General features: G+C 42.4%; 1 protein-coding gene across 2 annotated transcripts; it reads left to right on the forward strand.

Moving 5' to 3' along the window:
• The first annotated feature begins 3314 nt into the window (after positions 1-3314).
• On the forward strand, positions 3315-45946 carry casq2 (calsequestrin 2). 2 transcript variants are annotated; one of them, XM_078232656.1, is made up of 12 exons: positions 3315-3354; positions 3656-3999; positions 4248-4332; positions 15107-15207; positions 18844-18955; positions 24388-24461; positions 28174-28304; positions 28706-28751; positions 30097-30151; positions 41280-41380; positions 41472-41546; positions 45484-45946. In XM_078232656.1, exons 2-12 carry the CDS (start codon positions 3760-3762, stop codon positions 45736-45738), a joined length of 1275 nt encoding a protein of 424 aa, XP_078088782.1. In that variant the 5' UTR covers positions 3315-3354; positions 3656-3759; the 3' UTR covers positions 45739-45946. The 2 variants fall into 2 exon arrangements, with proteins under 2 accessions (XP_078088782.1, XP_078088783.1); XM_078232657.1 differs by lacking the exon at positions 3315-3354 and adding an exon at positions 3471-3546.
• The last annotated feature ends 16389 nt before the right edge of the window (positions 45947-62335 follow it).

The raw sequence follows: 62335 nt of genomic DNA on the forward strand, positions 1-62335 counted from the left end.
TCTACTCTATCTTGGCCCCTCACAATTTTGTACACCTCAATCAAGTCACATTTCAGCCTCCTCTGTTCTATGGGAAATAACCCTAGCCTAGCCAATCTTTCCTCATAGCTGCAATTTTCAAGCTCTGTTAATGTTCTTGTAATTCTCGTCTTTGCTCTCTCCAGAGTAACTATGTCCTTTCTGTAAAATGTGACCAGAAATGGTCACATCCCAGCTTAACCAGCGTTTTATACAGTTCCATCATTACATCTCCACTTTTATATTCTGTACCTCATCCAATAAAGGAAAGCATCCCTTATGCCTTCTTTGCCACCTTATCTACCTGTCCTGCCACCTTCAAGGACCTGTGAGCATGCACTCCAAGGTCTCTCATTTCCTCTACCCCTCTCAAGATCCATTCATTTATTGTGGCTACTGTTAGCAATATTCTGACTGAAATCAATGTAAGAGTTTTAACAACACCAAGTTAAAGTCCAACAGGTTTATTTGGTAGCAAATACCTAATGGTATTTGCTACCAAATAAACCTGTTGGACTTTAACCTGGTGTTGTTAAAACTCATACTGTGTTCACCCCAGTCCAACGTCGGCATCTCCACATCATGAAATCAATATACCAGTATTCATTTCTGAATTGTATGGTTCAACTGCTCATTTACTGATCTGTCAGAGGAGTGCAATACACAGCATTGCTATTTGAAGCAGGAAACTGTTTAATAATGATCTTGAAGCAATTTTGCTATGGAGCAGATGTAATAAACATTAATTGAAAAGGACATTGATTCTCACAGATCTAATACTTAATTAAAATGTAGGAAATAGTTTAGGATACTTTTCATTGAATCATTCTTTTTTACTTACCTATTAAATACTTCAATGTTAAATTATATTCTAAAATGTGAGCGGTGATATTTTTGATTAAAGCTGATTGATGACTCAAAGTTCAATTTTATATCCAACTCTAATGCATCAATGACTAGGCGATGGCCTAGTGGTATTATCGCTGGACTATTCATCCAGAAACTCAGATAATGTTCTGTGGACCTGGGTTTGAAACCAACCACGGCAGATGGTGTAATTTGAATTCAATAAAAAAATCTGGAATTAAGAGTCTACTGATGACCATGAAACAATTGCCGATTGTGGGAAAACCCCATCTGGTTCACTAATGTCCTTTAGGGAAGGAAATCTTACCTGATCTGGCCTACATGTGACTCCAGAGCCACAGCATGGAGGGCAACTAGGGATGGGCAATAAATGTTGGCTAGCCAGCAACACCCCATGTCCCACAAAAAAAATTGGAAAATCGCAGACAATAGTATTTCCTTGGGTTTCACTGCTGTCATTTTATTAGCTGTCCTCTGTTCTGTTTTCTTATCTTACATGAATATGCTATTTCAAACCATAATATGGTAACCAAACATGGTGCATCAGGCCATTTCCTGATAGCTGAAATTTATGCAGCTATTTTCTATGGGCTGTTGTTCTAGCTTTCTAAAAAGACACAAAGCATGGAAATCATCTTAATGAAACTAATGAATCAATTCACATATCCCCAGTCTCCAGATTGAGAAAAAAAAGCCTTGAACAACTTTTCTAAGGAACAGCAGCAAATTAAAATACAATCAGGGACAGCGCCACACAAAGGTTGCATGTCTTTGTTTCACTTCCCTGGGTTCCGATTATCAAGCATAGTGGCACATGGTTAGCACCGCTGCTTCATAGCACCAGGGACCCATGTTCGATTCCCAGCTTCGGGTTCGTGTGCAGAGTCTGTGTGGAGTCTGCATGTTCTCCCTGTGTCTGGGTGGGTTTCCTCCGAGTGAAATCATAGAAACCCTACAGTGCAGAAGGAGGCCATTCGGCCCATCGAGTCTGCACCGACCACAATCCCACCCAGGCCCTACCCCCACATATTTACCCACTAATCCCTCTAACCTACACATCCCAGGACTCTAAGGGGCAATTTTTTTTTAACCTGGCCAATCAACCTAACCCGCACATCTTTGGACTGTGGGAGGAAACCGGAGCACCCGGAGGAAACCCACGCAGACACGAGGAGAATGTGCAAACTCCACACAGACAGTGACCCGAGCTGGGAATCGAACCCGGGACCCTGGAGCTGTGAAGCAGCAGTGCTAACCACTGTGCTAGAGTGCTCTGATTTCCTCCCACAGTCCGTAATACGTGCAGGTTATGTGCATTGGCCATGCTAAATTCTTCCTCAGTGTACCCGAACAGGCGCCAGAGTGTGGCGACTAGGGGATTTTCACAGTAATTTCATTGCAGTGTTAATGTAAGCCTACTTGTGACACTAATAAAGAAAATAAAGTGAAAAAAAGTGCAGTACCGGGAGCTGTGAGATGTAGTTTATATTCTCTGAGAGGGCAGACCTGTTATGGTCAGTGTCACTAGCAGAACCAAAGAAAATGTTTACAATCCATGGACATGAATTACGCACTCTACACATAACATAGGTGTACAGTGCATTTCTGAATTTGAATAAAAACACCCAAGCTACCTTTTAGAGTCTGAATGTGGAGTAACTGGGCAGTGGATGGCGCTGTTCTTCAGTTTCCATCGAACTTGTTGCAGGGAACAAACGATTTGCTGCTGATCCTCAGAAGCGGACACAGTAGGTGGCTTCTTTGTCGACCTGTCAATCATCAGCCGCAGAGTGTAACTGATTTCACGCTATCTGCAACGTTGCAACCCGAAGAATGTTGTACATTGAATTCTTGTAAAGCCTGGGCTACGGGCATTCTAGTCGAAATAAGTTTACTACATGATAAACATTTAAATTAACTGAAATCAGATCATTGTAAATGACAAACCTGTCTTTAGCTCTGCATTTCACAGCATTGTTAAGGCGCAGGAGGCCATTTGGCCCATCGGGTCTGCAATTTGTATTTTATCTCTACAGAATTTTACGAACACTGCATTTCACTCCATGAGATATATTTCCTTCAGAACACAATGCACTGAACAGTGGCACTGTACACCTCTCAGGGGGGCCGTCTTTAAATTGAATCATTTTACATTATTTCATTTTAATTTTGCTATTTAAGAGAAGAAAAAAGGTTGAATTATTCCCTGATGGCTTTCTAAATGCTTTGAGCGAAAGCCCACCATGAGACAGATCGTGTTGCTAGTGTTAACAGATCCTACAATGAACTTATCTGGCTGGCCTCCTGGGTATGGCTCTCATGGTCTATATAAAGCAGAACGGTACAATCATTCACTCCGCCTGCGTGTGAGGCATTCTCTCTCTATCCCGTAACCTTTCCAAACAGCGTCAGCGTGCCAAGATGGAAACATAATCTACACTCAGCGATAGTTACTTTGAGAGATGGAAGGTAACGTTAATGTCACACTGATAGGTGGTGTTTCTAGAGTTCGCACTTTCTGTCTGAAAGGTCAACCTCTCCCACCCCTCCCCAGAAAAGCCCATCAAACTGAGGATGGCGAATCCCCCCTCGACTCGCTGTTTCAGTGCGATGTATTTATAGCTGGAAACAACTGGCTTTCTTAAAATGGAGTTTAAAATGGTAAGGGAGCAGGAGGTTGGTATGTGAGGTATCTGGGCTCTGCCTCCGTCTATTCTTTCTCCAGGGACTGTCCTGACTTTGTTTCCTCTCTCTCTGCTTCTCTGTTCAGGAGTTGTGACCAGTACAGAAGGAGAAAGGCAAAATATTTCCGGTGAAGCAATTGCATTATCTCGGCCGGCTCTTTAATTGTGAATAATATATAATTTTTTTACAATGAATGCAGTCTGGCTCTGTTTGGCGACTTTCTCTGTCGCCTGCATCAGTTGTAGAGCGGAAGATGGACTTCAGTTCCCCCGGTATGATGGAAAAGACAGAGTTGCCGACGTCGATATGAAAAACTACCAGAAGATTTTGGAAAAGTATGATATCCTGTGCCTGTTGTATCATGCGTCGGTCCCTGCAGGAGACAAAATTGCCCAGAGACGGTTTGACCGGGCGGAACTGGTGTTAGAGGTGAGACATGTTTCAGAGTTAGTTGGTTCATTGGCCACATGTAACAAAGTAGCTAAAACACTTTCAGCAACCTGTTTACTGATGGGGATTGACTGGTTGACAGAATAAGAGCAGGTTAAATCACCTGAACTTTGATAAACTATATGCTTTTTCATCGATACATGTGAAGTTGACACTGTGACATCTTGAAAAGTTCAAGACACCAAAGCTAACAGTTTCTGTTTCTTTCCCTTTTCATTTGGAGGCAGATGGCAGCTCAGGTCCTGCAAGCCAAAAACATTGGATTTGGGCTTGTAGATGAAAAGAAAGACGCAAAGCTGGCTAAGAAACTGGGTGAGAAACAAATGATTAAAACTGATTGACATGTTGTGATGTTAAATGGGGGGGGGAAAAGTCCTGGGATGTTGACCCCACCCTACTACTGACTGCTGACACTGCTGAATGTAATAGTGACCAGAGACAGTTGGGATAGTTATTTAAAGAAGCACTTTACAAAGAGGCGAGTCCATTTCCTTTCCAAATTGTTGATTTAAGCCCATGTTTTGTGCTAGGTGGTGTATTCCATTCTCAATATGTAACCTTCCCAAAATTCCCTTCACCTTGTTCTTGGCAAAATAACATCTCCACCTCCATTCCATCAATTCCCTACGTACTGTTTCTAGCCAAGTAATTGAAGATTCAGAACCACTCTTATGTATAGAACTAGTCTAATCTGTTTTGCACATTGTCAGTGTCACTTCCTCGGACTTGCCCTCTAGGCTTCTATTTGCACAATGTAACATTGTGTTTGCCTTGGAAAGTATTATCATGGAATATGACAATGATTCTAACATTTGGCCAACAAAATCAAGCATAATTGCTTCATACTGGATCATATTTAAGTGAAATGCTTGATGTTACATGAGCAACTTTATTATTTTTAGCACACAGGTGTGTTATCTAATATTGCTTAATATTAAACAGTATATATTTTTCATTTGGCCAGTTGGTTTGGAGTCTTGTAATGTCATTAAAATATCTGGTGGGAAAATTCATTGGGTTACACCTGTTTTTTGGATGTTAAATGTGGGCATAGCAGTCAGGATGCACATTCTCATTTCAGACCAGAAGCCCACTGACCACCATATTGGATTAGGTTTCCTTGCAGGTGCCTGTGCACATCAGAGCTATTTAAAGCATTGAAGAACGTGTAAATAAAGACCTAGGCTGGTTGGATGATCTTTTTCTGATGCCCAATCCCCCCCACACTAGGTTAGCATCTTTATTGAAAGGGATTTGACTCCCTCAACATATAGCTGGTTTATGACCACAGACACAATTCATTCATCTGATACTCGTCCTCTATGCCACATTTATTCGAGCAAGGCCAAGTTACAGTACAGTAAGGGTTAGCCATTTCAGTTATGGCTCCTGACATTTGACAGGAACCTAGCCATAGCTGCAGGCCAGGTGTGCAATGAGAGCTGTGTCGCTACAGAAAATGTCATTGTACTAAACATAGCGAGGCAAAGCTTCCACTGTGGAAACCAAAGGGGTTGGTCACGGAATATGTATGGATGGAGGAATTTAATGAGAAAAGGAGGGCATTGAATTCAGAAGCAGGGAGGCAGGATGAGCTGAGAAGGACATTTAAATCATCAAGGATGAGGCGTCTGTCACCATCCATGATGCAAATTTAAGTCAGAATACCAAAAAGGAAGAAATGAAAGAATATTAATACTGGATGACAGGATAGAGAGGACACAGAGGTCCCAAGCAGAGCCAAGTATAAAAGAAGGGGCTAGAAGTAAAGGGTTCCAGTCTGGAGAGATGGTCAAAATATGTATGCAAATAGAAGAAGAATCAGTACAAATAAGGTGGAATTTATGGAAAGTTTGGCCTATGACTTTTCCATGGTCATTACTGCCTTCTGGAAAATTAAACATGTTTGATTATGAGCTAATGCTTTATTTCCCCCTATAAGGTTATGGAACAAGGGTTGCAAACGTTCATTGTGACAGCATGGGATGTGCTCCAATAAGTTTGGAAACCAGATGCAATCAAATACTAAATCTGATCTCTGTTCTTGAATCTAATTCCTCTGGGCAACCAGCATTGAGAGAAGCAACACAACAATGCCTAGCATTGCTCTTAATTTATTGAAAGCCAACTCTACAATGTCTTTAATTTTGGAGTAGTAACCACTGTTACCACTGTTTTCTCTTAAGCATTTTCTACTTTAGGAATTGCATGGCGATTTCAGAAATGTCGAGTGGACCATTTCAGCCCTAATATTTTTCTTTAGACTCATCACTCATGAGCACTGTGGCACAGTGGTTAGTACTGCTGCCTCACAGCGCCAGGGACCCGAGTTTGATTCTTGGCTTGGGTCACCGTCTGTACGGAGTTTGCACATTCTCCCCTTGTCTGCGTGGGTTTCCTCCGGGTGCTCTGGTTTCCTCCCACTGTCCTAAAGATGTGCTGGTTCGGTGCATTGGCCATGCTAAATTCTCCCTCAGTGTACCCAAACAGGTGCAGGTGCCGGAGTGTGGCTACAAGGAGATTTTCACAGTAACTTCACTGCAGTGTTAATGTAAGCCTACTTGTGACACTAATAAATAATAATCTTAATCAATGAATGAGATAATTTTATTCTAAATCTTTGGAGTCCCCTTCCACTGATCTTTTGTTTTTAAAATCTGCATTAACTGAGAATATCGATCCATTTTAACCAGTATTTCTGCAGAATGAAAATAAAACAATCTAGCTCTGCCCATTTAAACTTTCGTGTTTGATCATGTGAGATTTATAGTGCAACCAAACAACAATGCAATGTCAGTTTTGATCTTAAACCCAAGAAAGCGTTCATGATATCAGAGTTCAGGAGCAGTAAGCTCCCAGTATGGCGTTATCATTATAACTGTATCTATTTAGGGTATTGACACTGAGTTTCTTGAAAAGATAATGGTGATGGAGAAGATCACCACCTGCAGAATGATCCATTTCAATTTTTCTGGGCATTGAGATAAGTAGTGCCAGTGTTTTATGCCCAGTTTTTCGGCACAGCACGGTGGCACACTGGTTAGCACTGCTGCCTCACAGCGCCAGGGACCCAGGTTCAATTCCGGCCTCGAGTCACTGTCTGTGTGGAGTTTGCACGTTCTTCCCGTGTCGTGTGGGTTTCCTCCGGTTTCCTCCCACAGTCCAAAGATGTGCGGGTTTGGTTGATTGGCCATATTAAATTACCCCTTCGTGTTAGGGGGATTCGGAGAGTAAATATGTGGGGTTACGGGGATGGGACCTGCGTGGGATTGTTGTCAGTGCAGGCTCAAATGGGCCAAATGGCCTTCTTCTGCACTATTGATTCTATGATTCCTCTCATAACTTTATCAGTTTGCACTTTCAGCAATTTAAGTCTCTAAATATCAGTGCAATTAAACAGAAAAGGGCAAGTAGCTCTGCTGCAGCATATTATAGCCTCTTGTTTGAATTGTCTCCTCTGAAGGAATATTAATTTAATTTTAAAAGCTGCAGGTGCTGAAGAAAAGAATGGTGTTTGCATTTGGGGCGCTCATTTTCCTTCCTGTCATCAACAAATACCACATAGACAGTCATCATATTGCCTCCTGATAACCAGTGGAAGGAATCTGAAGAATCCTGAAAGAGTCCAAAGTGTTAGCTAATATCCTGCCCATGAGTGCTAAACTCTCGTGCAATTAAATTTTGTTAGTCCTGTTCCCCGAAAAATAGAATTAAGGAAATAAGTTGCTGCGATAAACTAGGGATTTAGATGACATTATCCTTTATGACATTTCTTTTGAAATGTTACACGCATTTATCTTCACTTTTAAAATGAGATGCTTTTGAAATAGGGTTGCACGTTGTTTCTAAGGCTATTTCACTGTTACTGGCTCTGAAAGCACATTTTCTGACAGCTTAAAAATATTCAAAACGGTGGTTTTAAGAACTGAAGTGCATTTTCTTAAGTTGCTGTTCTACAGGATAGGATATTGCAGTGATTCAAGCTCAGAATGCATAATTCCTATTAGAAATAAAATGCCAACCAGAAGTGTGATCAGTTTGCTGTTGGAATGTACTGCCAAGTAATACAAGTTGAATAGAGGTGTGAAAATGTGATAACAATAACAGTAGTTTTCACGTGATATGGAAAATATACCTCAATCTGGATTAAGTGTTAGAAGTACATTATTATATTGTTTCAAAGGGACAACATCTGACATTGCTCCTATAAAGTTTAATAATTGTTTTGATTTGATTTGTTATTGTCACATGTATTGGGATACAGTGAAAAGTCGGTTGGTACACGATCTCCGACTTTTGTATCTTTTTCCCTATGGAAGAAAATGGAAGAGAATATGTCCGGGTGTGTGGAGTCCTTGATTATGCTGGCTGCTTTTCCAAGGCATAAGGAAGTGTGGATGGAGTCAATGAATGGGAAGCTGGTTTGCAACTCTTTGTAGTTCCTTGCGGTCTTGGTCAAGCAGGAGCCATACCAAGCTGTGATACATCCGCCATTGAAAAAGGTCATGGCTGATCTGTTTGTGTTGAGTTCCACATTCCCATTTACCCCCAATAATCTTTGATTCCCTTGTCCAACAAGAATCTATTTACCTCTGCCAAATGCTGCTCCAACTCCATTTTCAAGTGTGCTGATGACACCACCATAGCGGGTTGGATCTCAAACAATGATGAGACGTAGTACAGGAAAGGGATAGAAAATCTGGTGAGGTGGTGCCAAGACAATAATCTCTCCCTCAATGTCAGTAAAATGAAGGAGATAGTCATCAACTTCAGAAAGCAGAGTGGAGGACATGTCCCTGTCTACATCAACGATGATGAAGTGGAAATGGTTGAGAGCTTCAAGTTTCTAGGTGTCCACGAACAACCTGTTCTGGTCGTTCCACGCTGATGCCATAGTTAAGAAAGTTCACCTACATCTCTATTTTCTCAGGAGACTAAGGAAATTTGGCATGTCCTCTATGACTCTCACCAACTTTTACAGATGCACCATAGAAAGCATCTTTTTTGGATGTATCACAGCTTGGTATGGCTCCTGCTCTGACCAAGACCACAAGAAACTACTAAGGGTTATGAATGTAGCCCAGGCCATCACGCAAATCAGCCACCCATCCATTGACTCTGTGTACATGTCCCACTGCCTCGGAAAAGCAGTCAGCATAATCAAGGACCCCACGCACCCTGGACATACTTTCTTCCACCTTCTTCCATCAGGAAAAAGATACAAAAGTCTGAGATCACGTACCAACGACTCAAGTACAGCTTCTTCTCTGCTGCCGTCAGACATCTTACATTAAAAGATCTTTCTCTACACCCTAGCCATGACTGTAACACTATACTTGCACCCTCTCCTTTCCTTCTCCATTATGTACTCTATGAATGGCATGCCTTGCCTGTATAGAGCACAAGAAACAATACTTTTCACTGTATCCCAATACATGTGACAATAATAAATCAAATCAAATCAAACCTCACTTCCACCGCTTTCTGAGGCAGAGAGTTCCAAAGTCTCACAACCCTCTGAGAGGAAAAAATTCTCCTCATCTCTGTTCTGCAAGAGCAACCCCTAATTTTAAAACAGTGCCCCCTATTTCTGGGTTCATCCACAAGAGGAAACATCCTTTCCATGTCTAAGTTGTCGAAACCGTTCAGGATCTTATATACTTCAATCAAGTCACCCCTCACTCTTCTAAATTCCAGTGGAAACAGCCCAGCCTGTCCAACCTATTCACATAAAACAATCCACTCATTCCAGATATCAATCAAGTAAACATCCTCTGAACTACCTCCAACGCGTTTACATCCTTAAATAAGGAGGCCCAAACTGCACACAGTGTTTGAGATGTGGTCTCACCAATGTCCTGTATAAGTGAAGCATAATCCTTAGTTTTATGTTCAATTTTTCTCATAATATAACTATAGGGTTCGTGGTGGGAGATACAGGAAGAATATCAGAGGTAGGTTCTTTACGCAGAGAGTGGTTGGGGTGTGGAATGGACTGCCTGCAGTGATAGTGGAGTCAGACACTTTAGGAACATTTAAGCGGTTATTGGATAGGCACATGGAGCACACCAGGATGATAGGGAGTGGGATAGCTTGATCTTGGTTTCAGATAAAGCTCGGCACAACATCGTGGGCCGAAGGGCCTGTTCTGTGCTGTACTGTTCTATGTTCTATAACACATAACATTCCATTAGAATTCTTAATTACTTACTGCATATTCATTCTAACTTTTTGTGACTCATGCACCAAAACACTTAGATCCCTCAATGCCTCAAAATTCCAGGTCATTCCCCATTTAAGTAATGCCAAGTTTTTGTATTCTTCCTGCCAAAGTGAAGAACTTCATAATTTCCCACATTATCGTCCATCTGCCAATTTTTTGCCAACTCACTCAATCTAGCCATCTGCAAAGTCCTTATGTCTTTTTCACAATATACTTTCCTTCCTATCCTTGTGCTGTTTGTAACTTTAGCTTCCATGCCTTCGCTCCCCTCATCTCAGTTAAGGATGTAAGTTGTAAAATGCTGAGGTCCCAGCATAGACTCCTGTGGGACTCCACTCGTCACATTATGTCAATCAGACAAAGACCCATTTATGCATACTCTCTGTTTTCTGCCAGCCAACCAATCTTCTATCCAGGCTAATATGTTACCCCCTACACCATGAGCTTTTATTTTCCACAATAATCTTTGATGTGGCACCTTATCAAGTGCTTTCTGGAAATCTGAATACAGTGGGCCCGATTTTACCTCGTGTTGTGCCCGTTTTTGGGTGCAAAAACTTGGTAAAATCAGGTGTGAGGCGAGTAGCACGATCTGCGCCCACTTCTGCACTGGTTCCCCCTTTACGAAGGACCAAAAATGGCCGCGATTGGGACCGCGCCTGAAACGGACACAACGGCCATTTTAAAGCATTTGCATGCATTTAAATTGACTTAATGGGCTGCATGCCCAACTTTACCGGCACTTCCCCCATTACCACTTTTGCCCATCCAGAATCAGCGCGAAACAGACATGCTCCATCGAAGTCCAATTCGGGCGCTCCAGTTAGTGAGGAGGTAGGTGCTTAGTGTCCAACTGTTCTCTGCCTGAGATCGGTGGGGGGGGGAAGGGGGGTCTGCTGCCACTCTGCCTGAGATCAGTGGAGGGAAAGTAGAGTCCGCTGCCACTCTGTCTGAAATCAGTGGGGGGGAGGGGGGTCCGGTGCCACTCTGCCTGAGATCAGTGGGGGGTGGGGGGGAAGGGGCCAGCGATCGGTCTGGGTGGTGAAGGGTGGGGGGATAAGGGAGTCAGTAATGTTGTGGGAGTGGGGCACTGTATGTGGGGCCCAGGGGGAAGCATTATCTGGCCTGGGAGGGTTGTGGCAGGGGAGCAACATTCTACCTTTGTTTTCTGCGCATGCGCGGTTGGAGGTGCCAATTAGAGCTGCAGGGGTTCGGGCACGTTAAGCCCCGCCCACAGGCTTCTGCAGCACGATTTGGATTCGCTGATATTTTTGCAGCCAGTGTGCGTTTGCGGGCGCCTCAGAACGGGTCTGAAAGGCTGAGCTGAAACACTCCCAGTTTTAAGTCCACCCAGCACTTAGAATCAAAATGGTAAAATAGGGCCCTGTATGTCTACAGGCTCCCCTTTATCCACAGCACATGTTACTCCTTAAAGAACTCTAGGAAATTAGTAAACTCCCACCTATCACCCGATAATCTTTAACCTCTGTGTCAGTCAAAAACCTATCTACCCCTGCCTTAAAAATATTCAAAGACCCTGCCTCTGTCACTCTCTGGGGAAGCGAGCCTCTGAGGAGAAACATGTCACCTTGTCCATGTCTTATATGGGAGACCCCTTATTTTTAAGCTATGTCCTCTAGTTCTCCCACAAACGGAAACATCCTCTTAACATCCAACCTGTCAAGGCCCCTCAGGATTTTATATGTTTCAGTAAGATTACTTCATCTTCTATACTCTAATGGATACAGGCCCAGCCTGTTCAACCTTTCTTCTTAAGATAATCACCCCCCCCTCCCCCATCCCAGGTATCCATTGAGTGGGCCTTCTCTGAACAGCTTCTAAATACATTTATATCCTTTTTTAAATAAGGAGATCCAAACTGTGCACAGTACTCTGGACACGGAATCACCAATGGTCTGTACAACTGGAGCAAAGCATCTCTATTTTTAAATTCCATTCCCCTCACAATAAGTTACAAGATTTTATTTGCTTTCCTAATCACTTGCTGAACCTGTTTACTAACCTTCTGAGATTCATGTACAAGGACACCCAGATCCCTCTGTGTCTGAGTTCTGCGATCTGTCTCCATTTATATAATATGCTGCTTTTCTACTCTTCCAGACAAAGTAAACAATTCCACATTTGCCAACTTTTTTGCCCACTCATTAAACCAATCTATATCTCTTTGCAAACTTCCCTTCACAACCTATGTTCTGACCTATCTTTGTATCATCTGAAAATTTAGTAACCATATATTTGGTCCCTCCATCCAAATCATTGATATAAATTGTAAATGTTGAGGCCCCAGCATTGATCCTTCTGGCACTTCACTTGTCACATCTTGCCAACTTGAAAATGACCAATTTATCACTACCCTTTGTTTCCTGTTAACTAGCCAATCCTCTATTCATGCTAATATATATCATCCCCTATATCAGAGGCTCTTATTTTGTGTGGCAATATTTGATGTGGTACCTTGTCAAATGTCTTCTGGATGTACACCACATCTCTAGGTTCCCCTTTATTCACATTGCTTGTTACTTCCTCAAAGAACTCCAATAAATTAGTCAAAAATGATTTCCTTTTAACAAAATTGTGCTGACTCTGCCTGATTGCACTGAGATTTTGCAAGTGCCTCATTATAACCTAATTGATTCCAGCATTTTCCCTATGTCAAACATTAAGCTAACTGGCCTGTGGTTTCCTGCTCTCTCTCTCACTTTTTTTCTTGAATCGAGAGACACATTCACTATCTTCAATGTGATGGGCCATTTCAGAATTGAAGGAATTTTGGAAAATTAAAACCAATGTATCTACTATCTCAGCAGCCACTTTGCCTAAGACCCTAACATGAAGTCCATCAGGACCTGGGGACTTGTCAGCTTTCAGTTTTAATAATTTTCTTGGTACTCTTTTCCCAGCGATTATAATTGTTTTAAGTTCTTCCCTCCCTTTCACTTTCTGTCTCACAATTATTTCTGGGATGTTATTTGTATCCTCTACAGTGAAGATGCAAGATATCTATTCGGTTCGTTCGCCATTTCCTTATTTTCCAGTTTTATTTCTCCATACTCACTGGCTGGGATTTTCTGCTTCTATTTGAATCGGCAGGTTTGGTGATGAGAATGGAAAATACAGGGGGAACTGCAAAGTCACATTTTAAGTTGGCATGAACGCATGACGTGATTGTCTTTCCCCCCTCCCCCGTCACTGACAGGGTATATTTCCTGACTTTCGACGCTGTAAACCTAATTTAAGTATATTGACATATAATTATCAGGCCCCTATGCCTGAATCATTTCCCCACAGTCAGAAAATCCATCTACATTGACATGACAGCAGAGTGGCATGAATCACGACTGATATCCCAAGGCATGCACCTGGCGAGCAGACCTCCCAGGGGGGCTCAGGTGAGTGTAGCACTCGGGGGGAGAGAGTCATGCTCAGACACTACCTGGACACTGTTCCCTGTGGGCAGTGCCTGTGCAGTGACAGGGGGAAGTGCCAGGTGGCAATGCCTGGGCAGTTTCAGGGAGATGTAGGGGTGAACTTCATTGCTCTCTCTGGTGCCCTGACCCTCAGCTGATTAAGTGGGTGAATAGAAGCTGTCACACCAGCGATACATCACGGGACCCGTCACTTGAAATGTTTTCCAAGTCCCAGGCCATATGGCAGAGAAAGCTGCCATTGCTGCCGGTGGTTTCAATGCCATTTTCCCTCCCAACATTGGCCTTTGCCAAGTGCAAAGGATATGCTGGTTACAATTGCGGTTAAGTACAATTCTGTTGCTGCTGATGGTCCATAGCACCTCATGGATGCCTAATCTTAAGCTTCTATATTTGTTTGAAATCTATCTCATTTGGCACATACGCTGCCCTCCCTAAATGTATGCAGTAGCTCACCAAAAGTCCCACAAAATCAAATCATAGTATCAAGGCCGGAATCCTCTGACCTCACACGTGGCTGTGATTCTCTGGTCCCGCTGTAGTGAATGGAGATTTGGTTGATTGTCAAATTCTCCATTCTCATTGGCAGCGGTGACTGGGCACAACATCGGAGAATTCTGGCCCAAATCAAATCTGCAAACCTTGCCACAGCAGAATTATGTCAAAAGGATATCATGCCCTCTCATGTTGCAGCCTGTTCCATTTAATAGCACTAGTGGGAACCCCCTCATGCAAGTGAACGCATGTTTAGCTGACAGTGGATCAGCAGAAGCATACCCTGGTTCTGCACAGTGCGAGTTTCCACAATGAGTATCAAATCAGCTAGAACGGTAGTTTGATGTCACAATTGGACCTCCTTCAGCTCATGCATAATATGCCCTCACTAGCACCCTTTCCAGTGCGTGGCAAGTTCAGCTGACAGTGATCAGCAGAGGCATACTCTGGTTCTGCACAGTGCGAGTTTCCACAATGTGCATCAAGTCAGCTGGAACGATAGTTTGATAGCACAATCCAACCTCTTCCAGTTCATGCACACCCGTGCCCACACTAGCACACTTTCCAGTGTGTCACACTGCATGGACTTCACTGGACGTGGCTGGAAGCATGACTCTCACTATTTATGGACCTTGGGGGCTATGGGTGCCCAATTTCATAACCAGAATTTTGTTGTAAAAGCTATAAAATCATCATAATTAATATTGAATTTGAACAACAGTAGAATGTGATTAATATCTACAAATGAATGGCAGCTGCTCGTAGAAACATCGATGCCACTCAAAGCTAAACAGTAAAGATTCATGGCAAAGGTGATTTTATTCTCTGTGATGTTTATTTCATTGGGATTCTAAAGTGCTTCAGCATAATATCCACTTTTTAGATTACATTCAGTTTCACTTACAGTCCCCATTTTTCACAGGTCTGATAGAAATCGGGAGCGTATATATTTTTAAAGAAGATCATCTGATTGAGTATGACGGCGAGCTCTCACCTGAAGTCCTAGTGGCATTTCTTCTGGATGTAAGTAGAACAAATTTTGTTAACAGCAGTACCTTTCATTATTTTCAAATAATTAAACATGTTTTGTTTTGTCAATTTTATTGTAGCATATGTTGTGAATATTTGGTGACATGCCCAAGTAGTCATTTTTCATGTGTGCATTTTAGTATTAGCAGCTACTCAACCATGTAGAACATTACTAGCTGAGACCAATTTTTCCTCACCTGACATCCATTCATACACTTTCCAACAGAAGACATTGGATAGCAATCAGGACTAATATTGATTTTTCTGCTCCTCATTTCAGAACGTGAGACCAATTCCGGCATTCAACTGCCGCCTTAGCTAGTGTAAGCTACCTGGAATACGAAACTATATAACCAAAACTGTAATATACAGTCCAGAGAAAAAAGAAACTGCTGTTCCTACAACCCTTTAGAAGCACCTATCAGAAAGATTAAAGTATCAATAACAGCGGCTTCAAACACTTCACACCTTCTAATCTTGTCCAATTTTCCAGCTGGAGGCCTGTGACTAGTGGTGTTCCGCAGGGCTCTGTATTGGGACCTCTGCTGTTTGTGATTTATATAAATGATCTGGAAGAAGGAGTAACTGGGGTGATCAGTAAGTTTGCGGACGACACAAAACTGGCAGGACTTGCAGATAGTGAGGAACATTGTCAGAGGCTACAGAAGGATATAGATAGGCTGGAAATTTGGGCAAAGAAATGGCAGATGGAGTTCAATCCTGATAAATGCGAAGTGATGCATTTTGGTGGGAATAATGTAGGGAGGAGCTACACGATAAATGGAAGAACCATAAAGGGTGTAGAGACGCAGAGGGACCTGGGTGTGCAAGTCCACAGATCTTTGAAGGTGGCGTCACAGGTGGAGAAGGTGGTGAAGAAGGCATATGGCATGCTTGCCTTTATAAGACGGGGCATAGAATATAAAAGTTGGGGTCTGATGTTGCAGATGTATAGAACGTTGGTTCGGCCGCATTTGGAATACTGCGTCCAGTTCTGGTCGCCACACTACCAGAAGGACATGGAGGCTTTGGAGAGAGTACAGAGGAGGTTTACCAGGATGTTGCCTGGTATGGAGGGACTTGGTTATGAGGAGAGATTGGGGAAACTGGGGTTGTTCTCCTTGGAAAGACGGAGGATGAGGGGAGACTTAATAGAGGTGTATAAAATTATGAAAGGCATAGATAGGGTGAACGGTGGGAAGCTTTTCCCCGGGTCGGTGGTGACGTTCACGAGGGGTCATAGGTTCAAGGTGAAGGGGGGGAGGTTTAACACAGATATCAGAAGGACATATTTTACACAGAGGGTCGTGGGGGCCTGGAATGTGTTGCCGGGCAAGGTGGTGGAGGCGGACACACTGGGAACGTTTAAGACTTATCTAGACAGCTATATGAACGGAGTGGGAATGGAGGGATACAAAAGAGTGGTCTAGTTTGGACCAGGGAGCGGCGCGGGCTAATTGTTCTTTGTTTCTCGTTTCAAGGCTTCATTCTATGATCATCTTGCTGGTGCCAGTACAGAGCGAGACTGCGGATAGTTGGGAACCTGTCTCGGGGGCAGGGAATTCAGATGGTGTTCGTAAAGCAGAAGTGGAAATGAATAGGGTTGGGAAGCATTTTCTGATCAGGGCCAGTGTGATCTCCTGGACTCATTTCGATCGCCTCAGGGGGTCGGAGAGGAATTTCCCAGATTTTCTTTTCCCCATATTGGCCCTGGGGTTTTCACTCTGGGTTTTCGCCTCTCCCTGGAGATCACATGGTCTGGAATGGGGGGGTGGGGGTGAGTAAATAGGTTGTGATGAGCAAAGCATCGTAGCTGTGAGGGACAGCTCGGTGGATAGGATATTAGGATGTAGATAGGCTGGAAAATTGGGCGGGGATCCTGGATTCAGGATTCAATCCTGGACCGGGGAGCGGCGCGGGCTTGGAGGGCTGAAGGGCCTGTTCCTGTGCTGTATTGTTCTTTGTTCTTTGTTGTTCTAAACATTGAATCATTGACAAAAGAGACCACAGAAAGAACAACTTATGATAAATACTTAGATATTAATGAAGCAAAATTAACAATTCATCCATTTGTCAAAACAGAATCCCCTGCTGAGATAATCCTTTTCCTGAGTCTGGGCTCTCAGCCAAGTATGCATAATGAGGACATCCACTCGTACTCAGAAGAGATCTTACACTTGTCCTCATTATATATACTTGACTGAGAGTTACAAACTACGTTGTGGATTGAAAATTGAAGAACAGATGACTGAAAACTGTGCAACATGATATGATGGCAGATAGAAACGCTGAAGGCCATACATTATAGATATCCTCAAGCCTTAATTAGATTATCCTTGAAATAAGAGGCTTAATACATGATTCAATCTCTTAATGCAAGATTAGTGTGCTCTGAAGCAGCCAGCAGTATAAAGTTCTATATGCAACTTAACAGATGATTCCCCCACAATGTGTGATGCTGCTTCCTTCAGTTACCCCCTGCCGCTACTCACTGCTGCTCTCCCCCAAGATGCTTCTTCCCCAAACAGCAAAGACATTCAATTTATTGACATAAAAAAGTATTTTTTTCCATTTTCATCAAACTGATGCAGGACTAGAAACAGTGGGTAAATGTTATTTTAACTGGAAATGCCCCTAACAATCTCAGGTTTGAGGTTCCTTGCCCATCAGCTACACCTTTAAGAATATTCTACCATCTTTTCTGGCACAGTGAAAGAGTGTTTGCAAAAATACAATAGATTATAGTTAACAGTAGAGAGTGGAGGTCTGCTTCTGAATTCTGGACCACCATCCAGTAGGATGGATATCTGTATCCAGTGCCTCCTGCCTCTCCCCCCACCAGCCAATAGTATGGATTGTGTGATTCCAGGGCAGCACGGTGGCACAATGGCTAGCACTGCTGCCTCACAGCGCCAGGGATCCGGGTTTGATTCTGGCCTTGGGTGACTGTCTGTGTGGAGTTTGCACATTCTCCCCATGTCTGTGTGGGTTTCCTATTGGTGAAAAAAAGTAAATTACTGCGGATGCTGGAATCTTCCAGCATTTTCTCTTTTGGTTTCCTCTCGGTGCTCCGGTTTCCTCCCGCATTCCAAAGATGTGCAGGTTAGATGGATTGGCCATGCTAAATTGTCCCTTAGTGTCCAAAGATGTGTAGGTTAGGGGGGATTAGCAGATTAAATGCATGGTGTTATGGGCATAAGGTGCAGGGTGGTCCTGCGTAAGATGGTCTTTCAGAGAGTAAGTGTAGACTCAATGGTCCAAAAGGCGTTCTTCTGCTCCGTAGGGGTCCTATGATAAAACTCTCCTGCAGTATAGGATTAATTACCTATCGGCTGTTATAAAGGTGGCTACAGCCTAGGGAGGAACGCTCACATCTCAGCATGTCAGATTGTTAGGTAGCCTGGAAATCCTTGCAGAACTTTACAATATTCACCAAAGTGGAAGAGTTACAAAAACAACAAAAAGAAACTCTTACTGTACTGATGTAGTAAAAACCAACGTTATGGGCAAGTGATATTCAAATACTGCTATATTTAGTTCAGAATAACTTAATGAACGATGTTTTTTATGCAGAAAATATAATATTACTCAACAAGGAACTTAATGTCAGAGCTTTTCTATTGTCAATAGGTGACAGAAGACCCAGTGGAAATCATTGAATCTCGGGCGGAAGTTCGGTCCTTTGAAAGAACTGACGAAGTGATCAAATTGATTGGATACTTTAAAAGTGAAGTTTCTGAACGTGAGTCACCACCAATGTTCCCTCTAAACTGTGCGGCTGCATAACAATCATGAAGATACTGCGTAGGCTGCTCAAAAGAGAGAGGCAAAGCATGGCTTTGTCAGGGGGAGATCATGGCTAACAAATTTTAATGGAATTTTTCGAGGAGGTGCCTGGGTGTGTAGATGAGAGCAGTGCAATTGATGTAGTCTGCATGGCTTTTGACAAAGTCCCACATGAGGGACTGATCAAGAAGGTAAGAGATCATGGGATCCAGGGCAATTTGGCAAATTGGATCCAAAATTGGATTAGTGGCAGGAGGTAACAGTCAAAGGTTGTTTTTGTGACTGGAAGCCTGTGTCCAGTGGTGTACCGCAGGGATTGGTGCTGTGCCCCTTGCAGTTTGTAGGGTACATTAATGATCTAGATATGAATGTGGGGAGTATGATCAGTAAGTTCACAGATAATACAAAAATTGGTGGTGTGGTAAATAGTGAGGAGGAAAGCCTTAGATTACAGGATGATATAGACGTAGTGGTCAGATTGGCAGAAAAGTGGCAAATGGAATTTAACCCTGAAAAATGTGAGGTGATGTATTTTGGGAGGACTAACAGGCAAGTGTGTCTGTAGGATGCTAGGAAGTAGAGAGGACCAGAGGGACCTTGAGGTGCATATCCATAGGTTCCTGAAGGCAGCAGGACAGGAGATAAAGTGGTTAAGAGAGTATACGGGATACTTGCCTTTATTAGCCAAGGCATAGAATATAAGAGCAGGGAGGTTATGATGGATCTGCCACACCTAGAGTACTGTGTACAGTTCTGGTCGCCACACCATAGGAAGGATGTGATTGCACTAGAAAGGGTGCAAAGGAGATTCACCAGGATATTGCCTGGGCTGGAGTATCTCAGCTATGAAGAGAAGGCTAGGGTTGTTCTCCTTGGAGCAGAGAAGAGGAGGGGTCATGATAGAGGTGTACAAAATTATGAAGGGCATAGATAGGGAAAAACTTTTCTCCTTAGTAGAGGAGTCAGTAACCAGGAGGCATAGATTTAAGGTCAAGGGCAGAAGATTTGGAGGGGATTTGAGGAAAAGCTTTTTCACCCAGAGGGTGATGGGAATCTGGAACTCACTGCCTGAAAGGATGGCAGAGGCAGGAACCCTCACAACATTTAAGAAGCAGTTAGATGAGCACTTGAAACGCCATAGCATACAGGGCTACGGACCAAGTGCTGGAAAATGGACAAGAATAGATAGGTGTTTGATGACCAGCATAAACACAATGGGCTGGAAGGCCTCTTTCTGTGTTGTATGACTCTATGGGCGGGATTTTACAGCCTCGCTTGGGCGAGACCTGAAATTCCTGCTCGAGGTCAAGAGATTTCTGTTGTTGGACCCTCGCCCGCGCCAATTCCATGGCGGGTGAGGTGGTAGAGTTCCGGCCTACGACTCTAAGGTACCCCATTTAAATTGTTGTACATGCCCAGCCACGTAAAAAATGTAAAGTATGTACACAATGAGATAAATAGGCTGTGGACAGCAAAGAAAATGTTAACACCAATCCTAATCTCCAGCCTGTTGTGTCACTCTTCAGATGGAAAGCCATCACTTTGGGAATTTAGCTCTAAGTGTGGAAGATGTTGTAACCACAGAAAACCTTCAATAGATTAAAAAAAAACCATATAAAGAATCATGGAAACGTGGAAGGAGTTTATTTTACCCTGTCTGTTCTGGCCAAAAAAGAGCCATCCAGTCTAATCCTTTCCAACTCTTGGTCTGCAGCTTTGCATGTCACAACACTTCAAGTACATATCTGAGTACTTTTAAAAGTAATGACAGTCACCACTCTTTTGAGAAAAAGAACTCTCCTCAATTCACCTCTAATCCTTCTGCTAATTATTTTAAAGCCTAGCCCCCTCTCTGCTAACCTAGCCACTCTATCTAAACGCCTCATAATTTTATAAATCTCTATTAATCCTGCCGCAAGCTCCGCTGTTGCAAAGAATACACCCCAGCCTCTCCTCAGGGAAGTGCCCGAGGCCCAACTTCTTTGGCTGCTTCATCAATCATCTTCCCTCCTTCGTAAGGTCAGAAATGGGGATGTTAGCTGCTGATCTATAGTGCTCAGTATCATTTGCAGTTCCTCAGATATGGAACCAGTCCTGCATACTGCAAGACCTAGACAATATTCAGGCTTAAGTTGATAAGTGAAAAGTAACATTCGTGCCACACAAATAACAGGCGATGACCCTCTCCAACATCTAAAGCAGCTAAACATCGCCCCTTAACATTCAGTGGCATTACTATTGCTGAATCCACATCATCAGCATTCTGGGGGTTATCGTTAACCAGGACCTTAACTGAACCAGCCATGTAAATGTGTGTCTGCAAGAGCAGGTCAGAGGCTGGAAATTCTACAGTGAGTAACAGACCTCCTGACTCCCCAAAGCCTACCTACCATCTACAAGGCACAAGTGAAGATACTCTCTACTTGCCTGAATAAGTGCAGCTACAACAACAGTCGAGAAGTTCAATACCATCCAGGACAAAGCACCCTGCCATCCAACCCCTTAAACATTCATTCCTTCCACTATTGATGTACAGTAGCAGCAGTATTTACCATCTATAAGATGCATTACAGCAACTTCCAAGCCTCTTTTGACAGCACCTTCCAAACCAGTGAACTCTACCACCTAGGAGGACAAGGGCAGTAGATGTATAGAAAAAACCTTAACCTGCAAGTTCCCCTCCAAGGCATACACCATCCTGACTTGGAAATCTATTGCTGTTCCTTCACTGTCACTGGGTGAAAACCTTGAAACTCCCTCCCTAACAGCTGTGGGTGTACCTATCCATCAGGGACTGCAGCAGTTCAGGAAGACAGCTCACCACGACCTTCTCAAGGGCAATTAGGGATGGGCAACAAATTCTGGGTTTTGGTTGGACTGGCTCTCTGACTTTGAAATAGAAGCAAAATCCAATTGTATGGATACTTGAAATTGGGGAAATGTTCACTGCTGACATATTAAGCAGCTGCAAGTTATTTGATAGCTTGTCTTTTTGTAGCACATAACATTTCATTCATTATCAGCCTGGATTACTTAGGCAATCCCACACAGACAGATGGAGGAAGAGTTTTAACAGTGATAGTTTATATGATTCTCTAAAGAGATGCCTAAGAAAATATAACAGCAATTTGTGACACTTTGATGAGATTAAAGCTAACATTTTATGGCTAATGAAAATATACTGTTAATTCCTTTGAAAAGCAGTTTGTAAAATGTGACTCTGATACCTTGAATTCAATTTATGAATATATTTTCTCAAATAAGTCTACAATCCTTATGTATTTCAAGTTAATATTCATTGTTCCTGGTTATGAAAGATTTTTTGAGACCACAATAATTTAGAATCAACAACTGAGATGAAAAAAGAAGTAAGGAAACGCGTTATATATATTACAGACAATCTGGATATAACATTTACTGCACTCTAGTTTACTTTGGCCATAGATTCAGCAGAAAGCTCTTGTCAGGGCTAAAGCTTAGGGTGGTTGTTATGTCTTTGCCAGTTTGCTGTATAAATTATACAACTGATTTATCTCAAAGCAATGCAGAGATGAAATTAGCATTGAGGTTTATTTACAGTACTTCAAAATATGTCAACAATTACAAGATTTTGACACCCTTGGTCTCAGCCCAGATTCCGGAATCTACTTAAATTACTTAAGCTCTCTAGCTGCGCCCACAGGCTAAAGCATTTAAGCATAGTGAATATAGATTAGTGAACAGATTAACATAATCAAACACAGATCAACTGAACCATTGAATACTGCAGTCGCATCAGGATATTCAAAGTCTCAGCTTTCTTGGAAGTTTTTAAAATGGCCTGTTGGTGGCAGAGCACCCATCTCCAAAGATGTGCAGGTTAGGTGGATTGGCCTTGCTCAATTGCCTCTTAGTGTCAGGGGGGGTCTAGCTAGGGTAAATGCATGGGGATAGGGCCTGTGTAAGATTGTGGCTGGTACAGACTCGATGGGCTGAATGGGCTCCTTCTGCACTGTAGGATTCTATGATTCTATGAAACAAAGCTTTGATGCAGAGGGGAGGGGTAGCCTGTTATTCAGGATTTCCCAGTTTTCTAGCCCTCAGTGAGACTAGGTGCAGGAAGTTGCCAAGTGGCAGAAATAGGCCCTACCTGAGGACTCAAACCAAGATCACAACCCGGGCTCCAAAGAAACAATTTTATTTAAAAAAAAAAATCAAAACAGCTTATCCCCCCCCCCCCACCCCCACCCCCGCCCCCCCCCCCCCCACCCCTGCCGCTCCCCCCAGCAGCCCTACCCCTTTAACACAGTGGCGTCTCAGAATGCCTTTCTCTTATATCTGGGAAAGGAGAGCACACTGTCTCATAGCTCATCGAATCTGGCAAGTTGTGACAGACATCAACAGCTTATATTTATAAAACAACTTTAATGTAATAAAACTGCCTAAGGCATTTCGTAGAAGTATTATATAAAACCTAACCACTTAAGAAGATATTAGGTCAGATGACCAAAAACATGATCATAGAGGTAGATTTAAGGAGTGTCTTGAATAGGGAAGGTGTGGGTAGAGAGGCAGGGAGGCAATTCCAGAGTTTGGGGTCTATGTAAGGGAAGGCATGGCCGCTAGGTATGGACCGATTTAAAATAAGAGGACTCACAAGAGGCCAGAATTAGGGGAGTGCAGATATCTTGAAGGGTTGTGGGGCTGGGGGAGATTTAAGAGGTAGGGAGGGGTGAGGCCCGCAGTGGTTCCCAAAGGGTATGGCGCGCCACACTGGTGTTAAGTCTTAACACAAAGAGAGATGGCATGAAATCTGGAAACTTCTACGGGTTTCTATATATGAATGTTTAAATGTTTCTTTGATTGTCCTTGAATCTTCCCGCCATCCTCTCTCGCCGCACCAGTGTGGCACGCCGCACCCTTTGGGAACCACTGGGTGAGGGTATGGAAGAATTTGAAAACAAGAATGAGAATTTTAAAAACAAGACATTGATGTGGGTCACTGAGAATAGGGGTGATAATTGAATGGGACTTGCTGTGAGCAGCAGAATTTTGGGGAGTAGACGAGGAGAGACCAGTCAGGAGTATGTTGGAATAGTCAATAGATCGTGATGCCTTTCTACCATTGGGAGTACCTGAGATGCATTCCAATCGTATGAGTACCTGATGGTGCTCCAGTAATGAACGGTCCTCCTCCTGATTCCATGAACAAAAGCAGGTTAATGGCAGAGGTTCCAGAATTTACATGAGGATATCACCCCCCTCCATCCCTTTCACCCTGTCATTCCCCGTGGAAATTTGAACCAGTGAATAATCTTACATAATCATTCTTTTTAAAAGATACAGAGTATTCTCATCTCCATTTCTACCTTTTCTTCTTCCTTTCTTTGTTTTCTCTTCCTAATGCAGATTACAAAGCTTTTGAAGATGCAGCAGAGCACTTTCACCCTTATATCAGGTTCTTTGCAACTTTTAATAAAGGGGTGAGTAATTAGAGCTTGAATTGAAGCTCGTGGAATTGAAGGCAAATTATTGACCAAGTTAGGAGATTTGATAGGCAGTGGAAGAGCGAGAATAAGGATACACTGCATTTATTTGTGCCGTGACACTAGGGGGAGCACTTCATGCACAGCTGCCTTGTTGGTACTGGAATTGCAAAGAAGTGATTAGTGGTGTCCCACAAGGACCTGTGCTCAGGTCTCAACTCACTACATTTATTAATGACATAGATACCAAATAGAGAGCCTATACCCATATTTGTCACCGGCACAAAAATTGGTGACCAGTAAGTGACATAACTCCCACAATGTACATTATTACGAGTGATTTCAGATTTTTAGCATTTCGAAAGCAATCAGCACTTTCAACATCTGTACTGCTCCCAGATTTTCACCATTTAGATATTACTGGATCTATCTTTTTCTGTCCAAAATGAATGAACTCGCAATGGTGACGGTGTCCCTTCACCAAATCCAGATTTATTTGCAAGTGTTATTGGACAGGTACTTCCCAGAACAAAGTATACAACCTGAGTGCTCATAGCCTCGACACTCCACCTTATATAACCTCTGCATAGCTCTCAGATTGGACAGCTATAACTGCCTCAATCAGGGAGCTCATATTCTAACAGGTCCACCTCGTGGACCTTGTTAAAGTCAGTGCAGTAAGTTGAGTAGACAGGAGCATAAAATTATAAAGAATCATTGATAAATTGGATGAGTGGGCAAAACTGTGGTAGATAGCATTAATGCAGGTAATTGCGAGTTCATTCATTTTGGACAGAAAAAGATAGATCCAGTAATATCTAAATGGTGAAAATCTGGGAGCCGTACAGTCCCAAAGAGATTTAGGATTCATGCATGCAGATGACTAAAATGTAGTAGTCAGGTACAAAAAAAAAATCATAAATGGCTGCTAAATTGTTAACCTTTATAATCAGATGGCTGGAGTATAAGAGGGAAGAAGTTTACGTAGTACATCTTTGAACAGTACATCTATTCAAAGCCTTGGTTAGAGCACATTTGGAGTACTGTGTACAGTGCTGAGCAGCTTGTAAGGAAACGTTAGCCTTGGAAAGGGTGAAGCCCAGATTCACCACAATGTTACCAACAGTTTAACAGTTTAATGCTAATGACAGATTACATAAATTAGGCTTGTATTTCCTGGAATGTACATGATTACGAGTGATTTCAGATTTTTAGCATTTCGAAAGCAATCAACATAGTAGATGGAGATGAACTTTTTTCCGGTTGTTTGGCAGCCAAGAGTATAAGGAGATATAGCCTTAAAATCAAAACTAGGCCATTCAGGGAGATGTCAAGAAACACTTCTTTACTGGAAAGACGGTAGAAATGTGGAGCTTTCCTATAAAAAGTGGTAGATGCTAGTGCAATTAATATAAGAACAAGGAGGTTATGTTGGAGTTGTATAGAACATTAGTTAGGCCACAGCTGGAGTACTGTGTGCAGTTCTGGTTATAGCACTATAAGAAGGATGTGATTGCACTAGCGGGGGTACAGAGGAGACACACCAGGATGTTGTCTGGGATGGAGCATTTGAGCTGGATAGGGCTTGGATTGTTTTCTTTAGAGCAGAGGCTGAGGGGAGGGGAGTGGGGACATGATTGAGGTGTATATGATTCTGAGGGGTATGGACAGGGTGAATAGGAAGCAGTTGTTCCTCTTGGTTGAGGAATCAATCATGAGGGGGCATAGTTTTTGGGAAGGGGCAGGAGATTCAGAGGGGATTTGAGAAAAAAAAATCACTTTGACGGTGGTGAGAATCTGGAATGCACTGCCTGGGAAGATAGTGGAGGCAGAAAGCTTTATAACCTTTAAAAAGCATTTGGATGAACACTTGAAATATCATAACATGCAAGGATATGGGCCAAGTGCTGGAAAATGGGATTAGCATGGCTTCAGTGGTAATTATTGTCAGTGCAGACTCGATAGGCTGAAGTGCCTTTTCTGGGTTGTACAACTCTATGACTCTATTAGATCAATAGATTTCACTGGCCAAGGGTATAAAGGGTTATGGAAACAAGGCAGATGGATGACGTTAGGATACACATGAGCCATGAACGCACTGAATGGCAGACGAGGCTTGAGAGGCTGCATGACCTACTTCTGTAGTTACATTCCTGATTTCTTTGTCTCTAATTATTTAGCTGTTCCACGGGATATTAGGATGCCTTGTCTTGGTTTTGTGTTCAGTGTGCACTTAGGAAATAATTAACAAAAGTTGTGTGTGGCATTCCGCTTTTACTGTGCCAACCAGTGTCTTGGCTTAAAACAAAGCCAAAAGGCAAAGCCATTTGTAACAACACACTGATTGCATACACCTTTTCGACTCATCACTCCCATTAGATCCAGTTAAAAAGTACAAATTTCATCCAGATGAAAAACTAAAGTATAACCCATTGTTGCTAATTATATTAGGAACAGTTAAATTGTACACTTTAAACCATGAATCTTTCTAAACTTTAATGTCTCATTTATGGGAGTTTAGTATTGCATCATATTGTCTGTCTTGTTGCCCCCATTTCACCCTTTATCTGTTTAATTCTCTTGTTCTATCTCATTGTTTCTATTTATTTCTTCCTTTTATCATGTCTCTCTCTATCTTTTTATGTCAGTGTCTGCCTTTGTATTTCTTTGTCAATAAGTAAGCATTGACCTGGAAAATGTATTTGTGTTCAAAATTATTTGAAAAACCTCCAAAGTTCATGCATTGCCTTGTTTCAAAGTGCATTCAGCCATTTACAACAATGATCTAAAGTTGAAATCTACCTACTCAGCACCTCATTATAAGTGCTTATGAATCTAGTAAAGTTACCCATGTGAACATACTTCTAAATGGAAATATTAAAAATGCAATCTGTCTCAGACGGCACAATGGTTAGCAATGCTGCCTCACAGCGCCAGGGACCTGGGTTCGACTCCAGCCTTGGGTCTGAGTGGAATTTGCATGTTCTCCACATTCCTGCATGGATTTCCTCGCACAATCCAAAGATGTGCGGGTTAGGTGGAATGGCCATGCTAAAATTACCCCTTAGTGTCAGGAGGACTAGCTAGGGTAAATGCATGGGATTATGAGGATAGGGCCTGGGTGGGATTGTGGTCGATACAGATTTGATGGGCCAAATGGCCTCCTTCTGCACTGTAGGATTCTATGACTCTATGAAAATTGCAAATCCTGCAACAATCCAAAGTGTCCAAAGATGTGTAGGTTAAGTGGATTAGCCATGGTAAATGCAAGGGGCTACGTGGGTAGGACGGAAAAGAGGGCCTGCGTGGGATGCTCTTTCAGAGAATCAGTGCAGACTCGATGGGCTGGATGGCCTCTTTCTGCACTGTAGGGATTTTGTGGTTCAATAACACAGAAATGTAACTGTGGTTCAAAGTGAAAATAAAATAATCTTAACTGCTTTTTTGGTGTGCCTTTTTGGTGTGTAATTGTGCTATGAATTCCGGTCTTCGCTTACATGTAGAAACATTGATTTGTATGGCAATGTTGTCAAATTGCATTGCTGTGCTTTATGAAGGCTTATATTAGTTTGTTGTGAAATATACATTTTGTCACTTCTCACCATTTGGGCTGACATGTCAAATAAGATTGTTGCAGGATTTGCGATGTGTATGTAAGGTTATGCTTTATGTTCGTCATTTTATTCATTGATGCATCTCTTCTGGGTAGGTGGCCAAGAAACTCTCATTGAAGATGAATGAGGTGGATTTTTATGAGCCTTTCATGGATGACTCGGTCACTATTCCAGATAAACCCAATTCAGAGGAAGAAATCGTGGAATTTATTCAAGAACATAAAAGGTAAATAACCGAATGGTTGTTTTGTGAATTTGATTCCCTTTGAAAGTAACAGTGTCTGGACTGAAGTCAGCTTGCAAATTTGCTGTTGTGATTGTCTTACGTGAGCTTCCAATCTGAGAAGCTACAGGAGGGATTGGAAATCCAAGGAAGAGTCACTGTCATTTAGCTCTTAGCAATGGTCATGCAGAATGTCATCTATTTTATTCTCTCTTGGCTAAGTCATCAGAGGGAGGCCCTGAGTGCAAAGTCAGCAGCTGAATCAGTAGCGAGGCAGTTCATGAGCATAAGCTAAAGTAAACAGTGCGTACCATGACAAATGCAAGCAAGGAGAGGTAGGCTGGACAGTCTTTTGCGCTGGAACATATAAACTATCATTGAAAATGTGTTTGTCCTATTTTCAGATCAACCCTCAGGAAACTGCGTCCAGAGGATGTGTTCGAGACATGGGTAAGACAGACTTGAAATTACCTTTCCAGATATTGACAAGAGTGGGTAATTGTTAAATTTAGAGATCACTTTATTTCTGTCAATGACAAAGGAAGGAGAAGGGACAAGTACTGAGGGATAAGACAACAAACGTAGAGGGTGACTAGACAGAATGAAGTAAAAGCCACAGATTGAGAAAACCAGATAATCAGGCTATCTCAAGAAAATTAGGACACAGAATGTACTCAAAGGTATCATAGGATACAATGTTATAATTTTAATATGGCCTAGTGGCAGCACACTTCCCTCTGAATCAAGCGGTAGAGTTTATGCGACTTTGCATAACTTGCACGTGTAACGCAGGTTGACGCTTAGTGCAGGATCAAGGGATAGTAATGGATTGTTGGAGATCATCTTTTATCTGAGATTTACAATATTGTCTTGACTGCCTGTTCAGGTGAATGCAAAAGATCCCATGGTTCAACTTTAAAAAAAGGCTTTGGAGTTGTCCAAACTAATATTTATTCCTACACCAAAACAGATTAACTGTTTGTGGGACCTTGCTATGTGCAAATTGGCTGCTGTCAACATACCAACAGTGACTGCACTTCAAAAAAGGCTGCGTTTGCTACAAAACTGTGCATATAGAGTTATATGCATGGCTGACATCTTTATACAGGCAAAATGCAGCAGGGCGCTTGCATGGTGATCAATAGTCTTGGAATTACAAATATTACAATGCTGGCAGCCAGATTTCTCAGGGGTCCCAGTTTTCTTTATCCCATTTGATTTACATTATTCATGCCTTTTTCCCCATTTTTTTGGGAAGGCACCTTTCTTCCAATTAACCATCTTGTCACAGCAACATATCTCAATGGTGTGGAAGGGATGGTGTGTAATTAAGCTCGTATTCCATCATCTCCCTGCCCTGTTCGTACTTAATTGTGCTGTGCCGGAAAAAACAAGTTGCGGCACTGGAAACGGAATTGCGGCCGTCACCAGTGGATGAGAAGCCTTCCCTCCCTCCCCATCCCGATCCCCAGAAATTGCAGGGAGGCCATGCCCTGACTGCCCACCTGCCATGGGGCTCAGAAACTGATTGAACAGCTTCCATCCGGCACTCTGTGTCTACTGCAAATGACAACGTAGGATTATTTCCATACGCGACCAAGTGCGCCTGAGCAGACAGGTATCAGCAGCCATCTTGAGCTGGCAGGAGACAGTGTTTAAAAAAATGTGTTGGCTGGAAAGCACTTTGGGATGTACTGAGGATGTGAAAGCAACTATCTAACTGCAAGCTTTTTTAGCATTTAGAAATATCCACCAATTCCTCAATGTAACATGAATTTGCAAATTTTCTGTGTAGGAAGATGACATGGATGGGATCCAGATTGTTGCTTTTGCTGAAGAAGAAGATCCTGGTAATTTCCATTAAAGCTTATCATTGAATTATAGGAAGTTATGATGCAGAAAAAGGCCAGTCAGTCCATCACATATTTTTCTTCTCATGTCTAAATGCTTGCTTTAATTTCACACTCTTGCTTGTTCAAGATACTCTTTCATATTCAGTTGATTAAGTAGCAATCTAATTCATTTTTAAAATAAGTCATGGACTCTGCTTCAACAAGGACTTATTGCAGAAAATACCCTATTCTAACTATAACCCATGGGAAAAATGACTAACCTCACCTTTCATTCTTATGTCAGATTAGAATGTAAATGATTTTGTGTGTGCATTCATAGATGCATATTCGACATGAGTGCATTTGGGTATGTGAAATGATTCCTTCAAATGTGAGATGATAATACTTTTAACAAGCTGTAGTATATTTAATATATAGCACATTTTAATGTTTCATATGTGCACAAAATAATTTTTGTCCAAGCGATGTGATAACACAAGCCAAAAATACCCCTAATGGAGTTTATTGCATTAGTTTTAAAGGGAACTGAACTTATTTCAACAAGTCATGTTTCAAACTCCCTGGGTACTGGGAGGGTTGCGATACCTGAAGCTCATAGAGTCATAGAGGTTGACAGCATGGAAACAGGCCCTTTGGCCCAACTTGTCTATGCCACCCCTTTGTTTTTAACCATTAAGTTAGTCCCAATTACCCGCATTTGGCCCATATCCCTCTATACCCATCTTACCCATGTAACTGTCCAAACGCTTTTTAAAATCAAAATTGTACCCATTTCTATTACTACCTTTGGCAGCTTGTTTCAGACAATTCCTATATATTCCACCCTCTGTGTGAAAAAATTGCCCCTCTGAACCCTTTTGTACCTTTCCCCTCTCACCATAAACCTATGCCTTCTAATTTTGGACTCCCCTACCTTTGGGAAAAGACATTGATTATCTAGCTGATCTATGTCCCTCATTATTTTATAGATCTCTATAAGATCACCTCACAACCTCCTATGCTCCAGAGAAAAATGTCCCAGTCTATCCAGCCTCTCTTTATAACTCAAACCATCAAGTCCCAGTGGCATCCTAGTAAATCTTTTCTGCACTCTTTCTAGTTTAAAAATATCCTTTCTATAATAGGGTGACCAGAATTGCACACAGTATTCCAAGTGTGGCCTTACCAATGTCTTGTAGAACTTCAACAAGACGTCCCAACTCCTGTATTCAATGTTCTGACCAATGAAACCAAGTATACTGAATGCCTTCTTCACTACTCTGTCCACCTGTGACTCCACTTTCAAGGAGCTATGAACCTGTACCCTTAGATCTCTTTGTCCTATAACACTCCCCAACGCCCTATCATTAATTGAGTAAGTCCTGCCCTGGTTCGATCCACCAAAATGCATCACCTCGCATTTATCTAAATTAAACTCCCATCTGCCATTCGTCAGCCCACTGGCCCAATTGATCAAGATCCCACTGCAATCCTCGATAAGCTTGTTCACTGTTCACTATGCCACTAATCTTGGTGTCATCTGCAAACTTACTAACCATGCTTCCTAAATTCTCATCCAAGTCATTAATATAAATGACAAATAACTGTGGACCCAGCACTGATTCCTGGGGCACACCGCTGGCCAAAGCTGGTTGAAAGGCTGATCGGGGAATAATGATAGTTTAAAATTTCTCAAGTTGTTGATCTTTTACAATTTAAAGAGTGGCCTGGGTAATCAGTGCAAGTCATTGGGTGGGATTTTCCGGTCAAACTCACCCCAAAGCCAGAAAATCCCACCCGAGATCAACTGACCTTTCCATGATCCATGTCCCACCCGCTACGATTCCCGGAGCAAGCGGGATGGGAAAATTCTAATACAGTGTGTTGTTTTGTTGAAATATCTAAAATCTTTTCATACACAGTGAATTGAAGCCCAAGTTATATCAACTGTTGTTACTTGTCATTGTTATGCACTTAACATCCTCTGTTAAAATAGACATTGTTTGATATATTTTTAAAATATGCCCATTGTTATATCTATGCAAACCAGCTGCCACATTTGCCTGATTTTGAGAAGATGTGGGATAGGCAGAGAGCATAAATTCTGGCTTGGAGCTCTTGCGCTGACTTCCTGCAGCCGCTGCTACTTGTGGGACTTTCTGGCAGAGGTGAAAACAAGCATTGAATATATCTACCCAAGGATAGACTGTATATTCAAATGACGCACTCATGGTGGGATTATGTAATTCGATCCATTTTTGGCCATCAATTCCATAGCAACACCGAGGAACACAAGTGTGTTCCTGGCACGCAGCTTTGTGGGAAGGTTAGAAATTTAATTACCCTCATTCTTTGAAGGAAGGGTAATCAATTAATTTCCCTTTGCACAGTAAATTTAAAAATAAAAAGTATTTTTATCTTCAGCTGCTGTGCCCTGCCCTGACTGCAAATGCCTGAAGTCTATACTGGAAAACAGTGAGCCACAGAAGCTGGCAGAGGTCACACCCTGTGGCAAGATTCCACCCAAGTAGAAAGCTCTGCCTCTGAGGTTCCAAAAAAACTGGTTTTGAAATTTGATGCTTGTGGATCTTTTTCCCCTTCCAGTTCACCCGTTGAGGAATGGCAATACCTTTGGTCATTTTCTGCTCAATGCAATGGAAAGTGGAATTGTCCTTTCTGTAGAAACGCTTTCTTGTGCTGAGTGATTATCATAGAACAGTTCCTTTTATATTCATGTCATTAAGTTATGTTTCATTATTGAGGAACTTGGGTAAAAGCTTTTATGGCAATATGTGGAAGATATCCTATATTTGATAGTTGTAATGAAACCGTAAACCTCTTTGTAAAGAATCGGTTTTATAATGTTCCTATGTTTAGTGCACAAAAGGAAGCCTTCCATCACATTACTGAATAAGTAGTAAGTCACTGTTAAAACGGTTAAAACTTTTTCTTACGGGACAGAGCAGACTAATTTAAGCAAAAGGTTAAAAGAAGACTGTAGGCGCTGGAAGTCTGAAACAGTAAAAGAAAATGGGAGCACTAGGTGGTAGCATTTGTGGAGAGTACAGGTCACTTAACCTGCAGACACTTCAACAAACATCCAGCAGTTATTACTAATGTACAACATTTAAATAAGGATAAGACAGTGATAAACAATACATTTACATATATGTGCAATGAAATAATGGTGAAGTCTCCATAGTCCTCGATGATCATAGGCTGCTCTCTCCTTTGAGAGGGGGAACTGACTGGTGGTGATTTTTGATTTTGATTTGATCTGATTTATTATTGTCACATGTTTTGGGATACTGTGAAAAGTATTGTTTCTTGTGTGCTATACAGACAAAGCATACCGTTCATGGAGAAGGAAATAAAAGAGCACAGAATGTAGTGTTATAGTCATAGCTAAGGTGCAGAGAAACATCAACTTAACGCAAGGTAGGTCCATTCAAAAGACCGATGACAGCAGGGAAGAAGCTGTTCTTGAGTCAGTTGATACGTGACCTCAGACTTTTGTATCTTTTTCCCAACGGAAGAAGGTGGAAGAGAGAATGTCTGGTGTGCTTGGGGTGCTTTGCCGAGACAGCGGGAAGTGGCCACACCTTCGGCGAGTGATAAGGTTGAGAAGGCGGAGCCTTCATAAATAACCTCAGCTGGTACGGGAATTGAGCCCACGCTGTTGGTGTTGCTCTGCATCTCAAACCAGCCATCCAGCCAACTGAGCTAAATGAAATAGAATGAGCTGCAAAGCATTTAAATAAAATAAAACAGGAAGTGGTTAAATTACTTAAGTAATATTCATGTGAGACACGTGTCGGTGTGTGGGGGTGAGTGCAAACCCTCAGACTGTGAGTGACCCAGACCCTCTCCCACTCTCGCCCTTACAGACACATACAAACCCCGTGCTCACACACACTCACCAGCAGCCACTCTCTTCTCCCACACCAGCAGACAGCTTCTCTCCCTCCACATGAACCAGCAGTCAATCTCTTCTTCCTCCATTAACAGCCAGTCTCTCTCTCCCAGCAGTAGCCAATTTCATTCACCCCCCACCTGCAGCCAGTGTTCTCTCCCTGCCCAATAGTCGCTCCCTTCCTCCCATTCATTAGTCACTCCATTGCTGTCCAGCTACCGCATTCCACCCACTCGGCAACCATTCAGCTCCAGCTTGGCAACCGCTTTCCTGACCCCGCTCAGCAGCCATTCCAGCCCTGCCCGGCAACCACTCAGTTCCTTCTCAGCAGCAACTCAGCCCTCCTTTGCAGCCATTCCGTCCCTGCCCAGCAGCCACCTTCCCCATGCCAAGCCACTACTTTGACTCTAACCACCCACCTTGAAAGCCTCCCTCCCTCCCCAGCAGACTCACCACTGCCATCGTGCCATAATTGCAAGTCTCAGACTGGAGAAAGCTGCTTCTCCAATCAGAGACTGATCCTCTCCCACATTTGCTGTTGATTGGCTGACTAGTGATCCTAGCAACGACGGAAGAGAAACAGCCTATGATTGGAGGGGAAGTTCTTCGAAAACTCTTCAAATTCATTTACATTTGACATTTTGAACATGGGTCCAGGGGTCAGATAGAGAGGACTGGCAGGATGGGTCGTGGCCACCTGGCCGTGTGTTGGACGAGCCTGCACTATATAAATGCAAGCTAATGTTGTTGCTGTAGTTATTTTAATTGGGTTATCAACTCCATTCTACAGAAAGGTCAGAAAAATTGGGAAAGGAAGAGAAAAATATTACAACATAAGAAATGGAAGAATGTGGTCCCTCGAGTCTTCCATCATTCAGTGTGATCATAGCTGATCTTCTGCCTTAATTTCACTTTCCCGTTTGCTCCCCATGTCCCTCGGTTCCCTGAGAGATCAAAAATATACCTATAGTTGCCTTGAATATATCAGCAATGGAACGATATTGATAAAATACATAATTATTCCAGTGGAAAGCAAATACTTCGGTAAGAGTGCATAAACAGTGGAAACAGTATACATAAAACCAGAGTCGACATTTCAAGAAGGTGTTAGATATAGCTGTTGGGGCAAAAGGGATCAAAGGATATGGGGAGAAGGTGGGATCAGCTATTGAGTTGGCTGATCATCCATGATCATAATGAATGGTGGAGCAGGCTCGAATGGCCTACTCCTGCTCCTAAGTTTCTATGTAAAAATGAGTAATTTTCAGCATTTAATAGACTCTGGAAGACTTCCAATGGATTAGAGGGTAGCTAATGTAACCCCATGTTTTAAAAAAAGAGGGAGAGGGAAAATGGGGAATTATACACTGGTCAGCCTGACATCAGTGTTGGGGAAAATGCTGGAGTCAATTATTAAGGATGTAATAACTGAGCATTTGGAAAGCAGTGACAGGATCTGTCCAAGTCAGCATGGATTCACTAAAGGAAAATGGTGCTTGACAAATCTTCTGGGATTTTTTGAGGATGTGACCAGTAGAGTAGACAATGGTGAACCAGTGGATGTTGTGTATCTGGACTTTCAAAAGGCTTTTGACAAGGTCACATACAAGAGATTAGTGAGCAAAATTAAAGCTAATGGTTTTGGGGATAATGTATTGACGTGGATAGAGAACTGGTTGGCAGGCAGGAAGCAGAGAGTGGGAATAAATGAGTCATTTTCAGAGTGGCAGGCAGTGACTAGTGGGGTACCGCAGGGCTCAGTACTGGGACCCCAGCTATTCACAATATACATTAATGATTTAGACGAAGGAATTGAATGCAATAACTCGATATTTTCAGACGGCACTAAGCTGGGTAGCAGTGTGTGCTGTTGAGGAGGATGCTAAGAGGCTGCAGGGTGACTTGGACAGGCTGACTGAGTGGGAAAATACTTGACAAATGCAATATAATGTGGATAAATATGAGGTTATCCACTTTGGTGGCAAAACAGGAAGGAAGATTATTATCTGAATGGCAGCAGTTTAGGAAAAGGGGATGTGCAACATGACCTGGGTGTCACAGTGGAACAGTTGCTGAAGGTTGGCATGCAGGTGCAGCAGGCGGTGAGGAAATCTAATGGTATGCTGGCCTTCATAGCAAGAGGATTTGAGTATGGAAGTAGTGATGTCTTGTTGCAGTTATATAGGGCCTTGGTGAGGCCACACCTTAAGTATTGTGGGCAGTTTTGAATTCATGGGATATTGGCACCAATATTGGGGAAGAGGGGACTTGTTCCGATGGGACGGTCTTCATCTGAATCGTGCTGGGACCAGAGTCCTGGCGAATAGTATAACTAGGGCTGTAGATAGGGCTTTAAATTAAATAGTGGGGAGAAAGGTTCAGTTGTATGGAGAATTATAAAATCAAAGTTAAAGGAGAGGGTAGAAATGCAGGTTAATGGAGCTGAGGGCTCAGGAGAGGTTAGTAAAGTTTCCAGACCACGTAATAGAACAGAGAGAATAGAAGGTGGCAGGAATCTAACCTCAGGCAGAGCAAAAAAGGTGACAAGTATGAGAAGGGAGGTGGTCAATGCAGGACTGAGGGTGTTGTACCTAAATGTGTGCAGTATACGCAACAAGGTAAATGAGCTTGTTGCGCACATTGAAATTAGCCGGTACAATGTTGTGGGCATCACAGAGACGTGGCTGCAAGGGGATCAGGGCTGGAATCTAAATATCCAAGGATATGTGTCCTATCGAAAGGGTTGCATTGTTAGTAAGGAATGAAATTAAATCAATAGCAATAAGTGATATAGGATCAGAAGGCATAGAATCTCTGTGGGTAGAGCTGAGGAATCGCAAAGGTAAAAAGACCCTGATGGGAGTTATGTACAGGCTCCCTAGCAGTAGTCAGGATGTGGGGCAGAAAATAAATCAGGAGATAGAAAAGGCATATAAAAAAGGCAATATTACAATAATCATGGAGGACTTCAATATGCAGGTGGACTGGGAAAATCAGGTAGATAGTGGATCCCAAGAAAAGGAATTTGTGGAATGTCTAAGAGATGGGTTTTTTCGAGCAGCTTGTGACAGAGCCTACTAGGGAACAGGCAATTCTGGATTTGGTGATGTGTAATGAGGCAGACTTGATTAAGAAACTTAAGATGAAAGAACCCTTAGGGAGCAGTGACCACAATATGATAGAATTTACTCTGCAGTTTGAGAGGGAGAAGCTGGAGTCAGATGTAACGGTATTACAATTAAATAAAGGTAGCTATAAAGACATGAGGGAGGAGCTGACCAGAGTTGATTGGAAAGGGAGCCACGCAGGGAAGACAGTGGAACAGCAATGGCAGGAGTTTTTGAGAGTTATTCGGGAGGCACAACAGAAATTCATCCCAAGGAGGAGGAAACATGCTAAGGGGAGGACGAGGCATCCATGGCTGACGAGGGAAGTCAAGGACAGCATAAAAGCAAAAGAAAAAATAGACAAAGTGGCAAGGATTAGTGAGAAGCCAGAGGATTGGGAAGCCCTTAAAAGCAAGCAGAGAACAACTAAAAAAGCAATAAGGGGCGAGAAGATGAAATATGAATGTAAGCTAGTTAGTAATATAAAAGAAGATAGGAAGAGTTTTTTTTTCAATATATAAAAGGTAAGAGAGAGGCCAAAATAGCCATTGGACCATTGGAAAATGAGGCTGGAGAAGTAATAATAGGAAACAAAGCAATGGCAGAGGAACTGAATAGTACTTTGCATCAGTCTTCACGGTGGAAGACACCAGTGGGATGCCAGAGCTCCAGGAGAGTCAGGAGGCACAGGTGAGTGTAGTGGCCATCACTAAGGAGAAGGTTCTGGGGAAACTGAAAGGTCTGAAGGTAGATAAATCACCTAGACAGGATGGACTACATCCCAGGGTTCTAAAAGAGATAGCTGAGGAAATTGTGAAGGCATTGGTGGTAAACTTTCAGGAATCACTGGGGGCAGGGAGGATCCCAGAGGACTGGAAAGTAGCTAATGTAACACTGCTGTTGAAGAAGGGAGGGAGGCAGCAGACGGGAAATTATAGGCCGGTTAACCTGACTTCAGTCATTGGCAAGATTTTAGAGTCCATTATTAAAGATGAGATCATAGAGTACTTGGAAGTGCATGATAATAAAGTAGGACTGAGTCAACACGGCTTTGTCAGGGGGAGGTCATGTCTGACAAATCTGTAACAAGGAAGTTAGACAAAGGAGAGCCAGTGGACGTGATTTATTTAGATTTCCAGAAGGCCTTTGACAAGGTGCCGCATGGGAGACTGTTAAATAAGTTAAGTGCCCATGGTGTTAATGGTAAGATCCTGGCATGAATAGAGGATCGGCTGACTGGCAGAAGGCAAAGAGTGGGGATAAAGGGGTCTTTCTCAGGATGGCAGCTGGTGACTAGTGGTGTGCCTCAGGGGTCAGTCTGGGACCACAACTTTTCACAACATACATTAACGACTTGGAGGAAGGAACTGAAGGCACTGTTTCTAAATTTGCAGATGATACAAAGATATGTAGAGGGACAGGTAGTATTAAGGAAGCAGGGGGTGCTGCAGAAGGACTTGGACAGGTTAGGAGAGTGGGCAAAGAAGTGGCAGGTGGAATACAATGTGGAAAAGTGTGAGGTTATGCATTTTAGAAGGAGGAATGGAGGCATAGACTATTTTCTAAATGGGAAAATGCTTAGGAAATCAGAAACTCAAAGGGACTTGGGAGTCATTGTTCAAGATTCTCTTAATGTTAGCATGCAGGTTCAGTCGGCAGTGAGGAAGGCAAATGCAATGTTAGCATTCATGTCGAGAGGGCTAGAATACAAGAGCAGGGATGTACTTCTGAGGCTGTATAAGGCTCTGGTTAGACCCCATTTGGAGTATTGTGGGCAGTTTTGGACCCCATATCTAAGGGAGGATGTGCTGGCCTTGGAAAGGGTCCAGAGGAGGTTCACAAGAATGATCCCTGGAATGAAGAGCTTGTCGTATGAGGAACGGTTGAGGACTCTGGATCTGCACTTGTTGAAGTTTAGAAGGATGAGGGGGGATCATATTGAAACTTACAGGATACTGTTGAGGCCTGGATAGAGTGGACGTGGAGAGGATGTTTCCACTAGAAGGAAAAACTAGACCCAGAGGGCACAACCTCAGGCTAAAGGGACGATCCTTTAAAACAGAGATGAGGAGGAATTTCTTCAGCCAGAGAGTGGTGAATCTGTGGAACTGTTTGCTGCAGAAGGCTGTGGAGGCCAGGTCATTGAATGTCTTTAAGACAGAGATAGATAGTTCTTGATTAATAAGGGGATCAGGGGTTATGGGGAAAAGGCAGGAGAATGGGGATGAGAAAAAATGACGGAGCAGACTTGATGGGCCAAGTGGCCTCATTCTGTTCCTATGTCTCATGGTCTTATGGTCTTTTGGTTTTCTAGTCTGAGGAAGGACATTCTTGCTATTGAGGGAGTCTAACGAAGGTTCACCAGACTGATTCCTGGAATGTCAGGACTGAAATATGAAGAAAGACTGGATTGATTGGGCTTGTACTCACTAGAATTCAGAAGAATGAGAAAGGATCTCATAGAAACATATAAAATCCTGATGAGACTAGACAGGCTAGATGCGGAAATATTCTCGATGTTGGGGAAGTCCAGAACTAGGGGTCACAGTCTACGAATAAGGAGTAAGACATTCAGGACTGAGATGAGGAAAAACCTCTTCACTCAGAGGGTTGGGAACCTGTGGAATTCTCTATCACAGTCTAGTGAGTTTAGAAGGAAGAGGCGGGTTCTCATTGAAACTTACAGAATACTGAAAGGTCTGGATAGAATGGATGTGGAGAAGATGTTTCCATTAGTAGGAGAGGCTAAAATCCGAGGTTACAGCCTCAGAATTAAGGGACGACCTTTAGAACTGAGATGAAGAGGAATTTCTCCAGCCAGAAGGTGATGAATCTGTGGAATTCATTGCCATAGAAGACTGTGGAGGTCAGTCCATCGAGTGTATTTAAGGGCCATGTCCTTATTCATAGATGTGACCCCGACTTCTGGACTTCCCCAACATCGAGAATATTTCCACAACTATCCTCTCCAGTCTCATCAGACTAGGAATCTTCGCACTTTCCCACGTTCTATTCCATTTGCCATTTCTTTGTCCACTCTCCTACCTGTCCAAGTCCTTCTGCAAACTCCTTGCCTCTTCAATACTATCTGTCTCTCCACCTATCGTTGTATCATCTGGCACCTTGGTAGAAAGAATAGAGGCACAGAGTATTTTCTAAATGGGGAGAGAATTCAGAAATCGGAAACACAAGGTGACTTGGGAGTCCTAGTTCAGGGTTCTCTTAAGGTTAACTTGCAGGTTGAGTTGTCAGTTCGGAAGGCAAATATATTGTTAGTATTCATTTTGAGAGGACTAGAATACAAAAGCAGGGATGTATTACTGAGGCCTTTTAAGGCTCTGGTCAGACCACATTTGGAATATTGTGAGCAACTTTGAGTCCCATATCTAAGGAAGATGTGCTGGTCTTGGAGAGGGTCCAGAGGAGGCTTACAAGAATGATCCCAGGAACGAAAGGCTTGGTGTACGAGGAACATTTGAGGACTCTGGGTCTGTACTCAATTGAGTTTAGAAGGAAGAGCAGGGGTTCTCAATGAAACTTACAGAATACTGAAAGGTCTGGATAGAGCGGACGTGGAGAAGGTGTTTCCATTAATAGGAGAGACTAAGATCCAAGGTTACAGCCTCAGAGTAAAGGGATGACTCTTTAGAACTGAGATGAAGAGGAACTTCTTCAGCCAGAGGGTGGTGGATCTGTGGAATTCATTGCCACAGAAGGCTGTGGAGGCCAGTTCATTGAGTGTATTTAAGACAGAGATAGATTCTTGATTGGTAAGAGGATCAAAGATTATGGGGAAAATGTGGGAGAATGGGATTGAGAAACATCAGCCATGATCGAATAGCGGAGCAGACTCAGTGGGCTGAATGGCCTAATTCTGCTCCTATATCTTATGGTCTTATGGTCTACATAGCAGAATGTCCTGCAAATGTATTAAATGTCAATTCACTAACATCAACAATAGCTATTTCAAGGCATAATATCTATCCCACAAAGTTGATGTCTCAATCCACCAAAATGTATTTCATAGGCAGCTCGAGAAAAATTGATATCAGTGGAATATTTGCTTGTCTAAACAATCTTTGCTCTCTTGCATGGAGATATTTGAGAGATTTTTATTCCTTTACAGATGGTTATGAATTTCTGTCAATTTTAAAAGAGGTCGCAAGAGAAAACACTGACAATCCAGATCTAAGCATTGTGTGGATTGACCCTGATGACTTCCCTCTGGTGAGTACACATATCACAGAGTAAGGTATAGGAATTATTTGCAGACATGTAGCAGTAATTTAATCTTACAATCCTTTTATGACTATTTCAGTTATTTACATACTGGGAAAGAACTTTCAAGATTGATCTTCACAGGCCTCAGATTGGAATAGTAAATGTCACGGATGTAAGTAGCATCAACAAATTTCAATCATTAGTCCGGTGCTCTTAAATCTCTTTTGTATAGATATATTTTTTAAGGCAAAGTTAGATAGATTCTTGATTAACAAGAGGGTGTAAGGTTATCGGTGATAGGCAGGAATGTATGGTTGATGTTACAATCTGATCACCCATGATCTTATTGAATGGCGGAGCAGGCTCGAGGGACCAAGTGGCCTACTCCTGCTGCTAATTCATAAGTTTATATACTCGTATTTTGCCATGATCTATAATAGTGGGAGGCCATGGTCATGTTGCTTATGCAGATGTTTGGTTTTACAAGTTCATCTAATTGTGATTTTGTGTACCATCTTGTGGTCTTGTGGTGCAGTGGGTAGCATCGCTGCCTCTGAACTAGGAGCTCTAGATTTGAGTCCCACCCCAGGACTTGATGGCCAAAGAAGGTGCAACCAACAGGCTGAGTATCAACCTGCAAAATCCTTCTATCACCTGCCAATGGCAGGTAGTAAGAGTGGGAGAGACTCCTGGTCAACCAGCTTGATGTGGAGTGGCACCTCTCAAACTATAAGCCTCTGGCAACAGGCTATCAACCTGTTCCAGGAAAAAAGCCCTCTCTGGAAACAGATGAAAGTCTGCCTGGTGCACCACTAGATCTGGGCAGTGAAACAACAATATCAATTTGTGAGTGTACGTGGATATCACTACCTGTTTACTCATTTCTTTACAACTTTGTATGGACATTTGATGTTACTTTTAAATTCTACTATCCACATTAGCTAATTTGTATGTATAGCTAGAATTGGATATCATGCAATGATATAAGGGATGATTCTCCCATCCTGCTGATATGATTGACCTCCAACAACTGCAACCATCTTCCTTTATGCTAGGTAGGACTCCAACCAATGGAGAGTTTTCTCTCTGATTCCCATTGACTCCAGTTCTGCTAGGGCTACTTGATACCACACATTTGGTCAAACGCTGCCTTGATGTCGAGGTACAGTCACTCTCACATCATCTCTGGAGTTTAGTTCTTTTGAAATATTGAATCTGAAAACCATGGTATCTCATATCATCAGGTCAAAAATAGTCAAGGAAACCTTCTGCTGATTACTGCCTATGATTCTCCCTCAGCTGATAAGTCAGAAGTCCTCCATGTGTAGTATACCAATTAACGTCAATACTGATCAAGTTAGCCAAGTCATGAAGGACTAAGCTGCCAAACTAGGTTTGTGGTAGGTGATGAGAGAATCAGACAAGGGAAAAACCTACTTGACCTCGTCCTCATCAGTCATGCAGGTGCATCTGTCCTTGACAGTATTCATGAGATTGGTCACTCATTGCACAGTGTTTTGTGTCACATTATCATCGTTATAAACAGGATCAATTCAAAACAGATCTAGCAGCTCAAACCTGGGCATCCATGAGGCACTGTGGGCCATCATCAACAGCAGAATTGTATTCCACCACAATCTGTGATGCCACGGTCGAGAATATCCCTCACTCAATCATTACCATCAAATCAAGGATCAACCCTGGTTCAATGGAAAGTGTAGTGAGGTGTGCCAGGCGATGAACCAGGTGTACCTCACAAAGTGATATGCCAACCTGGTTAAACTACAGGACATGCTAAAGAGTGAAAATAGCATGCTATAGACTGAGCTCACATCCAACTGATCAGAGCAAAGCTCTGCAGTCCTGAATCATTCAGTCATGAATGATGGTTTGCAATTAAACAATGGAAGGAGGAGGCTCCATGAACATCCCCATTATTTGAGTGCAAAGACAAGGCTGGAGCATCAAGCACTTTCAGCTAGAAAGGTCAACTAGATGATCCACCGTGCCCTGTTCCTGAGGTCCCCATCACAGAAACCAGTCTTCAGCGAATTCAATTCGCTCCAAGTGACATCAAGAAATGCTTGAGCACACTGGATATAGCAAAGATGATAACATCCTGGCTACGGTGCTGAACATTTGTGCTCCATAACTAGCTATGCCTTCATCCAACCAGTAACATTGGCTTTTACCTGTCAAAGTGGAAAGTTGTCCCACAAAAAGCAGGACAAATCTATTCTGTTCAATTACTACCTTTTGGCCAAATCTCAGTTATCAGCAAGATGATGAAAGGAGTTGTTGATACTGCTCTTAAGACGCACTTACTCACCAATAACCTCCTCACTGATGGGTTGCAGCATGACCTTTCAGCACCAGATCGCATTATAGCTTTGGTTCAAACATGAATAAAAACCTGAATTCCAAAGGCAAGATGAGAGAGACTGCCCTGGATATTAAGGCAGCACTTGACCAAGTGTGTCGCCAAAGAACTCTAAAAATTTGGAGTCAGCGGAATTAGAGAAACCTCTCCACTGGCTGGTGTCACAGTGAACACAAAGGAAAATGGTTGTGGTTATTGGAGCCCAATCATTTCAGATCCAGAACCTTGTTACAGGATTTCCCTAGGGTAGTATCCTAGACCCAACTATCTTCAGCTGTTTCATCAATGACCTTCCCTCCATCATTAAATCAAATGTGGGGATGTCTACCGATGATTGCAGTGTTCAGTTCCATTTGCAACTCCTCATGTAATGAAGCAACCAATGTCCCAGCAAGACCTGGACAACATTCAAGATAAGACTGACAAATTACAAATAAAAATTCACGCCACAAAAGTGCCAGTCAATAACTATCTCCAACAAGAGAGTTTCTAACCAATTTTGCTTGACATTCAATGGCATTACCATTGTCAAATCCCCCACTATCAACATCCTGGGATAATCTAGGGAAAACTGAGAAACTTAACTGACCAACCACATAAATACTGTGGTTACAGCAGGGTGTTTGGTGTGAATTGACTCAATCCCATTTCCTCAAAGCCTTTCCACCATCAGCAAGCCACAAGTCAAGGGTGTGATGGAATACTTTCAAATCGCCTGGATGAGTGCAGCTCTAACAACACTCAACACTCAGAATGTTTGACACCATTCAGGACAAAGCAACCTGTTCAATTAGCACCCCATCCATAATCTTAGAAAGTGTATACCATCTACATGATGCACTACATCAACTCACAAAGGCATCTTCGACAGCCTCCCCGGCCACCGAGAAGAGCAAGGGCAATAGTGAACGGAAATACCACCACCTCCTAGTTTCCCTCCATGTCACATGGAATCCTGACATGGAAATATATCACAGTTCCTTTATCACCATTGGATCAAAATCAAAGACCTCCCTATCTAACAGCACTGTGGGAATACCTTCACTGTGTGTACTGTTCTGGTTCAAGAAGGCACTCACTACCACCTTCTCAAGGGATGAGCAATAAATGCTGGCCTTGAAAGCAATGCCCACATTCTGTAAATAAAAAAAAATCCCTTAATCTTCTCTGCTGTAAGTATAAAACTTGTCTAGTCTCCACTTAAAGGTATAAGACAATGAAAGAAAGAAATGAAAGCATGAGTAGGCCACCAGTTCCTTCAAGCCTGCCCCGCCATTCAATGGAAGGAAGTTTAACAATTGTATATTAAAAGTAAAACCTATTGAATTGGTCATAACTGAGTCATCGAAAGCTCCTGTCAGTGCTGTGCAGGTTGGAAAAAAGTAATACTGAATACACCAATGGATCATCAGCCCTAACTAATTTGTTCCTCTACATTGGCAGGTTTGATTTTTTTCTAATTGGATCCAATGTCTTCATAATGAATGGCTTTTGCTGATTTATTCGAAGATTATTCTATTTTCTCCTAATGGGCTTTTCTGATGAACTTATTCCCAGGCTCCTAGCCTATACCATTCTTAATCAATGTAGATATCATTGTAGATTTAATGTAACATTTGTAGACATTTATATGATAATGTCTGTACATATATGCATGTTCCTGAAAGCTGCTTGTTTGTAACGATGCATAATTAATTGCACTTTAACACTGTGAATTTCACATTTACAGGCTGACAGTGTCTGGATGGACATTAAAGATGATGATGATTTACCATCAACTGATGAACTAGAAGAGTGGCTCCATGACGTACTCTCGGGAAAAGTCAATACAGAAGATGATGATGACGATGATGACAACAATGATGATGATGATGAAGATGACAACAATGATGATGATGACGATGATGATGACGATGATGATGACGATGATGATGACGACGATGATGATGATGATGATGACGATGATGATGATGATGATGACTAACTTCAGTTTATTAATAATTATCTATACTGTGAACAAAAAAATCTTCTAACTCTACGTTAAAAGGTATCTGGAATTGACATATTTGTAATTTAAGATAAGCACTTGAATGTGAATGCTATTTCCCATGGTATGTAACCAATATCCTGAGGTCAGATAACATTTCAGATATTTAAAATGAAAAATAATTGATTTATAAAACTTGCTCTCCGTTTATTTTTTCATCTATTTTTTCCCCTTCCCATTTCTCCATACCTAAAAGGGAGGAACCTGCATTTATATAGAGCCCTACACTACCTCTGGAAATCCTAAAACACTTTACAGCTAATGAAGTACAGTTGAAGTGCAATCCCTGTTGCAATGTGAAGAACCATGGCAACCCATATGCACGTAGGAAGGTCCTACAAACAGCTATGACTTAATGACCAGATAGTCCATTTTTAAATTATGATCTTTTCCATCTGCCAGAGAGGGCAGATGAAAACTGGATTTAATGCCTCTTTCAACAGTGCAGCACTCCCTTAGTACACCACCTACGTGTTAGGCTGCATAATGGTTCAAGCCTTTGAAGTGGAACTTGACCTTTCCATCTGAGAATCTAGGGTGCTTTTGTCAAGCCAAGGCTAACACCTTAAATTATACTTCAGATAATTTTCTACAGTTGAATAAGGAAAAGACTCACAAGCATTGTTTTGGCCAGTACTGCTTTATGCTCAACTGATAGTGCTACCAAATGCTACATTCAGTTCGTAGACAACAGTCGATCATTAGAAAACACTGAACGGATAGGCACTATCCAACATTACATGACACTTGACTGATATGCACTGCTGCTCTAAATTCAACAGATAAGTACTGTTTAGTGCTCTAAAATAAGTATCATTCACAGCTATTCTATATTTAGTTGATAGTGGTCAGTTTTCCCTACGCAGTTGGTAGCAGATGTCTATAAATGTCTACTAGGTTATATCATTGTTGTTGCCAGGTTTCCTGCTATTGTAGATCATTTTAATCTCATTTAATCATATTAACTGCATAATTTTAACAATAAACACTATTCTTCCACTTGATTCCACTTAGTAGGCATTACTCAACATTGCTTTATATTGGGGTGTTCGCTAACACACAACACTGCACAATTTATAGAGCTCGAAGATGCTATCCAATGCTTCATGATAGGAAAATCATTTTAAAATTATTGTGATCTTAACGTGGAGTGGCCAAGCGTATGTTATAAGGCATAGAAGCGAATGCTGACATTATTGTGTACTCAAGATCAATTTTGTCGCCTAAGTAATCTATTTACTCTCCAAAAACTTCATTATTGTCCTGTCTTAAGTTTTCAAGTTCAATTTATTGCTAAAATGCAATGTCAAATAGGACTAAAATGATACAAATCAGATTCTCTGAACTTTAAGGTCCTCCACAGCATTTAAACTGTAAATGTAAAGTGAATATATTTGCATAATGCAATAGCTTTGTTTGTTTTATTTCACCACAGCTTTAGTGGGGCTGTTGGCATAGTCTTGTTTCTTCTCTGGCTTCTCTCAAGCCTCTCTCAATCCGCATCTCAATGTTGTCCACCCATTGGATTTTTCTTCTTGTCTGTTTTTACCCTCAATTTCACCTTCAATTGTTGCCACAACAAGGCTCTCAGGCTTTGGCTCCAGTATTCGTGCTTGGCTTTCTTTCTTAGCAATTCTTTTGACTCTATTTTTGATCTAACCCACTAATTTTCTTTCTGTCCATCCAGCTGATTCTGAGCTTCCTTCACCATACCCACACTTCAGAAACTGTTATTCTCCTCTCACCTCTTTCTTCAGAGTCCAACTCACATCCATACAGTGTGACACTCCACACTAGTGACTGTACCAGATGTTTCTTTCAACTTAATTCTGATCCTTTTGGACTTCTACACTCTACCACTGAAATGCTGCCGCCATTTATGCCAGAGGGATCTTACGGTTCCCCTGACGGCACACCCCGCACAGGTTTCCCGGCAGTGAGGGACGCAGACCCATTGACAATGGCAAGCCCATAAGATCCTGCCACCAGCGAACGGTGCACTGCCTTCCACAACCGCGGAATACGTTGTGGAAGTGTAGGAAAATCCCGCCCCTACTTAAATCACTGGTTATGCCTCTTGTGACAGCTAATCTAACCTTGATTTAATTCTTGGACGTGACTTTGGTGTTTATCATCTAACCAAGATATTTGAAAATGTCCACTCTTTCTATCTCAGTGCTTCCAATCTTGACTTTTCCATTGCCATTTAGAGCCATAACATTGGTTTTTGCCTCATTTATGTAATAGCTTATGTTAAATGTAAAATGGTGCACCACACCTAGGGATGTCAGCCATTTGTCTCCAACTATGTGTGCCTCATGGTATCAACTGGTAGTGATGTCTGCTCTATTGTCAAATATCACTCACTGAAGGGTTTTGTCTGCTAATGGTATTATCATGAAATAATGAGTAGCTCATTAACAAGCTACAGTAATCACCAATAATTTAATATGAATTGTACTATATGTGATTCAGTCAGAATCAACACAATGGGCGGAATTTTACGGTTTCACTCATCCTGAAACCGTAAAAGCCCACCCTAGGTCAACAGAGCTTTCCATGGTCTACCCCTCACCCACTCCGATTCCCGTGGTGGGCAGGATGGTAAAATTCCAGCCATTGTCCCAAAAACCTAATAGGCAACCTGAGCTCATTACTTTATAACATGTAAATCAATCTCCTGAAGACCAATAGACAGTAGATTCATGTAACATATGCACAGACTGATTTTACTGTTGGCATATTAAGAGAACTCCTGCTTCTTCCAAACTTGGAGAATCGCTATACACAAGCAAGTGAATATGTTACACTCAACAGATCTGTAAATACAGACTGATACTAGGTATTTCAGGGGAAGGCGAACAACGTAATGTAGACTCATGATACACAGTGCCATCATTGCCACATCCCTTGGTTAATTATTGTAATGATGTTATTTTTGAGTACTGTTAAATTCAGTGTCTCCTCCAAATAGATTGTAGATTATACCATTAACATTTATTATTAAAGAGAGCCTAGCAAACCATTCATAGAGAGAGACAAAAGTGCGTGGCAAATGATTTTTTAAGGAGTATTAAAATGACTTAATATATCATTAGTTATTCAACATTTTTGTTTTATGTTGGAAAGTTGTATAAATGTTTGGCAGGATTTTCCACTACGGTTATGGTGGGAACCTGGGGTGTGAAATCAGTTATTGGATTTTCTGATAAGTTACAGGAAGGTTACGCCTTAATACGTCAAGTGTTCAGTATTGCTATGATCACAGGAGCTATTTAATATTTAACAATCTTCAGCATAGGCATTCAATTATGCAGATTATGGCATTATTTTTAAATAACAAAGTACTTTGGGATCAATCCTTGTAGCCAGTTACCATACAGTGTTAGGACCGGCAAACCCTATCGCCTTTGGCGGGCTCCCTAATGGAAGTATGAGTCTCAGCAGGAGCCCACAGGCAGAAAATATGTCCCCAGCTGTCAATTTGGGTCAGGAATGGATATGTAGGGCAGTGCTGGTATCCCTCCTTCTCAGCAATATTCAAACTTCCTTGTTGAGTTTTTATAAGAGTGGTGTAGTTTAATCACAGATGTTTAAAGCTGACAGATTTTACATTATAACATGTTGCCTCCCAAATGTGAGGGTAAGGACATAATGAAGCAACCCTGGAATAGTTCTTATTGGACTCAATCATCTTTGGATGTTTCAGGTCCTGCAAGTAGAGCTCCAGGAATTAATAGATAATGAGAAAGGAGAACTTATTTTATATAGTGCCTTTATATATAGTGTCCCAAAGTGCTTTACAGTCAATGGGATAGATTCCACGCAGGACCTCATTACTAGCCAGGTTAAAAGGAGAAATGATGGGCTAGGGATTTGTTGGAGATGGAAGAGCCCAAAATACTGGGGCATGGGGTCACTTCTGGGGCAGGAGCAAACTGCAGCATTCAGGCAATTTACACCTGAATAAAACTGAGTGTAACAATATTCCACAACAGATAAACCAAATTTGTGTTTGAGGGTTTAAATTTACATGTTTGCGAAGGGGGTGGGGAAAATTAAGAATAGGGTAGTCAACTAGTAGAGAAAGTAAGCTTTTAGGTAATAATAATAATCATAGGTAATAATCATAAATGAAAGTCTTAAAAAGGCTGAGAGGTTGTTTCCCCTAGTGGGAGAGCCTAGGACCAGAGGACATAATCTCAGAGTAAGGGATCACCCATTTACAGAGATGAGGAGGAATTTCTCCTCACAGAGGGTAGTGAATCTGTGGAATTCTTTACCGCAGAGGACTGTAGCGGCTGGGCCATTAAGTATGTTCAAGGCTGAGATAGACAGATGTTAATCAGTAAGGCAATCAAGGGTTATAGGGTTAAGACGGGAAAGTGGAGCTGATGATATATTTCAGAATAGAAGTGTGACAACTCTAATCATGAGCTGAATCTGTTTCAGTGTAATGGCATTTAGACAAGCATTGACATCTTCCTCACAATCTCCTAAAGCAGCATTTTGCTTCCTTTCTCTTCCCTCAGACATTTCTTTCACTCCATCTATGGAAAGATTTGCTTGTGGCTATAAACAGTATCGCTCCGCCTATTTCCTGTCTGTCGCTACCAATCTGATAGTGTGCTGAAAAATCCTCCTGGCATTGCGACTCCAGCAGTATATCAAACTCCCAAATGTGTCACACTTTGGAGAACTCCCAGCTTCGTAAACACTAACCTTCGTTATTTGAAACTGAACTGTAGTTCCCTTCTGAACAAATGAAAAGCTTTGAGATCTAGCGCAGAAAAAATACGTTTAAACCACAAAACGCATTGCAAAGATTTTTCTCTGAATGTCTATCTATTAGGTTTATTAAAACATTTGTTCATAACTCCCAGGACCGAATCCAACACAAGGAACATTAAAAGCTACCAATAATTATCTTATTCTTTCAGGAATGTGTTGCAACTTTCTAGACGACTGCCAAGGACTCCACTAACTCCTTGTCTGATTCTTCTCAATTAGGTTTCTGACCATGTGGCAGCAGCATTACAGATTTAATTAAAGTCACAAAAGATAGAAAAATTGAAAGTGCTGGAAATACTGAGCAGGTCTGACTGTATCTGTGGACAGAGAAACAGAGCAAATGTTTCAAGTCGAATATTCTTCAGAAAATGTCACAAAAGGTGGCACAATGGCACAGTGGTTAGCGCTGCTGCCTCACAGTGCCAGGGGCCCGTGTTCAATTCCAGCCTTGGGTCACTGTCTGTGTGAAGTTTGCACCCTCTCCCTGTGTCTGCGTGGGTTTCCTCCGAATGTTCTGGTTTCCTCCCACAGTCCAAAGATGTGTGGGTTAGGTTGATTGGCCATGCTAAATTGTCCCTTAGTGTCGGGGGTGGGGTGATGGTTAGCAGGGTAAATGCATGGGGTTATGGGGATAGGGCCTGGTTGGGATTGTTGTCAATGCAGGCTCGATGGACTGAATGGCCTCCCTCTGCTTTGTAGGGATTCTGTGATTCTATATTCTTTCTAACTGTCACCACGGTACATTATTCCCTTTGGCCTCATCCTCTTCCTCAAATACACTCATATATGACAGTCTATTCTACCTCTCTACTACCTGTTTCAATCCTCCAGCTGCCTCTGGGTTAGCACGTTACTTGTCCAGCATTTGGTCTCAGATGAGTTGTTAATTTCTACAGCTAAGCATTGGAAAGATTGGAGCCATTGTCTTTGATCCTCACCATAAGTGTCATACCTCGTCATCTACTCCATCCTCCAGCGTGGCTCCTGCCTCAGGTGGAACCAGACTGATTACAACTTCAGCATCCTGTTTAATTCTAAACCACATTTCTACAAGTTAAGATTAACTCCCACTTCCGTAACGTTGCCCAACTCCACTCCTACCCTAGCCCATCTGCCTTCTTTGCAGCATTTGTCACCTCCAGACTAAGTGAGTGGGATTTAATGCCCTCCTTGTAGTGGGGTTTGTGACATAGGCGGAAGGATGGTAGGTGGGGATCCAGCTGTCCTTCCGCCATTGTCTCAACTAAGTTTGTGGTGGGAAACTAGTGGGTGGTTTTCCTGCCCTGCCACCACAAGTATTCAACCAGCAGGGGAGGAGCCACCATGTGGAAAACACAAAAAAGCAGAAGCTGGCATGTTTTTTACAGGTTTCCGGAGTGGGGGGAGGTCCCTCGTTCAGAGGTATTCAGTGCCTGATTAGAGAACCTGCTATTGGGAAGGGAGGGCAAGTTGAGAGCCGACCCCCTGCCTTTGCTGTCAAACCTTCCCCATGACCCCCAACCTAAGCCCCCCTCCCTTCTGCCATCACTCATCTGTGCCTGGGTCCATAACAATCATAGGCTTTGGGTGGTGTAGCCCTCCTCAGTGACACTGTTGATCAATGAAGAGCTGTGGCTTCTGATCCTGGGGAAGACCCACACTATCCAGGGCCTTCTTGAAAAGGAGCTATGCGCCGAGACTCCTATTGCCTCCATTAAATATTACCCAATGACCTCAATGCTCTCATGACTTGCTCCTACTATCTGTAGACTTCAGCTCACTCTGCTGCCCACATCTTATCCTACAATTATTCATATCATTTATCATCTCTTTCCTTACTGACCTAGGCTTTTGGTCCCCCAATGCCTTGGATTGAAAATGATCCTTATTTAAAATATATTTGTGAAACCAACCCTATCCCCACTTACCCCCACCCAAGTGCTAAATTCCTAGATTGGCTTCTTGTAAATCTCTTCCCAATCCCACTCTCTGGCCTATGATTGGCAGCTGTGACTCTGTCACATAAGTTCCATTCTCTGTCATTCCCATTCTAAACCCATTACGTCTCCAACTCCTTTAACACTTTCTTAAAACACAGCATTTTGACTAAGCTTTACATCACCTCTCTAGCCCTCCATTCTTTGGCTCTTTCATTCATTCATGGGATTTGGGATGTTGCATGCAAAGCCAGCATTTATTACCCATCCCTAATTGCCCTTGAAAGAGTGGTGGTAAACAACCTTCTTGAATACAACTGAGAGGCCAACCGATAGCCACTTATGTTTCTGCAATGTCCCTGGGATATTGGCCATGTTAACCCAATCATTAAATAATAATAAACCACCTGCAATAGACATAGTTTGGTTATGAATAATGAACAAATTGCTATTAATACTAAGCGTATTGTTATAATTCAGATCAGAAACTCCAAAGTATTTTATGAAGCCTGCTTGGACCATAAGTTTTGCAATTTGTTTTTGGCTAGAGTGAGCATGAGATGTTTCACTTCAGGTATGAATCAACTGACCCACTAGGGAGCTTTTATCAAACAAAGTTTATTTAAGAATACAGTTAACATGTATAGAAAGAAAATTAACAATAACTTTTACCAATTACAAACAAGGAAAAAAAATTATATTTGTACAAATCTTAACAAATATATGAAATATTCCAACCTAACAAACTGCCTTAAACAAAACCCCTGCCACAGGTTTAGCACAGAAAATATGAATGCTCATGTGATTCTGGAACATGGTTGGATGCTGCAGTTCTCTTGCTGTACACACAGACAAGCTTGAAGTCAGAACAGCTCCCAAAACGCCAGGGAGAAAGAGAGAGGCTCTCGGTACTAACTAGCCAACCACCAACAGCAGAATTTTCACTTCAGGAAGGCAAGAAGCCTTGCTTCCAGCTCGCCAGCAGATTTTACAATCCAGGGAGAGAGAGAAACACTGCTTTCCACTTGACAACCAGGGCAGCTTCTGATTAAAACCAAAACTGAAAATGAATCCTTAGATTTTTCTGGGGCGGAGCCACCTGACTTTGACTTGTCAATCAATCTTCCCTCTCACAATGCAGGGTCATAAAAGATCCCAGCAAGTACCTGAGACCCAGAGTAAAAATAAACAGAACCTCATTTAAGCCATTGAAGCAGCAATAAAAGGATTTCCAGCAGAGAGCCCAGCAACAATAAAAAAACCAAAGCTGTTTAACTGCAGCGAACATGATTTTAAAAAAATACATTTCTTAAAGATGCACTAGCCTCACAATATCCAAATGTTAATGGTAATTGCTCCAAACGTTGTACAACATGTAGCTAAGTACAATAACTAGTTTGAAAATTGATTATTTTTCAGGTATTTATTATCTTATGAATGCTAATTGTAGGGGAACTCAGCAGGAAGAAATAAGGCTATTGGCTGGACTTGTAACAGACTCTAAGATAAGTGTTCAAAATAAGTGTAATTATTTTCTGAGATATCTTAGATCAAAAATGTTCTCATACCTTAGAACTGTGCCCATAGACCCCAGATGCTGGTCAGTTCAATGGCAGTTACATAAAACCATAAGATCATAAGATATAGGAGCAGAATTAGGCCATTCGGCCCATCGGGTCTACTCCACCATTCGATCATGGCTGATATATTTCTCAACCCCCTTCTCCCACCTTTTCCTCATAACCTATATAGTGCCAGGTAAAGGAGAGTGTGCATTTATGTTCATAGCTCACTAAATGGCATGTTTCCCAATTTCTGACAAGTTGTTAGCGGAGGTGCTGAAGAGAAGCATTTATCACTACAGAGGAAAGAGACTAGAAGATTCTTCATTTCAAACAAAACCCAGAGGTGACCACACTGCAGCCTTAGGAGCCTCTTTTAGTTGAGTATAAAGCAAGCTACCATTAACTCAGTTAGGTGCCTGATGCGAGAGACCATACAAAACACAAATAAAAGGAAACCTATTTTTAGGTTCCCTATACTAGATTTGTTGGCAAAATCAAAGACACCTTTTGTTGAAAATATCTTTTTTTTTTAAATGCAGTTAACAGTCATTATCTGAAGCAGGCAGAAGGGGAGAGAAATGCAAAGAAAAATTGGTAGATGTAGGACATCCCGTTTGGCCCAAAAATGAGGGATCAGTAGGTCAAGAGTTCAGCAGATAAGTGCACTGCGCAAGGCTTTCTCGATTTTTAAAGAATTGTTTATATAATGGCTCCTTTTGAAAACAAACATCCCAAAATGTTTACAGGATGGATAAAAAAGTGAGCATTAAGCAGGGGGTGAAAAGGAAACATGAATTGGGCAGACAGAACACACAGAAGAGAATAGTTCTTGACAATGCTTTTGTAAAGTAAGTGGTATTTAGGCAGCGTTTGAGAGAGAATTGACTGAAACAGCAATCTTTGATCATGGAGTAGAGAAAAAAAGAAATGAGCAAGTATCCAATGTTGGGTGACTGGAGAGGGGATAGGGATTGGGTAGAACAGGGGTTCCCAATGCCTTTGCTACTAACGTCCCCCCCTCCCAAGTTATAACATTTCCATGGACCCTTTATAATAACCAACATCACCTTGACTTCTGAGCCAACTTGTGATGGGATAAGATTATATGGGAAAAGTTGCAACAAAACTGTTGTTGTCTTTGTTCTATGTTCTAAAACTGCCATTCCAATTGTTGCATGTTTTAACATGAAGGACCTTAGAAATATTTGAAAAACACAACTGGAATTTAACACTATTGCCTTGCCAATAAAAGAGATATGGTGAAAGAACTCAGCTTGGGGTTGAACATGATCCTAATGTTCGCACAATCAAGTTTTGCCTCAGGTCACCAAAAGGATTGATGGAGTCTGGATTAGATACAAATGGGTGCCAACGGGAACTAAAGAAAGTTAAAATTCAACATTCTGTTGAGGTCTGGTAGATTTTATTGAGGGAGTTAATTTTCTTTCATTCTGCCTTATTGGCAGTCTAAACAGTGTATTAGAAGAATATAAACATGAGCAGTTCTATTATGCGGTTTTAGTTCTTATTACCAATAACAGGCTCACAGTGCAGTTTCTTTCCACCGGTCACTTTATACGTTTATCATATATTTCTGGCTCTCTTGAGTTACTTGTTTCCTTATGTGTGTTACAAACTGTATCACATCCACATCACTTCGACAAAAATGACACTTTCAGGAATCTTGTGTTAAATTCCAGTTGTTTTTTCCAAATACTTCGAAGGTCCTTCATGTTAAAAACATACAACTAGAATTGCAGTTTTTTCACAACTTTTCCCAAATAGTCTTATCCTATCATAAGTTGACTCAGAAGTCAAGATGATTTACATCATGCATTTTTCATGTTACTATAATAGCCACAAATAAAAATGTCAATTAGTGCTGGTGACACTGTTCAAATTCTAAATATCTGCATAACGACTATTTCTATGACAGTTTGGAGGTAAATCATGTCCTGGAACCAACTTCCATATAAATGGTTTCTTTCCGAAGGGTGCACTGTTTCTTATCCTTTGTTCATCTTTTCCTGTGCCAAGCACTATCTGTGCATATTAGGAAGCTGCTCTCAGACCTCTCCAATTCAATTCCAAAACTGGCCACGACGAACTGTATAAATAACAGGATGGGATGGTTTAAGAAAATGTTCCTTTCCTCCCTGTGTCAATGTATTTAAGTTCCACTTGGTGCTTCTTTGCATTGATATAGTTAAGATCCAAAACACAGTGATGTATGAGGAAAGGGGAAAAGTTAAAAGGAGAGAAAGATTCAGGTTTGGTGGATTGGCTATGCTAAATTTTCCCTTAGTGTCTAAAGGTGTGTTGGTTAGGCAGATTAGCCATGGTAAATGTCCAAGGTTACAGTGAGGGGAAGGCCTGGGTGTGATGTTTTTTCGGAGAGTCAGTGCAGACTCAATAGGCTGAATGACCTCTTTCTGCACTGTAAAGATTCTATGATTGTATTGATTTAGTTCCTGACTCATTGAAGTATTTTCATACTAAGAATTATTTTTGGAATGCAAATAGCAAGAATTCCAAACAGCAGTGAGATGAATAATCAATAATTCTCTTTATGGTAGTGGGTTTAAATAAGCGTTGTTGCCCATGCTCTAATCTTCAAATAATAATGGGAGTTCTTTATGATCCTCCAGAACGAATGTTATTTTGATTATCTTGATACTGAAGCACTCCCTTTCTGCTTTTTTGGAATGTCAGCCTAGATTTTATGCTTAAAGAAAGCTCGGACCTACACGTTATTGGCTCACATGTGAATAACCAAGCCAAGATCACACAAATATGCTTTATTGTAACCACATTTTGTGGTGCATTATATTGATGGTCAACATAATGGACATATAAGCACTCGATAGGTATCCAAACAGTAATTCTAGGCAGAATATAAAGGTACTGTCCATTAAATAATGGGTGAAATCTTACCAAAAAATGGCAGAGTGTTATTTCTAGCGAAAAGAGAAACACATCAGTTTTCTCTCCAGATCTTACCATCAAGGGGGCATGTTTCATGAGGTCATGCAGGGACGTCATAATGTCAACATTAAGGTAAAGCTTGGCTGCACTGAGCTTGGGGCGCCATCTTTAAAAGGCGCCATGATCAGAACATGAACAAACCTTTCCTCCAGCCCACACGGAGGTCTCAGGAGCTCTCCCAACGCCCCTCCCCGATCGCAGTAGGCACTCAAACCCCTGATCATCAGACCCCTCCCCCCTCCCCACAACTGTCAGTACTGGCACCCATATCCACTTCCTCCTGAACATAATCTCCTTTCTCCTGCCCACCTCCCCCCTCCAATGGCCACCCCCGGCATCACCAGCTGCCATGTCCACTCTGGCCCACCTCCACATATCAATGACTCCGCCCCCCCCCCCCCTCACCAGCATGAGACTAACAAAGGGCAGTACCAGTGAGCATTGCCAGACAACTGCCTGACAATGTGCCTCTACTTTGGGGGGGGGTGTACTCACTTTTATGCCCACGGGGAGACCCCCACGCTAGGCTTATGTTTAGCTGAACCTGTTGTAAAGTATATGATGTAATATTGGTGTGGTTTGAATATCCGGGGAGGTGAGAGGGGGGGGCGGGGGGGTGTCTCGATATCTGGCAAGGGAGGTGGTAAATTATATTTAAATCTGTTTAAATCTATAATGGGCGTGAATCTGATGAGCCTGCCGGTGAGAAGTGCGGAAGACCCAATATGGCGATCTCGTTTGCGAGACCCGTGACTTCTGGATCTTGAGCCCCCACTGACATTCCCACAGACAGCAGGAATGGGCTCAAAGTTGCCCCCAGTGTTCCTATAATCTTGCTTTTGTAGCACAACGTTTGAAGCATAACTTAAGCCAATAGTCATGCAACATATTTTACACCTCCTTGGAAATGTAGTGGTGCCAAGGCCTGGAGGATTGCAAATTTTACAACTCTCTTTAAAAAAAGGGTAAGGGACAAACATGATAAATGCTGGTCAATTGGTTAAATATCAGTGGGTGGAAAATTGCTGGAAACAATCATCAAGGACAAAGTTAATTCTCCCTTGTAGGAGTATCAGTTAATAGGGGACAGCTGCATGGATTTGTTTCAGGCAAGTCAGATCTGATGACAATAAAAACAGAGATGCTGGAAATACTCAGCAGGTCTGGTAGCATCTGTGGAAAGAGAAACAAAATTACTGTTTCATCAGAGCGGTTCAGACGGCAGCTCATCAACTACAAGAGCCAAAAATTACTTGATGATATAACAGAGAGGATTGATGAACAGGGTGCAACAGTTGTAAATATGGGGCGGAATTCTCTGGACATGTTGGTCTAAAAGCCGGAAATCCCCGCCCGATTATCAATGGGGTTTCACATTGTCCACAACCCGACCGCTAAAATTCCCGTGGCGGGTGGGATGGGAGAATTCCGGCCATGGACTTTCAAAAGACATTTCATAAAGTACCTCATTACAAACTTATTTGTAAAATAGAAGCACATTATATTAAAGGGGGTGTGGTAAATTGGGTACAAAATTGACTGAGGGATGGGAGACAGAGAGTTGCTTTTCTGACTGAAGAGAAGTGTACAATGAGGTCTCCTGGGGTAGCTTTAGAGAACATATATTTTCTTATTATATATAAGTGACCTTTACCTTGATATAGGGGGTACAGTTTGAAGTTTGTGGATGATACAAGACTTGGCAACATTACAAATGGTGAGCTTGATTCAGGAGAACATGGACAGAATGGTGAAATGGAGAAACACGGAGCAAATGTCATTCGGTGTGGATACTGTGAAGTGATGAACTTCGGGTGAAACACACACACAGACGTAGTGAAATCTAAATGCTAAGATCTTGCTGATGTGTCAGGGCAGAGGAACCTAGAGGTGCACATTCACAGATCTTTGAAGATGGCAGGATAAGTTGATAAGGTGGTTAAGAAAGAATTTGGGTACTTGGCTTTGTAAATAGAATCATAGAATAGTACAGCTCAGGGAGAGGCCATTTGACCATCCAGTCATTGTGCTATTTTATAGAACAATCCAGCTCTTTCCCCATATCCTTGCAATTCTAATAATTTAGCCATCAGAAAGTGTTTCACTTTATTTACCGCACAGTGGTACAGTGGTTAGCATAGAACATAGAACATAGAACAGTACAGCACAGAACAGGCCCTTCGGCCCACGATGTTGTGCCGAGCTTTATCTGAAACCAAGATCAAGCTATCCCACTCCCTATCATCCTGGTGTGCTCCATGTGCCTATCCAATAACCGCTTAAATGTTTCTAAAGTGTCTGACTCCACTATTACTGCAGGCAGTCCATTCCACACCCCAACCACTCTCTGCGTAAAGAACCTACCTCTGATATCCGTCCTGTATCTCCCACCACGAACCCTATAGTTATACCCCTTGTAATAGCTCCATCCACCCGAGGAAATAGTCTTTGAACGTTCACTCTATCCATCCCCTTCATCATTTTATACACCTCTATTAAGTCTCCCCTCAGCCTCCTCCGCTCCAGAGAGAACAGCCCTAGCTCCCTCAACCTTTCCTCATATGACCTACCCTCCAAACCAGGCAGCATCCTGGTAAATCTCCTCTGCACTCTTTCCAGCACTTCCACATCCTTCTTATAGTGAGGTGACCAGAACTGCACACAATATTCCAAATGTGGTCTCACCAAGGTCCTGTACAGTTGCAGCATAACCCCACGGCTCTTAAACTCCAACCCCCTGTTAATAAAAGCTAACACACTATAGGCCTTCTTCACAGCTCTATCCACTTGGGTGGCAACCTTTAGAGATCTGTGAATATGGACCCCAAGATCTCTCTGTTCCTCCACAGTCTTCAGAACCCTACCTTTGACCCTGTAATCCACATTTAAATTTGTCCTACCAAAATGAATCACCTCACATTTATCAGGGTTAAACTCCATTTGCCATTTTTCAGCCCAGCTTTGCATCCTATCTATGTCTCTTTGCAGCCTACAACAGCCCTCCACCTCATCCACTACTCCACCAATCTTGGTGTCATCAGCAAATTTACTGATCCACCCTTCAGCCCCCTCCTCTAAGTCATTAATAAAAATCACAAAGAGCAGAGGACCAAGCACTGATCCCTGCGGCACACCGCTAGCAACCTGCCTCCAATCCGAAAATTTTCCATCGACCACCACCCTCTGTCTTCGGTCAGACAGCCAGTTACCTATCCAATCGGCCAACTTTCCCTCTATCCCACACCTCCTCACTTTCATCATAAGCCGACCATGGGGGACCTTATCAAACGCCTGACTAAAATCCATGTATATGACATCAACTGCCCTACCTTCATCAACACACTTAGTTACCTCCTCAAAAAATTCTATCAAATTTGTGAGGCACGACTTGCCCTTCACGAATCCGTGCTGACTATCTCGGATTAATCCGCATCTTTCTAAATGGTCGTAAATCCCATCCCTAAGGACCCTTTCCATCAATTTACCAACCACCGAAGTAAGACTAACCGGTCTATAATTACCAGGGTCATTCCTATTCCCTTTCTTAAACAGAGGAACAACATTCGCCATTCTCCAGTCCTCTGGCACCATCCCCGTGGACAGCGAGGACCCAAAGATCAACGCCAAAGGCTCTGCAATCTCATCCCTTGCCTCCCACAGAATCCTAGGATACATTTCATCAGGCCCAGGGGACTTATCGACCTTCAGTTTATTCAAAACTGCCAAGACATCCTCCCTCCGAACATCTATTTCCTCCAGCCTATTAGCCTGTAACACCTTCCCTTCCTCAAAAACATGGCCCCTCTCCTTGGTGAACACTGAAGAAAAGTATTCATTCATCACCTCGCCTATCTCTACTGACTCCATACACAAGTTCCCACTACTGTCCTTGACCGGCCCTAACCTCACCCTGGTCATTCTTTTATTCCTCACTACTGCCTCACAGTGCCCAGGGGCCTGGGTTCGATTCCAGCTTGGGTCACTATCTGTGTGGAGTTTGCACATTCTCGCTGTGTCTGTGTGGGTTTCCACCAGTGTTCTGGTTTCCTCCCACAGTCCAAGGTTGTGCAGGTTAGGTTGATTGGCCATGATAAAGAGACAGGGGGATTTGCAGGGTAAATGTGTGGGGTTATGGGGATAGCACTTGGGTGGGATTGTTGTTGGCGCAGGCTCAATGGGCACTGTAGGGATTCTGTGATTGAAATCCCGAATGATATTAAACACCTCTCAAATCTCTTAAGACTTTCTTTCTTTTGTATGTTAATTATTTTGCAATTAAGGCCACATTCATTCCCTCCACCACCGGATTTCACTGGCAGGAGTGTGTATCATCTACAAGATACACTTCAGGAACTCATCAAATCTCCAAACCCATGACCACTATCATCTAGAAGGATAAGAACAAAGAACAAAGAACAATACAGCACAGGAACAGGCCCTTCGGCCCCCCAAGCCCGCGCCGCTCCCCGGTCCAGGATTGAATCCTGAATCCAGGATCCCCGCCCAATTTTCCAGCCTATCTACATACCAATATCCTATCCACCGAGCTGTCCCTCACAGCTACGATGCTTTGTTCATTACAACCTATTAACTTACCCCCACCCCCCCATTCCAGACCATGTGATCTCCAGGGAGAGGCGAAAACCCAGAGTGAAAAACCCCAGGGCCAATATGGGGAAAAAAAAATCTGGGAAATTCCTCTCCGACCCCCTGAGGCGATCGAAACGAGTCCAGGAGATCACAATGGCCCCGATCGGAAAATGCTTCCCAACCCTAGTCATTTCCACTTCCACGAACACCATATGAATTCCCTGCCCCCGAGACAGGTTCCCAACTATCCGCAGTCTCACTCTGTACTGGCACCAGCAAGATGATCATAGAATGAAGCCTTGAAACGTGAAACCAGGAACAATTAGCCCGCGCCGCTCCCTGGTCCAAACTAGACCACTCTTTTGTATCCCTCCATTCCCACTCCGTTCATATAGCTGTCTAGATAAGTCTTAAACGTTCCCAGTGTGTCCGCCTCCACCACCTTGCCCGGCAACACATTCCAGGCCCCCACGACCCTCTGTGTGAAATATGTCCTTCTGATATCTGTGTTAAACCTCCCCCCCTTCACCTTGAACCTATGACCCCTCGTGAACGTCACCACCGACCCGGGGAAAAGCTTCCCACCGTTCACCCTATCTATGCCTTTCATAATTTTATACACCTCTATTAAGTCTCCCCTCATCCTCCGTCTTTCCAAGGAGAACAACCCCAGTTTCCCCAATCTCT

Source organism: Mustelus asterias, chromosome 17 (genome assembly GCF_964213995.1).
Source record: "Mustelus asterias chromosome 17, sMusAst1.hap1.1, whole genome shotgun sequence".
Taxonomy (NCBI): Eukaryota; Metazoa; Chordata; class Chondrichthyes; order Carcharhiniformes; family Triakidae; genus Mustelus; species Mustelus asterias.

What these genes read in the sequence shown, in the direction of transcription:
- casq2 (XM_078232656.1), top strand. Translation starts at nt 3,760, where the DNA reads ATGAATGCAGTCTGGCTCTGTTTGGCGACTTTCTCTGTCGCCTGCATC. An exon ending in TTTATTCAAGAACATAAAAG is followed by an intron (nt 28,305 to 28,705) that starts GTAAATAACCGA and finishes TCCTATTTTCAG; the next exon opens with ATCAACCCTCAGGAAACTGC. An exon ending in TGCTGAAGAAGAAGATCCTG is followed by an intron (nt 30,152 to 41,279) that starts GTAATTTCCATT and finishes ATTCCTTTACAG; the next exon opens with ATGGTTATGAATTTCTGTCA.